General features: G+C 42.8%; 1 long non-coding RNA gene across 2 annotated transcripts; it reads left to right on the top strand.

Moving 5' to 3' along the window:
- The first annotated feature begins 45,021 nt into the window (after positions 1-45,021).
- On the top strand, positions 45,022-55,550 carry LOC123599997. 2 transcript variants are annotated; one of them, XR_006713410.1, is made up of 5 exons: positions 45,022-45,123; positions 45,275-45,373; positions 52,543-52,684; positions 54,356-54,529; positions 54,658-55,550. It is a non-coding gene; the product is annotated as an uncharacterized LOC123599997 (long non-coding RNA). The 2 variants fall into 2 exon arrangements; XR_006713409.1 differs by having other exon boundaries at positions 45,103-45,373.
- The last annotated feature ends 16,539 nt before the right edge of the window (positions 55,551-72,089 follow it).

Genomic DNA, 72,089 nt, shown 5'->3' with positions numbered 1-72,089 from the left:
TAACTTCTACCAACCTACCTTAAGTACATACTGATAAACTTCTGCTGAAATATAGGAATTTATCAGTAGCCTAATAGCATTTCTCTTCCTTTTGTGCTATTGTCATATTTATTACACCTGGATATGCTGTAAACCTCATAATACAGTATATAATGTGTGCTTTAAGATTCATACACCTCTTAAAGAAATTAAAAGAATAAAAGGAAAAATATATAAGTAAGTATAATCTTTCATATTTATGCTCATATTTACCAATTCCAGTGTTTTCCGTTTCTTCCTAAGGGAGAATGAGCTACCATCTGGTGTCATTTCCCGTTAGCCTGGTGGACTTCCTCTAACATTTCTTTCTTTTAAAAAAAAAATTTTTTTTTAACGTTTATTCATTTTTGAGAGACAGAGCACAAGCAGGGGAGGGGCAGAGAGAAAGGGAGACACAGAACCTGAAGCAGGCTCCAGGCTCTGAACTGCCAGCACACAGCCCCACATGGGGCTCAAACTCATGAACGATGAGATCATGACCTGAGCAAAAGTCTGACTCAACCCACTGAGCCACGCAGGTGCCCCTTCCTCTAGCACTTCTTATAGTGCAGATATGCTGGCAACAAATTTCACCAGTTTGTTTATTTGGGATGGTCTTTATTTTGTCCTCATTTCTGAAAAATAGTCTAGACATAGAATTCTTGTTTTTTTTCTTTTAACATCTGAATTATCATTCCAATGTTTTCTGGCTTCTATTGTTTCGTCAGAAACAGAAAGGAGTGGACCATTAATTGCATTGTTTTCATTCTTTATTCATTTAAATATGCTTCCTGCCACTTTATTTTTCCTCCCTTTGTGGGATTTCAACTGCATGTAGCATGAACTGTTTCATGAGATTCTGTCCATTTTTTTAAATCTTCTTTCTCTCTGTTCTTCAGATTTATAATTCTATTCATCTATCTTTTTTTCCATTTTTATTTATTTACTTATTTGTAAAATGTAATTCATTGTCAAATTGGCTTCCATACAACACCCAGTGCTCATTAAGCTCACTGACTTTCCTCTGCCAGGTCGAGTCTTCTGTTGAGTTAATCTAATACATTTTTCATTTCAATATGCAACTTCTGAGCTCTAGAATTTCCATTTGGGTCTTTTTTTTTTATAGGATCTGCTTCTCTGGTTCCTTATTTGTTCTCTCATTATTAGTATATTTTCCCTTAACTATTTAAATATCTACATTTTTAAAAATTCCTTAGACATACTTGTAACAGCTGCTTTGAAAACTTTTTGTGCTAAATCTAACACCTGGGGCCAATTGGAATCAGTTTTCATAGACTGGTTTTTATTTCTGTGTATGGATCTCTGTATATCTAATAATATTTTGGGTTAAAAAGCAAACATTGTTAACAATCTGTTTAGTGATTTGGGGGTCTGTTTTATTCTTCTTATGATTGTTGGGTTTTGTGTCAGTAAGTAACTAACTTATCCGCACGAAAAATTGTAAAACCTTACTTTTTCCAGAGTGTGCAGCCATTGGTGTCTCCACTCAGTTTTGTTCTGTTTTTTCCTGGAGGAGGATGCTTGGCTCCCTAAGGTCGACCTTATGCCTACATAGCTTATTGGTAAGTCAAAGCTCTGGGTACGGGTTATACTTGATCCTCAAGCCGGTGAGGACGTCGCTTTCTCCTGAGCTGTGTGTACGTTGAGGAGCACATTTAAAGGTATAGTGAATTCACAAATATCCTCAGACTTTCCATTTTCACTGGGTTCTTTGGGGTGCACGTGTAGAACAGCACACTATACTACATGCAGAACTATGTGGAAATTTTATTGATATCAGCCCTCCTTTAACTCTCTTATTTCTAAACTTTCTCCATACTAGCTATCCCACTGTCTTCCCCCCCAAGCCAAGACAACCAGCTGATAAAACTGTATGTTTTTGCTCCTCGACATGGGGGTGGGTCCATGGGAATGCCTCCTCCTGTGCCCTGACCAGCATGAAGGCCACAAACTCATTCTTTTTATTTGGTATGGTAGAATCCACATGAACAAAAATTTGTATATTGTTGCCTGTCTTTGGTCACTTTCCAGTGCTACGAAATGGTTGTTGTGAATAATTTTGTTCAGTTTTATACTAATTTGCTACCGAGGGGAATTTCTCTACCTCTTCTTCATGCCACCATTATGGCAAGTAGAGCCTCCAAGCAGACTTTTTTTAACAGAAATTGACAAGTTGATTCTAAGATTCATGTGGAAATTCAAGGGAACTAAAATAGCCAAGTAATCTTGAAAAAGTAAAAGAAACTTACTTTACCTGGCTCCCAAAAACTTACTAAACAACTAGTGTGATATTAGCATAAGGAGAAACACCTATTGGCCTAGATCAACTGAAAAGAGTAGACCCACTCCGGAAATAGACCCACTCATGTATGGTCAATTGATTTTTGACAAGGGTGTTGAGATATTTCAACAGGGAAAAGAGAGTCTTTTTAACAAATGGTGCTACAACCATTGGCCCTTACCTTATGTCACACACAAAAACTAACTTGGAATGTATCATCGACCTAAATATAAGAGCTAAAACTATTAAAATTGTAGTATAAAAAGTCTTAGGAGAAGATATTTGTGACTTTGGAGTAACAACGTTTTTTTGTTTTTTGGTTTTTTTTGCTAGATCACAAAAAGTATAAACTGTAAAAGAAAAAATTCATAAACTGGTTTTCATCAAAATTAAAATCATTTGTTCTTTGAAAGACACAGTTAAGAAAATGGAGATGCACTCCACCAATTGGGAGAAAACTTTGCAAAACATGTATCTGGTAAAAGACTTGAATCCAGAACATATAAAGAACTCTTACAACTTGATAAGAGGACAAACACCTAATTTTAAAAACGAGCAAGCAATATGAAAAGATATTTCACCAAAGAGAATATATGGATGACAAACACATGAAAAGATGCTCAACATCATTAGTCAAGAGAGAAATGCAAATTAAAACCATAATGAGATACCAGTACATGCTCACTAGAATGGCTACAGTTAAAAAGATCAACCATACCAAGTGTTAAGGAAAATATAAAGAAACTGAAACTCTCATATATTACTGGGGGGGGGGGGGGTGGGAGGATGAAAAAACGGTGCAACCACTTAGGAAAAACCTTGGCAGTTTCCGTAAAATTAAATGTACACTTTCCATAGAACCAGCAATCCCTTCCCCAGATATTTACCCAAGAGAAATAAAGACATATATTTACAGGGATGCCTGGGTGGCTCGGTAGGTTGAGCATCTTGATTTTGGCTCAGGTCATGATCTCACAGTTGTGAGATCAAGCCCCACAACTGTGGGTGAGTGTGCTGAGTGTGGAGCCTGCTTGGGATTCTCTCTTTCCCTCTTTCTCTGCCTCTCCCCCACTTGCTTTCTCTCTCAAAATAAATACATAAACTTAAAAAGAAAAAAACCATACATTTAAACAAAGACCTGTACCTAAATGAGCAAAGCATTCTTAGTAATAATAGCCAAGATCTGGAAACAACCCAAATGTCCCTCAACTGGTGAATGGATAAACACATTGTGACATATCCATACGTGGATTACTCTTCAGCATAAGGCATGAGGTATTGAAATATATAACAGCATGGATAACTCTCAAAAGTATTATATTAACTGCAAGAAATCAAACACAAAAGACTGTACTATGTGATTCCATTTATATTAAATTCTAGAAAAGGTAAAACTATAGTTATAGAAATCAGTGGTTGTTAGGGGCTGAAGATGCTGGTGGAGACCGACTCCAAAGGGGCGAGAAATTTTGGGGACGGAAAGAAATGTGCTAGATTTTAATTATAGTGGTGGTAACATGAAGGTATATATTTATACCAAAATTCATCCAATTATACTGTTAAATTATGTTCATTTTATTGTATCTCAATTATTTTACAGTATGTCTGATTAAGAAAAATCAAGGGCATAATAAAAACAAAATTCAGATAGGGTTAACTTTGGAGGAAATGTAGGAAGACTGAATATGAGAGGTGTCCATAAGAAACTTGAATATTGCTGATCCTTCTAATAGTCTTTCTGTATATTAAGTTACAATAAAAAATAATAGGTTGGAATGAATAGGGGAAAAGAAATGTGGACACATGCAAAAAACCTTAGAGAATTAAGGCAGCAGCTACAGAAGAATGTGATAGCAAGGCTTTTGTTTGTTTGTAAATGCAGGAGACCTAGAGCATATTGTTATGCCAATGAGACTGACTCACTAAAGAAGGAGAGAATTTTGATGGAAGAAGGAACAAAGAAGGAGTGAAGTCCATAGGAGGGACTTTGGAGCCAACAGGAGGGATCACTTTTGGTCGTGGGAAGTTTTCTTCCTCCATGGTAAGGGGAGAATAAAGGGAAGAGGGGTATAGATTCATTAGGCTTAGGAACTTGGTGCTGGGAAGATGAAGGAATTTCCTTCTCAAAGTTCCAGTTTTCTCAATGAAGTGTGGGTGAAGGCCATCAGCGGAACTGGGGAGGAGTAGGAGATTTGAGGGCAGGGCTTACAATGACCATCTGGATCGAGTAGTGAGGATCCCATCAGGGAGTGTATGCTTAGTGCCTGGTGTATGCTTAGTGCCGGTCCTTCTACATCGTTCACACTTCAGCTACACTGGGTGCCTCCTCTGGTGGAGGGTTATTTACTCCGGTGGCTGAGGTCTGGAGGGAGAAGTGCTCAGTAATGAGTAAGAGTCAGCAGAGGAGGCAGCTGTCTCCCTGGCAGTCTCCTTGTCCTGGATCTGCAGTCGAAAACACTGCTAGAGATCTGTTTACAGCATTTTGCAATCCACGGAGGGCAAGAGAGGCCTTTTCTGAAAGTTTTGCTTGCTAATCTAATGTTTCCAGCTAGGCCACTGCTAAACAGAATGTTTTCTTGCGTAGTTTTGTTTTGGGCATGTGTACAGGGTGGTGTTGTTGTTGTTTTAATGTTTACTTTTGAGAGAGAGAGAGAGAGACAGAGTACGAGTGGGGGAGGGCAGAGAGAGATAGGGAGACACAGAATCCGAAGCAGGCTCCAGGCTCTGAGCACAGAGCCTGATCCAGGTCTCAAACTCACGGACCGTGAGATTATGACCTGAGCCGAAGTCCAATGCTTAACTGACCGAGGCAGCCAGGTGCCCCTGTACATGGTGTTTTGATGTGTACTAAATACATCAGTTGATTGCTCCTTTTGCTCCCACTCTCTGTGCTATGCTGTAATATACATTATACTATATATGTATGAATGTGTATACTATAATTTATGGTATATTATAATAGTATTTCCTACTTACAATTTGTGCTTTACGTTTCTGTCTGAGATTGAAGGTATTCATTCCATGTGGAATGGATTAATCAACCAACCCAAATGTATTTATTGAACACTTTGTGCAGGCTTGGGAGACAGGCTTTTGTAAGGAGTGTTGACAGACACTGCCCTGAGATCCCCTACAATCTGGTAGGTAAGGCGTATACATATTAAGGACATGGTGTGGTAAAATACCAACGTACAGAATTTAGATTTGAATTTGAAATCTATAGAAGCTAACTACATTTATAACCTTAGGCAAAATACTTCCTTACTTCCAGGTCCTTGTTTTCCTCGTTTATAAAAAAATGGGGGCGTGGATTGTTGTAAGAAATAAATAAGGCACTATAGGGAAACTGACTAGCATGGTAACTGAGCATAGTCAGAACTCAATAAAGTTGAGCCTGCCACATGAAGATATCTTGTGAGTTAATCACCACATCAAAGTGCAGACAGCTGTTCTCTCCTCTGTAAAACAGAGACCACAGCAACACCTACTTCTTGGGGTCATCATGGAAATTGTGAGATAACAATGCTAAGTTGATTACCTGTATAATTTCATTTGTTTTTCATAAGAGCCCTGTGAGGTGGGAGAATCAATGTCCATTTTACAGATGAGAAAACTAAAATACAGAGAGATTAACATTCCCAACGTCACACAGTTAGTACGTGGTAGAATCAAGGGACAGAAACCCAGGAAGCCTTTTAACTAAATGTTAGTAATGAGAGTGGTATTAGTAGTACTGGCCGTATTGCCAATAGAAGTAGTAGAAGTAAGACCTAAAGAGAGATCACTTTGGGGGCACCTGGGTGGCTCAGTCGATTAAGCTCTGACTCTTGATTTTGACTCACGTCATTATCTCACGGTTTGTGAATTTGAGCCCAGGGTTGGGCTCTGTGCTGACAGTGTGTGCACGCATGCTGTCTCTCTGTCTCTCTCTCAAAAACAAATAAATAAACATTTTAAAAAGAGAGAGAGAGAGAGAGAGGTCACTTTGATGTCAGTAGACACAAAAGACTTCTGGCCGTGGGGTGTGAGATTGGATTTTAAGTATGGCAAGATCTCTGTAGGCAGGGAGGAATGAAGCCTTCCCAAAGCAGAGGGCAATCGTCAGCCAAAGTTCACGGTCTGGGTTGCTCAGGTTTGTTTGCGGAACTCGGCCTTTTTGACCCCTGCAAAGAGTGTGTCTTATGGGGAAGCAGTGTACGATGAGGCCAGAAAAGACGGATAGAGCCTGATTTAGAGAGCAATAAATACCGAAATAAGACATTTGCCTACAAGTTTGTTGTGAACAAAGGGAGTCTTTGATTGGATGTGCCAGCCTGGAACTCGGGACAAAAGCTAGCATAGAACTAAATATTTGGGATTTGTGTGCACAAAGGTGGTAAAGATTTCAAGTCTTACACAGAGCTTTAGAGTTTGCCTAGTGCCTTCACATCCAAGGCTTTTGCTGATGTTCACAATAACCTTGTTATTGGGGTGTGCAGGTAACTGCCATTGAGCTAGCGCATGTGAATGCTTGCATTAAAGTGGATAACTTAATTAAAGTCACTTCCTTGTTTATAGACAAGACAATAAGGGTCAAAGATGTTAACTAACTTGCCCAAGTTCACAATGCTAGTAAGTGTTGGAGCTAGGACTTGAACGGTTTCTTTGCTCCTAACTTGTTCACTTTTCCACACCTTATATTGTCAGCCCAACAGTTAGTTCTGTATAATTAATTTGTCCAACCAACAACTGAGGACCTACCGTATGTCTCATACAGCATCAAGCTACAGGGATGCAGAGACAAATATGTGTAGTAATGCTCACAACCATTAGGGAAAATAGATTAAAAAAAAAAACAAACAGAATCTGGCAAGTGCAGAGACAGTGGTGGGAGCACAAGTGCTACAGAGTGGGGGTACTTGGGGGAGAATGTCTTCACAAAGAAGGAAAAGTTTGAACTGAACTGCGGATCCCAAGTACACTCTCCCAGATGGTCTGTCTCCCACTTAACCCTCCCAGAATGTCAAGTGGAAGTGGACACGCTGGAACTGTGGGTGTGCTGGAGCCTCTCAGAGGAGAAACAGTGTGAACAAGAGATAGGAAGGAGATGGATGTGGCAGCCAGAAGACCGCACCCTTGGATCTTCCTCCAGAGAACCAGATGTGAGGATTACAGGAGCTGACAGCCTCCAGCTGCTGCCCCTCCAGGATCCATGCTGCCTTCTTGCTGAGCTGACGCTCCCCTGGTTGCTCCTGGCCAGTGTCAGAGCACAGCAAAGGTAAAAGGTACTAGAGCCAGCTCATTCTTGCCCAGCGGGGGAGTCCTCAAACAGGTACTCTTTCCTCTGGAGCTCATCAGCCTGACCAAGAAAGTTTCTCAGAGCTGCCAGGCAGCCTGGGGCGATTCCTACCCGATCCTCCTTCATTCCCCTCTCCTCTTACAGGCGTCACATCTGCATCATGGCACCAGGTTCTCCAAAGGTACTCCCTCCCCTTGCACTGACACTCAAGGTTAGACAAGGAGAGACACCAAGGGTGAAATGCTTGGAAATGCCTTTCTTTTTATGAGTGCGGAAGGAGAATGAACAACGCCATGGAGGTAAGAGGGCACTCCGCAGAAAGCCTTGTGACCACCAGGTAAAGAGAGCGAATCTCAGGAGGATGATCCCCAGTTGGACTCTGAAGAGAAAACAGGGGTGGTGAGAACACTCGCAGCTACATTCCAGGCACTATGGTCAGTGCTGGAAAAGCATTCACTGAGTGAATGAACAGAAATGGAGAACACCTCAGCTATGTAAAGCCAGCAGCTGCCACAGGAAAAAAACAAAAGAAAACAAAAAAACAAATTCTCATTTGGTTTAACCCAGTAAAGGTTTGTTTTTCACTCACAGTGAGACCAGTGCTGGTCAGGAGACCCTTCCCTGTGGCTTGTCCTTATCAAGCGGGAGTTGTCCTTGATGCCAAGAAAGGCGAGGAGGGAGCTGGAGCACGGGGGTTGGGGGGTTTAAGGGTCTGCCTTACAAGTGGCCTGCATCACTTCTCCCCACACCCCATTGGCTAGAACGTAGGCACCTCACAGGGAGGGAGGGAGGAGAAAAGAGTTGCTCCTGAGTGCCCTGGAAGAGGAAGATGGAACAAGGCTGGCTAAACCACACCATTACCTCTGCCACACGGAGTATGCCCTAGTGCTTAGCAATTAAGAACTCACTACTTGCACCAGATCAATGCATGATTTTTAAAAATCTATGCCTAATTATAAATGTATTCTTTCAGTAAGTGCAAAATAGAAACACTACAAGATTTTTTAAACATCAAGTCCTAGTTTAATTCGCAGTGTTTTTTTTTCATAGTAGTTTTGATGTTAGGATTTTATAATAATAAATACATACAGTAAAAAAAAAAAAAAAACAACTCACTATAAACCTCCAAAAACATGAGTGTGTACATGAGGGGTGGGGGCATTTAAACCCACCAAATGTTTCAGTAGTGGAAGCCGACACTCCAGGTGCACGGAGTGGGTGAAACAGCAGAGGGCTGTAAGCAGGTAGAGATAACTCAGTGCTGCCCACTTCTCTTCTCCCTTCTGACCCCAGGGTTGAGAACGGCCCTCTCATTTCCCATACACACTCTGCATTTCCCCCTCCTGCAACTGCATGAAAAGGACCAGTTCCATTCACGGAGCTATGAGCTCTGCAAGGCGGGGGTGGGGGGGTGGGGGTGGAGGGTGGGTACGTGCTTCAGGTCAGCGTCCCCAGCCCCTCGCTCAGTGCCTGGTGCAGAGCCGCTATCTGTTGGACGAATGAAAAATAGTCTCCACTCTGGAGATTCTGATGGAGTAATCTGGGGTGGAGAAGGGGCATCCTCCTTTTTATTAAATTTATTAATTTATTTATTGTTAATTTTAACCTTTTTTAAGCTTATTTCTTTATATGGAGAGAATGCACGCCTGGGGGAGGGGCAGAGAGAGAGGGAGAGAGAGAGAATCCCAAGCAGGCTCTGCACCACCAACGCAGAGCCCAGTGCAGGGCTTGATCCCACAACCGTGAGATCGTGACCATTGCCAAAATCAAGAGTTGGACGCTTGACTGACTGAGCCACCCAGGCGCCCTTAAATTTATTTTTTTAAAAATTGCTGTAAAATATATATAATAAGTAGTTTACCATTTTAACCATGTTTTCCATCGTAACCATTTTTAAGTCTACAGCTCTGTGGCATTGAGTACATTCACACTGTTGTTCATCCATCACAACCAATCACTCCAGAACTTTTATCCTCTTGCAAAACTAAAACTCAAAACCCATTCAACCATAACTCTCCATTCCCCCTTTTCCCAGCCCCTGGCACCCACCATTTTACTTTCTGTCTCTATGAATTTGACTGCTCAAAGTACCACAGATAAGCAGAATCATATAGTATTTCTCAGTGTACTCAGAAAGGGATGAGAATGGGGCACCTGGGTGGCTCAGTTGGGTAAGCGTCCGACTTCAGCTCAAGTCACGATCTCGTGGCTCACGAGTGCGAGCCCCACATCGGGCTCTGTGCCGACAGCTCAGAGCCTGGATCCTGCTTCAGATTCTGTGTATCCTTCTCTCTCTACCCCTTCCCACTTGTACTCTGTCTCTCTCTCAAAAATAATAAAAACATTAACAATTTTTTTTTAAAGAAATAGATGAGAAATCGTTAGAAGGCCAGTAAGGTGTCTGTAAGCACTCAGTCAGATGGCACCTGGCAGACTATGTCACATGGTGGGCTTGGGGGCTCCAGGGCAACGTGGAGAAAGTGGATCATGGAAATGATCCAGGATTGGAAATGGGCCAGAGGATGTGGCAGAAGGTCAAGGGAGGGGAGGGAGGCTAAATGCCAAAGAAGTGCTGAGCATTGCATACCTAAACAATTCCATGGCTTCACAGAGGTTTCTTGGTACAAATAAGGAGAGTTACTGTCCTATACATGGACACCCTTATCTTATCCCATCAAATCAATCACAATGCCCCCTGGAGATCAACTCTATGCCTAGACTGATGGTCTTTCCAGCCAGTGAAAACTTGCCTTATAAATCAAGGTCTTCCAGATTGCACTCAGGAACCAGAATTCTTCCTTGCACCTGCCTCATTGTTCTGTCACTGCAGCAGCCAGCCCAGTCCAGGGCCATGAGGAACAGATTTCTAAGACCTCAGGGAGACCCCTAATGAGTCTAGGTAAGCCTGGAAGTTCCAGAAAGCCTTGCCCTTCCTACTTTACTATGACAGCTGTGGGCTGCAGTGACAATGTCTCCAATGATCTCATTTTGAGCTCATCTTTGTAAAAAGGAAAAAAAAAATTAGAAGTTTTCTAAGCAATTGTACTGAAAAATTCATTCCCATCCTCCTCCCTTCCTCCTAGATGACCCAATCTATCTTTTTGATCTGGAACTTTCTTTATATGGAATCTATGGCAAATACGAAGCTTTTTTCATATTTCCCTCTGATGCCCCCGTTTACCCCTAAGTCTTTGTTGGCATTGTTCCATCTCTTTTCATTGCTCTGTGGGTCTCAGCTTCATCCCTGTGTAATTGCTCAGACTGCCTCCTGCTTGCTCGGAGAGATCTGTCAGTTGCTGCCTGCTGCTTGCTGTCTGTTATCTTTTACTTGCTCCACTGGGCTTTTGGCTGCCCTCTGGACATTGCTGCTGTTCTAGGACTAGATATAGATCTGTTTGTTTTTCTAAGTAGCCTCTTACACTAGCATTTTGCTGTCCAGATTTTATTGCCTGTCTTTCTTTCTTTCTTTCTTTCTTTCTTTCTTTCTTTCTTTCTCCCTTCCTTCCTTCCTTCCTTCCTTCCTCCCTCCCTCCCTCTTTTTTCTTTCTTTCTTTCTTTCTTTCTTTCTTTCTTTCTTTCTTTCTTTCCTTCTTTCCTTCTTTCTCCTTGTCTACTTCCTGTTGAGACCAGGCATGTTAGAGGCACTCCAGAAAGCAGGCAGCCTAGGGAAACCACCATCCTCCTGGAGTCCTTGGAAGTGTCCAAAGTGACAGTGTCCTTCAATTGCAAATGTGCAGGCAGCCTGGCAAGTGGCCTGCTGACTCTGGGACAACCCAGTCCTCAGAGGATATGGAGGGAATTAACTTTGTTTAATAAATAGAATAGCCTGACAAAATCAACTATAAAGATGTGGGGCTGGGAATTGAAAAAGATGCAAAAGGAAGTGTCTTCTTGTTCTTTCTTTGGTGTGCACCAGGGCAACATTTTCGTGTGCCATGTGTGTTCTAACTGATAATGCGAAGTGAGGCTACTCCAGGCTCTTCTTGGAAAGGCCCGGGACCCTCCCCGCTCCTATTCCAGCCTCCTCCCACCTCATTCCAGCTTCTGCAGAGCTGCTGACCTTTATACTTTCTGTTTACCTCTAGAAACTGGTGTTGGCCCCTGGCTTCCTGTGTTTGTACTGCTAGCACTCCCTGGGGATCCAGGCTGTTTCAGTTCTTGGCTGCCCCAGGCAGAACACCCCACACTAGTTTTGGTCCCATTTTGTACCAACTCTAAACACTACAGTCTGGCTTCTTCTCTCCATCCAGGCCTTCCTTCAGAGGCTGTCCAGTTTGGGGGATGGAGGGGTGGTGGCACATAGGTCACAATGAGTGTCTGAAGGATTCTTGTCCCTGGGTGGTAGAAATGTGAGAAGAAATGATCTTCAAGAAAGGAACAGAAAGTGGTTCAGAATAAGTTCTTTGCAATCTGAGTAAAAGAAATCTGGGGGTGGGGCACCTGGATGGCTCAGTCAGTTGAGCATCTGACTTCGGCTTAGGTCATGATCTCACAGTTGGTGAGTTTGGGCCCTGCATCAGGCTCTGTGCTGACAGCTCAGAGCCTGGAGCCTGCTTCCGGTTCTGTGTCCCCTTCTCTCTCTGCCCCTTCCCCACATGTGCTCTGTCTCTTTCTGCCTCTCAAAAATAAAGAAAACTAATAAAAAAAATTTTTTTAATAAATAAATAAGATACCTTGGGGGGAAATGAGAGCATCAGCCAAATGGTTAAGAATATCATGAATCCAAAACTGGTAAAAGTCTTAAGAATTGGGGGGAAATATTGAGTTAGAGATTGGCATTGAACATAAGAATCTGTGTAAGAATCCGATCTTATAAAATGCGGTAACAATAATCCAGATCACCAATTCGCAGCTGGCTGAAACTATTCAAGGTAAATACCACTCCATGATCAAAAGAGTGAGAATAGCTGGCCTATTTTTTCATTGCTTCACTGACCTATTTTAGAGACATTCTGAATACCACCCAAGTGCCTGCCTGGTGGTAGATGCCATGGAAGATAAAAAGAACTATAACACATAGTGCATTCCCTCCAGATAGTTAAACACATAAAAAGTGAAGTTAGGATAAAGAAACAAAAGGTGCTACAAGAGAAAATGAAGTACCAAGTAAATAAGTACTATGTGTCCTCATGAGGAAGCATCCCTGGGGGCTAGAGGGAATCACAGAGCATTCATGGGGAAGGTAGACCTCAAGGGACCTTGATGACTAGGTAAGATTGTAAAGGAAAAGAGGAATCATGCTTAGTGATGGTTCACTGAGTTCTCGTTATATACGACCAACTGTGGAAGAGCTGTCTCAAGTTGAAATCAACAAAGGACATCTTTGTTGTTTTCCCAATGAGAGAAAATAAGAAGATTCAATGACAAATGTCTGGTTTCTGGTTGTTGAGTCATTGTGTGTTTCAGATGCTGTATAGTATCTTTATCATGGTACCTATCTGGAAGGTATATTCTGTGACCTAGAGAAAAATATGGGTTTAGGATGCATTCACCTTCCAAAATAAAAGCTTGATAATGGTGGCTTAATCAATGAAGAAGCTTAATTATCTCACAAAACACGGAGTCCATGGTTACTATAACTACGCACATATATCCTGGGGGGGGGGGGGAGGGGGAAGGGCAAGATATTTCCTTTACCCTGTTTTTTGCATGCCCTCAGGCTAATTTCCCCATAGTCACAAGATGGCGACTGCAATTTGCACAGCAATGCATTTCAAGCATGAAGAAAGGGTGAGAGCCAAGGACATTCTCCTCCTGGGGCTGTCTTCCCATCTAAGAAGAAACATCTTTGACAAGCTCTCCAGCAGCTTTTCCCTGAAGTCTCATTGGCCAGAACTGAATCATATGCTTACCTCTAGCAAATTACTGGCAAAGATTTAAGCCCTTCATGAGTCATCCCCTCAGTCTGGGGTAGACGGCCAGCTTCCATGAGGTCAAGGGATCTCTACTCACTTTCTGAATAAAACCAGAGTTCTCTTTGGCAGAGGAGAGAATGGGGATGATGGATGAGGAGGCAGTGAACAGTGTCTTGCCACATTCACCAGTGCTAAAGGTCCCTGCCCATGTGGCTTCTCCAGTGGCTACAGCCAGCTTCTTCCTTTGCTATAACCAGCCTCTGACCTTAGTCTTCATTTACAACTCTGATTTTTTCCCCCAATTCTTGAAAATTATTGTTCTTGCAAAATGAATCTGACTTATGCAAGAGAGGTAACCGAAAACTCCAGTCAGTAAACCCTTATTCAGAAAAACCCCTGTCTATACCCTATAAAATTGGTGAATGAATGTACTTTTATAGGTTTTAAGTTTTTTTTAATATAAAATTTATTGTCAAATTGGTTTCCATACAACACCCAGTGCTCATCCCAACAGGTGCCCTCCTCAGTGCCCATCACCCACTTTCCCCTCCCTCCCACCCCCCATCAACCCTCAGTTTATTCTCAGCTTTTAAGAGTCTCTTATGTTTTGCTTCCTTCCCTCTCTGTAACTTTTTTCCCCCCTTCCCCTCACCCATGGTCTTCTGTTAAGTTTCTCAGGATCCACATAAGAGTGAAAACATATGGTATCTGTCTTTCTCTGTATGGCTTATTTCACTTAGCATCACACTCTCCAGTTCCGTCCACGTTGCTACAAAAGGCCATATTTCATTCTTTCTCATTGCCAAGTAGTATTCCATTGTGTATATAAACCACAATTTCTTTATCCATTCATCAGTTGATGGACATTTAGGCTCTTTCCATAATTTGGCTATTGTTGAGAGTGCTGCTATAAACATTGGGGTACAAGTGCCCCTATGCATCAGCACTCCTGTATCTCCTGGGTCAATTCCTAGCAGTGCTATTGCTGGGTCATAGGGTAGGTCTATTTTTAATTTTCTGAGGAACCTCCACACTGTTTTCCAGAGTGGATGCACCAGTTTGCATTCCCACCAACAGTGCAAGAGGATTCCCGTTTCTCTACATCCTTGCCAGTATCTTTAATGACTTGTTACTTCCAAATGAGTATATATTTAGACACCTTAGTATTAATTTATAATATGGTAAATATTGATAGACATAAGCCATGTAAACAATAGTTCTTTGGGGTCTTCAATAAATTTTTAGGAGTATAAAAAGGTCGTGAGACCAAGTGTGAAATCTGCTATTGTACACAAATATTTGGGCTTTTCTCTGTTTATTTGGGATATATTTCTACACTGCTTTCCAGAGCGGCTACACCAGTTTGCATTCCCACCAACAGTGCAAGAGGGTTCCCGTTTCTCCACATCCTTGCCAGCATCTATAGTCTCCTGATTTGTTCATTTTGGCCACTCTGACTGGCGTGAGGTGATATCTGAGTGTGGTTTTGATTTGTATTTCCCTGATGAGGAGCGACGTTGAGCATCTTTTCATGTGGCTGTTGGCCATCCGGATGTCTTCTTTAGAGAAGTGTCTATTCATGTTTTCTGCCCATTTCTTCACTGGATTATTTGTTTTTTGGGTGTGGAGTTTGGTGAGCTCTTTATAGATTTTGGATACTAGCCCTTTGTCTGATATGTCATTTGCAGATATCTTCCTATTCTGTTGGTTGCCTTTTAGTTTTGTTGGTTGTTTCCTTTGCTGTGCAGAAGCTTTTTATCTTCATGAGGTCCCAATAGTTCATTTTTGCTTTTAATTTCCTTGCCTTTGGGGATGTATAGGTTTTAAGTTTAAAAAACATTAAAGTTAGGTACCCTTTTCACCATTCTTCCTAACTAAACTGGCTAAAAATGAATCTCTAGACCCAACTGCTTTAGATAACAAGGCTTCTTACGTCGTAATTATTAGCTTCTTGGCCCAAATTCCCCACTGGATTAAAATCTAGAGGACAGAGTTCAACGTCTTAAGCAAGTCCGCATCCTAAACTATAGAATTATGCATTTCAATGCAGTAGCCACTAGCCACACATATAGTGACTAAGCATTTGAAATGTGACAAATGAGACTGAGCAACTGAATTTCTAATTATATTAAATTTTAATGAATTTAAGTTTCAAATCGAATTCAGTTATTGGGAAACATCTAAGCATGCTTGGAACAATTCAGGTATGTGAGTCTACTTTTTCAACTACAAAGTTTATGAAATCTAAATACAGGTTGACTATTTCCAATGAAAACTTAGTGTCTGAAGTGAGACATGCCATTAAATGTAAAACATACATGGGATTTTGAAGACTTGATATGGAAAAAAGAACGTAAAAAAATCTCATAAACAATTTTTAATTTTTTTGGGGGGAGGAAAAGAGAGAACACAAGCAGGGAAGGTGCAGAGAGAGAGGGAGAGAGAGAATCCCAAGGAGGTGTGCAGATCCTGACATGGGGCTCGATCTCACAAAGCATGAGATCATGACCTGAGCCGAAATCAAGAGTCCAAAGCTTAACAGACTGAGTCACCCAGGTGCCCCAATAATTTTTTATATTGATTACATGGTGCAGTGGACATATTTTGAACATATTGGGCTTAATAAAATATATTAATATTAATGTCACCTGTTTCATTTTACTTTTTAAAAGTCATTTTTAGAAAAAATTAAATCACACGTGTGACTTACTTTATATTTCTTTTTGATGGTAATGCTCTAGCACATAGCACATTCAAATGTTTGTTGAATGAATGAATGAATGAGTTCAGGGACCCGACCCAGGTCACTTAGAAAGGCTCAAAACTGAGTCTCAGGTTCCACTGACCCTCACTGCCTCTTTCTTTCCACCACTCATTGTAGCCTCCTCTGCTCCACACAGTGCTTCCTGGTCACAATCTCATGTCCAAGTGTAGATCAGAAAACTTCCTCATGGAAGTCAGCTCTGTAAACTCTGACGAGCATCTTTGTTGAGGTTCTGTGTGGAAGTGGCTTCTAGAAAACGGAGCCCTCTTTGAGGGACAGAAGTAAATGACTTAGGGTGCCAAATCTCAGAGGACCTTTTTGTTTCATATTTTGCTGTTTCTGGGTATCATTTCTGAAATCTCCAGTCATCCCCATGTATGTTGCCATTCTGAAAATTCTTCCAGTAAAAGCGTGGTTTTACACTCTCCTGGGCAGACTTCTTGCCATCCCCTGGGCTCTGGTGACACAAAAGAGACAGGAGTAACGTAGGCTGTCTGCGCACAACTGGAGGAGGGCCGAGAAACTGTGGCCACCCACGCTGCTCCTCCCCAGAGGAGCTCGGCACTCCCTCTCCAGTGGCTGAGAGAGCAGCTGCTTTGTTAGACCCTACACCAGAAGATTCGCTCCAACTCCGCGGAGACCGCTCCCCCAGACTGCAGTCATTACAGAGCGGTGCTTCTCCACAAATCCTGCACAGAGCCATCTGGGCCTGTGACTCGTACGCTGGAGTGAAAGCACTGTAATTTCTCAGTTTCAATTTTAGGTCCCCACGTTCATGCTGAAAGTATCTTTATTTATGAAAGATTTCATTTCACAGACATTCATTCGACAAATTTTTATTGAATACCTGTCACGTGCCAAGCGATGTGATGTGCCAAGATGAAACCATACCGACTGATTTACTGGTCTGAACTGTACAGACATTACTTCCTTAGCTGAACTATAAATAAATTATGCATAAATGTATCTGAACTATCAGAGGCAAGAGAGGCACAGATAATTTTTAAGAGCATAATCCAAAGATGCATCTTTATATAAAATAGTAGACTTACCATCCTGGCTCAAAACTAGAGTTCTCTCTGGACCAATTTTTTTGTTTTTTTGTTTTTGTTTTTGTCTCTGACAGTGGCATCAAAACATTTGGTGAAATTCTAGGAATTATTCTAAGGGAATAATCAGATATGTGGTGTAAAGATTTATAATATATGAGTGGTAATTGCAGTGTCACTTTAAAGAGAAAAAATGCAAACCCTCTAAATGTTGAATAAGAGAGGTTTGATTTTTGTGCCTGTCTATGTGGCCGAAAATTATTGCAAATCATTACAAATCAAGTTTTGTTATTTTTATTTCTTAAAAGTTTATTAATTTGTTTTGAGAGAGAGAGTGTGTGTGTGCAAGTGGGGTGGGGAGGGGGAACAGAGAGAGGGAGAGCAAGAACCCCAAGCAGGCTCCATGCTGTCAGCGCAGAATCTGGTGCAGAGCCCAATCTCATGATCCCGTGAGGTCATGACCTGAGCCGAAATCAGAGCTGGATGCTTAACTGACTGAGCAACCCAGGTGCCCCACAAATCAAGCTTTAAAGAATACTTAGTGATGTGGGAAAAATGTTTCCCTTATACATTAATATTTAAAGGTCAGGACATAAAAGTACACGTGGTTTATGTTTTCAATTTGAGGGAATACCTATATAGTCAGAGAAAAATCCTGGGAGGATGGATATTGAAATTAACAACATCCCTGGGGGTGAAATCATGCAGAGCTTTTATTTTCTTCTCTCACCTTAATTTTTTTTATGTTCTGCATAATTGTTTACTATTTTTGTAGTAAAAATAATGAAATTTTTTAATTTTTTAATTTTTGTTTTTTAATACAATCTATTGTCAAGTTGGCTAACACACAGTGTATGCAGCGTGCTCTTGGTTTGGGGGGTAAATTCCCTTGATTCATCGCTTACATACAACACCCAGTGCTCATCCCAAGTGCCTTCCTCAATGCCCATCACCCATTTTCCCCTCTCCCCCACCCTGTCCCCATTAACCCTCTGTTTGTTTTCTGTATTTAAGAGTCTCTTATGGTTTGCCTCCCACCCTCTCTGTTTGTAACTAAAAAATATTAGCTTTAAAAAAAATCAGTGCATTTTCCTCTATAGAACTAATTTGTAAATATTAAAAAAAAAAGAAACTCATCTCTGCACCCTTCCCCTCCCCCCCTCACTCCCCCCCCGCAACATCTCCACCTTTCCTCAGATACACATTCTGGATCTCTCACACTAACTCTTAAAACTTTTGAACCCTTTTGTAACATTGTGGTAAATTGTGTTTATAAGACACATTGCATGGTCAATTAAATCTATAAACTTACTTCCTGAGAGCGGGAGGTATAATGCTATCACTTCCCTGGGCGATTGGGAAGACACCAAGTAGGGAGGAAGCTAGTGCAGCTCCTGGCCTATAAGGAGCCCTCCTTATAGGGAGCTTCTCTTCTCCCTGCCAGTATTTATCCCTTTACCACTCTCTGCCTTGTAGAGTGTTACATGTTTTTATATTAAATAATTCATTTCTTTTTTCATTGTACTAACATATACATAACATAAAATTTACCATATTAACCTTTCCAAAGTGTCCAGTTCTGTGGCATTAAGTGCATTTGTGCTGTTTTGCAACCATCAACATCATCCATTTCCAGAACTTTTTTCATCTTCCCAAACTGTAACTTGGCACTCATTAAACAATAACTCCCCATTTCCTCCTCTCCCCAGCCCCCAACCACCATTCTGTTTTCTGTCTCTATGAATTTGACTACTCTAGATACCCCATGTAAGCAAAATCTTACAGTATTTCTTATGACTGGCATAATTCACTTAGCCTAATGTCCTCAAGGTCCATCCAATGCTGTGGAATGTGTCAGAATTTCCTTCTTTTTTAGGGCTGAATAATATGACATTGTATGTATATAGTGCATTTTGTTTATCTGTTCATCTTTTGATGGATGCTTGGGTCACCTCCACCTGGTTACTGAATAACGTTGCCACGAACATGTGTGTACAGATACCTATTTGAACAATTTTTTTGCTTGAAGTAGTGATCGCTGGATCATATGTTAATTCTATTTTTAATTTTTCAAGGAACCAACAGACTGTTTTCAATAGTTGCTGCACCATTTTACATGTAATAGTGTTATTTTTATTCACTTTTCTTCTCCCTAATTAAGTTGATATCTTCTTGAGATCAAGTACATTCACTTTGGAATCCCCCCAGAGCAATTAGAGAATTGCCTCAAGCATCATAGATGCTCAATAAATCCTTGATGAATAAAAGTCCTTTTTTCTAACTTCTAGAAGCTCATTTCCAGGGTTAGTGTGTCCTTTTTCTCCTCCTCATTCTTTCCTCAGCTCTCATAAACTGTGATTGAGCAGACCTCTGCCAATAATCTCTATATCTTTAATGATGTATGACCTTTGGTCATGCAGCTTCCGGTTTAGTGTCACTCAGCCGTTAAGAGCTTGGGCAATGGAGTCAGAAAGATGTGGCCTCAAGTCCTGGCTCTGCCACTTGTGAGGCATATGACCTTCGGTGAAGTTCTAACCTCTTGTTTTGGATATTTATTGCTGTATAACAACACACTCTGAAACTTAGTGGCTTGAAACAATAACCATTTCATTATTCATTATAATTCTGTGAGTCTGCTGAGTCAATTCTTGTACCCCACATGGTGTCCACTGGGGTCATTCACATGGCTGAATTCATCAGTGAGCTTGGCTAGGGTTCAGATAACCAAGAAGGCCTCACTCACATGTCTGGCGTCTCAGCAGGGAGGGCTAGAATCACTGGGGACTGGCTGAACCTTTCTCTCTTTTTTTAGTCTCTCACAAAAACTGGACCTCCTTTTCTGTGAGGTCTCTCTCAACAGGTTAGTGAGACTTCTTTACATGGCAGCCGGCTTTCAAGAGAACAAAAATGAAAATTGCCAGTCATCTTACAACATAGACCAGAATGGGCCCAGCATCATCTCCAATCTAGTCTGTACAAAGCAGTCATGCCCAGCTGAAACTCAAGGGAAAAAGGGAAATACTGTAGAGAAGCAACACTTGGTGGGACGAGGGCCATTTGCATAGCGGGATGGGGAAATTGGTAGTCATATTTACAGACAATCCCTCTCTAAGCCTCTGCTTCCCCATCTGTAAAATGGGAGATAATAATAATAGTTATTTATAATATTATAGTGAACATTCAGCATGATAAAGCATGCAAGATATATACTAATCATGATGCTAATTATTATTGTTATCTTATTCCAATCAGGGTGGAAGTCATTTAGGCTCTTTCCGAAATTCACTTCTCTTCTCTTTAGCTAATAAGATCAATACTGCACTAATCATCACCACAAAGAGTACTGGAATCAACACAAAAATCCCTACTCTCCCTGGAATAGGCCAAGACTGGCCTCCTGGGAATCCTCAGGGCTTTCCAGTCCCCACACCTGTTGCTCACTTCCCTCTTGAGGTGTGGCTCTTGAAATGAGAGGTCATCACAGTCTTTGGAGGTTACTTTCGAAATGCAAGAGCTTTCTGTCATTTGTTTTTATGAAATCAACATTTTGCTTATTGAAACATTTTAATGCCTTCTCTTTGGGAACTTTGAGATTTCATTGTGTACTTGCATGAAAGAAAATAAAAAGCAGAAGACAGCACAAAACGCACGCATTTCATAACTCAGATACTCAAAGAAAAATGTCATTTCCATGCTGATCTGGTTTTCTCACCAAATCGTATCCATTGGTGGGTAGGAGGAAAGATTTGCTTGGTTCGATCTGATTTAAAGTGTAGTCTAATCTGATCATTCCAACAGCTCCTTTCTAGATGGTGCACTATTTTTCTTGGATAAAATGCTCTGTATCTTAGTCCTGCCCTTCTTCTAAGATGGTCTCTGGATATAAGGGGGAATGATATGGCTTTTAGTGCTTCCTGGACAAATGGAAGAGCCAGAGTCCTTGGGGCCATGTCCTATCCCTCCTCTCGTCTCCAGGGTGATGCCTCTTGTCCACCTGTTTACTTCTTGCCCCACAGGCACGGGCAGCTGAAGCCTGAGGCTGGTAACTAGTCATTTACTTTTCTGGGTTTAGGCAGCACTCCTAGTGCCACCAGCCTGATTCAATTTCAGCTGCATCCCTGTGGGTGCTGTGGCCAGTTGGTGACTCAGGCAGTCGGCTTTGCAGCCCTCTCTCAGGAACAACCATGCCTCAATACAACAACCTCTCTGGCATTCTCGGCAGCTCAATTCTCAGCCCCTTCTGGGTTCAGCCTCTCTCTGGTTGACCACACTGCCAGTGCCATCACCTTATCCTTTAAGGGTTTTGCTCTCTTAGGGCACCTGGGTGGCTCAATCGGCTAAGTGTCCGACTTTGGCTCAGGTCATGATCTCACGGTTCATGGGTTTGGGCTCTGCGTCGGGCTCTGTGCTGACAGCTCAGAGCCTGGAGCCTGCTTCAGATTCTCTTTCATGCTTTCTGCCCCTCCCCCACTTGTGCTCTGTCTCTGTCTCTCAAAAATGAATACATGTTAAAAACATTTAAAAAAAGAAGTTTCACTCTCTGAAATAATGCTTTGATAAACATATTATGTGTGGCTGGTGTCTTCCAGGAATGGATACAAAGGAGTGGAATTGTGGTATTATTATATTTTAAAATGGTCCCATTTACCTCCAAAGTCACTATTGACAATTTATACTTTATTTCCCCACATCCATGTTAATTCAGAAGATTATCAACTCTATAAAGTTGGCCAATGTGATGGTTCTTATAAATGGATTTTAGTATTGCTAACCATTTTTCTTATGTTTGGTGACCATATCTATTCTGTGAATTTCCTGTTCATATCTTGACTTCTTTTCTATCATTTTTTTTTCTTATGGATTTACATAACCAAACGCCTACATTAGCTTGGGCTGCCATAGCAAAATACCATAGACTGGCTTAAACAACAGAAATTTGGTTTTGCATAGTTCTGGAGGCAGGAAGGTCCAAAACCAAGCTGCCTGCCAGGTGGGCATCTAGTGAAAGCTCTACCCTTGGGTTACAAAGTCTTGTTACTTTGTACCCACTTGGGCCTGTTTTGGTGCTTGCATATGAAACATGAAAGACTTCCCTCTTCTTCTTCTTATAAGACCACGAATTCTATTAGATTATGATTATTTAACCTTAATTACTTCCTAAAAGCCCTATCTCTAAATATTATCACATTATGGGTTAGGGCTTCAGCATATGAATCTGGGGGTGAGATGGGGGTGGGGAGGAGACATAATCAGTCCATAACACTAGGGTAATATTCATTTGTTTGTTACATAATTTTGCATACACACATATGCCTATGTGTGTGTGTATATGCATATACATTCATCTTCAAATATTTTCTCTTAGACCATAACTTGACTTTTAATTTTGTTAATTGTGTCTTCTGTCATAGAGAAGTTTTTAGTTTTGCTGTGTGGAATTCATTCATCTTTTTTTAACAGATTTTTTTAAACTTTTAAGAAAATTTTAATGTTTATTTTTGAGGGAGAGAGAAAGAGGGAGAACAGAGTGTGAGCAGGGGAGGGGCAGAGAGAAAAGGAGACACAGAATCCGAAGTAGGCTCCAGGCTCTGAGCTGTCAGCACAGAGCCTGACGCAGGTCTCAAACTCACAAACTGTGAAATCGTGACCTGAGCTAAAGTTGGACACTTAACTGACTGAGCCACCCAGGCACACTTTTTCATGGCTTGCTATTTTTATGATTTGTTTAAGAGGGCCTTCTATATCCCAAAGTTCATAAACATATTATTTGTTCTTCTGTATCTGAGAAGAAGAATTTGCACATATGCCTTTTGAGACTGATGCCTTTTGCTGGGGCGGGAAGGAGGTATAGTTTTAACTAATGGTTTAATTTCTTTAATGGTTATTCATTTAATGTTTTCTACTTCTTGGACAAGTTCTGATTATTTATATTTTCCTAAAAAAATCATCCATCTCATCTGGGTCTCAAGTTCATGGGCATAAATTTCTTCATAATGTTTCCTTTAAAAATCACCCTTTATATGTGTACATCTGTCCTTTTCATGCCTAATATTACCTACTGTTTTCTCTGTTTTATTAATTGTTCTAGCAAAATGAATTTTGGCCTTAAGCAAACCTGTAGTTTTATTGATCAAGTTTGCTGAGTTTTTTCTCTATTTCATTAATTTCTTTTCCAATATCAATTAATTCATTTCTTACCACTTTTTTGGCTTCATTCTGTTTTTCTTTTCAATATTTTTTATGTTCTAATAAATAAATGTAAGGCTAGAGTTTTCTTCTGAAAATTGCTTTGGCCATATCCCATTGGCTTTGATGTGTGCTGTTTTCATTGTGGTCCAGTTCCAAGTAGTTTATTTCCTCTTTAAACCAACAGATCTTTAGAAGTGTTTTTATATTTCAGGAGTATAGACTTATTTTGGCTCCCTGTTTGTTAATTTCTAAATTTATTGCATTCTGACCAATGAATGTGGCCTGTATAATAACAGTTTTTAAAAATATGTTGCCATTTCCTTTGGGCATAAAACAGAGCCAAATTCGGTGAGCTCTGTATGTGTGCTTTTAACGGAGACAAAAAAAAAAAAGCTTAATATTGTATTATTTTTTGCCTTCCCGTTTTGTCATAACTTCTGAGACAGGCAATCATTTAGTTGCATTTGATAACAAAGCTATCTTTGACTCGTTTATTCAACAGATAGTTTTTGAGTGCCTTCTTGTTCTAGGCACCATAGGCTTTGGGGGACACAAAGGTGAGCAAAACCAGACTATCTGCTCTTCTGTGTTTATAGTCTAGTGAGAGTGGCAGACATGAACCACCTGGTCCCATCAGTGAGACAATGCCCCAAAGCAAAGATATTTGATTCTATGAATGCATGTCACAGAAGATCCTGTCTTAAGGAAAGCTTTCCTGATGCTCGAGTAGAAAGCCAAAAGGGGAGTAAAGGGCTGAGAAGGGAGGAGAAGAGTGTTGTAGGCAGAACAGCATGTTGCAAGGCCTTTCTGTGCAATGTGAACAAGGTGTCCCAGGTCCTGGAAGCAGGCCAGTGTGCCTGCAGTACCCAAACCATGTGCTCAGCAGTGCTGGCCAATGCTGGGAAGAGTACATGTGTGTGCATGGTGGAGGGAGAGGGGGTGAAGACCACACAAGGCCTTAGGAAGAGGTTTGTCTTTATTTAAGAAAAATGGGAAGCCATGAAAAGAATTTAGGCAGGCTTACAGGATCACATCTGTGGGTTTAAAAAATAAACTGGAGGGGCGCCTGGGTGGCTCAGTCGGTTGAGCATCCGTCTTCAGCTCAGGTCATGATCTCACAGTTTGTGAGTTTGAGACCCATGTCAGGCTCCATGCTGACAGCTCAGAGCCTGGAGCCTGCTTCAGATTTTCTGTCTCCCTCTCTCTCTGCCCTTCCCCTGCTCATACTCTGTCTCTCTCTCTCTCTCTCAAAAATAAATAAACAAAAAAATTTTTTAAAAATAAATAATTGAAGAGAAACTGGTAATGTTTGCTCCAGGGAGGTTTTTTTCTTCCTTGATGTTGCACACACAGAGGTCCTATGTTCCTTCTTGCCCCCTCCTTTTAGTGAAGTTAAATTAAATGTGTTGAAGAAAAATAATTGCCCGGTGCCTAGTTCATTAGGAGCCTACAAATTTGCCCTGTATGTTTGGACCAAGCCTTCCCTAGTGGTAGATTACAATAATAATGACAGCAAGAGTCACATAATAAAGAATGATAGCTGTCATTTTTTGAACATTTCCTATGTGTCCTAGCTCTGTGCCAGATCCTTTACAAGTTTTATCTCACCTAATCTTTACAACAACCTTAGGAGATTTTTTAAAATTTATTATTATTATTTTTTACCACATTCATCAATGACTATGTCTGCCACCCCTTCTAAGGGAAACTGCCTTGACCACCACCTTGGCTGAAGGAGGGCTGCCCCCAGTGGCTTTGATTTTTCCAATGTAATCATTTTCAAACACACATGCATGGGTCAGAGGTATACACACACCTCGACTGGGTCAGAGGTGGTACGTGGACCCAAAAGCAATCAACCCATTGGTCCGCTAGCGGTTTTTAGGGTAGCATAACACAAAAAGCCTTGTCCAAATACATTCTTGCTTTTTAGAAATTTCAAGTTGAGATATATAAAGGAAGTCAGTTAATTGTGGAGACTGAATTTGGAAGACAAGAAGCCAGAGAAGCCACGATGGGCCTGTGTGAGTTGAGGGCATGAGTAAGGAAAGGTGTAAGTAAGCAGAAGCTGTGAGGTGGAGAGAAGACACCCAGGGGGAGGATGGAGAAACTGGTTCACAGAAGGAAGAGATGCAGACCTGAGAAGACGTCAGCTCTTGGAGAAGAGCTGAGCCAGGTGAATGCTGGGCACCAAAGAAAGGATCCGTATACTCATGCCCTGGGATCCAAGTCTAGTCTCTGAAAGCCCAGCTCTGAGCTTTGCATGAGATGCCTGCCTCCCTCTTCAGGCCTTACAGAAGCTCATTATAGAGTGTGTCTGAAGGAATCTCTGCTCCATGCAGTAAAAAAGAGACTTAGCATTACCACATGCAGATGAAGAAACAGAGGCTCAGAGGTTCAGTAACTTGTCCAAGTTGGTAGAGCAGAAAATCAAACTCAAATTAGTGTGAATATAGAACCCGTGCTCTTAAGCATAATACTATTAATAGTATAGCAACAGGAATTATCTGTTCAAAAATGTTTGTTCAATAAGGGAAGGGAAGCAAAAATAATATAAAAACAGGGAGGGGGACAAAACATAAGAGTCTCTTAAATAGAACAAACTGAGGGTTGCTGGAGGATTGAGGGTAGGGGGATGGACTAAACGGGCAAGGGGCATTAAGGAGAATATTTGTTGGGATGAGCACTGGGTGTTATACATAGGGGATGAATCACTGGAATCTACTCCTGAAATCATCATTGCACAATATGCTAACTGACTTGGATGTAAATTTAAAAATAAAAATAAATAAAAAATAAAACAAGCTTTTAGTTCTCTTTTTACCTTGAACACAAACACAAGGAGCATAGAACTTTCAAATCAGCAAACCAAGTAACTTGGCATTATTGGCCTGTTAAGTATTATGGTGTAACACTAGCTGACATAAGAAGATCCTCGCTTCTGAGGGGACTGCACAAAAGCAGTGTTTTTGTGTCTGCTATTTGGACGGGGTGGGGGGGTGGGGAAGTGGGGGCAGAGACACATCAAAAGATAGGCTTATAATTCCTCTTCCAAGAACTGGCTAGAGCCGTGCAGGTCTTGGACCTGATTATCTCTTGGCCCAGGGAATGGCCCTGTGTGAACTAGATCACGCAGAAGAAAACTTCCAGCAATCATTGGGAAGTAGATTGCCGCTGATCTAGTTTTTGGTAGTGGGGGCACAGAGCTAGGTGCCCAATCAACCCTAATTGTGGCCCTCTATGTAGAATGTCTTCTTCCTTATAAAAGGGTTTGCAAGTGAAGTGGCAAAGAGAGTGAATCCAAAACATGTAATGAGTGCCTAGAAATATGAGACCTTGTGCCCAGGTAAAGAACATAAAGATGAGAGTCGTAGGTCCACAAAGTTTGAAGTATGTCACCTTCATCACTATGACACAGCGGAAAATCTCTGCGGCTGCAAACTTCTGGTAAACGAACAACCCTTTCTTTCCTGAAAACTTTCTCAGAATGCGTGCACTGACCCAGCTGCCTCTCTGGATTTTTCCAGGTCCTGTACTGTGGGCAGTGGGGATCCTCCTCTTTGATATCCCTCCCCAGCAAGCCCCTACATATCCTGAGCCAACTGCAGCTGAAGACATTTCCCCTCTTGACCTTTGCCAAACCACCTTTTACCTAATTCCTGTGTTTACCCTGTTGAGAGGGGTTGTGGTTAGCACCCAGGGACCAGACAGAGCCACCAAGATGAGACAGATTAGGAAAGTCCAGGTGGGATGCATCAAGCCCCAGCTGGATGCTCCATGAGGGTCAGTTGGTGAGAGTCAGAGAGCCCAACGGTGAAGGTCAAAACCAAGCTCTGAGGGTGTCCTCAGGATTCCACAGTTTATTACCTGTGTCTATCTTGATTCTTCTTTCCTACTCAGATACCCACTGCACTATTACTTAATGTTTTTCTCCTAAAATTTTACTTTTTAAATTAATTAAAGAAAGCTTTATGTAAGTATAGCAAATGAAAAATGAGGATCACTTGTCAAAACTAGAGAAGGAAACCTTGAGAACAGATTTAACTATTAAGGTAAAAATCACCTGCCTTGTTTCAACTATAATTTCAGCTCATTGCCGTTGGAGAGGGCCTGCCTCCAGCTGGGGTACCTGTGTCTGACTAGAGTCAGTTCCGTATGCAGATCCTGTTTCCTCGAGGGGCAATTGAGAGACCTCAGAGAGGGGACTTAAGCTAGCTGAGCTTGTTTCCTTCCTTGTCAACTGGAGACAACAACAGTACCTGTTTTGTAGAGACCAGATGAAATATTGCAACGAAAGCACTTAGCACGAGACCTGACGCACATTATATGCTCCATCAATGCTGTTTATTTTCCCCAGTTCTCCCTATACGCGCACTTGTGATTTTCAGACCATCCATCACAATGTTTGTTTGGAATATTGCTAAGACCAAAATTCAACATGAAATAGAAGACATAGAAGTTAAAACCAGTGAGAAAGATATAATTTTAAAGCTATTATCGATAAAGACAAGAATCAGTAAGCTAGAGCAATGGTTTGTGAGGACTAGTTAGCTAAGATTAAATATATCTTTATGGAGGGGGTCCAGGGCTGCCTCTAATAGAAGGTGTCAGCCAGGTCCTCCTTAACACAACCCCCCATCCAAACAGTCCTTCAGAGAAACCTAACTCTAGATTCCTGGCAGCACAGGCTAGAAGCAAATCAGGTCTGCTTAGGTCCAGAGTCCAGATCCTCAACCCCACTTGGCATGGCTTTAACCACAGGCCTGAGCTTTCCCATCATGCCCAGTTCAGGCCAGAGGTATGGCTCTCTGTAGTCAGAATGCCTCTCAGCCCAGGTCAGAGGGGCACATTTGTGGCTAGTCCCTAGCCTCCAGCACAGCAGCTCCAGGCAATGCCACAGAATTTTCCCAAATGAAACATCCCCCTTCCTGTACAGCTTAGCTCTGGCCACCTTGACCTCCCCTCACTTTCAACCACTTCCTTTCTTTCCCAATACCAGCTTCCCTCTACATGCCCTACATTCCCTCTGTGTTTCTTCACAATGTTGCTTCACCCATCTCCCAAGATACGAACCTACCTTTCTCCTTTCCTCCTCTATCACCTCTCCCTTATTCTCTTTCTTCCTCTTTCTATTTCATCCTACCTTCTCCTTCCCTTCCTCCATATGTTCTTTCCTTCTTTCACACATGTTTATGTGGAGCATTTACTGATGGGCTAGGCATTATGCTAGGGGTTACAGTGGTAACAGGATCCTTATCTTCATTGGATGTTTACCCTAAAAAGAAAGTCTAACACTAACAAATCATTCCTCAGATAATTAATTATTCTAGCAATAATGCTGTAAATAAGGAATCTGAGTGGGTCAGATTCTACGGAACTCATTTGACATTTTCCGTGTCCAATTGGCATATCTGATGTACTAGATTGTGACTACCCTATAGAGTAAGGATTATGTTTGCTCTGCATTATATTTCTCGTGTCTGGTGCAGAGCCTGACAAAGACACAGTATACACTTGATATTACTTGTGGAATAAGTAAATGAAGTGCTTTTAAATATAACTTTTTGGTGCTCATTTATATGTGGGAAGCATGAGGGAAAGTCAGACTTGGCAGACATCCCCTTTCTCCATCCATCCCCCACCAATAGCCAGGTGATTAATAGCCAACTAGCTGCCAAAAGCATGAGGTGTCAAGAAATGGACGAAGTCAAAAGTCCTCCTAGATTCCCTGCCTTCTGCTCCCCCACTGAGGAACATCTACCTGAGAACTCCCTTCCAGGAACCCCAACTCTGGGGACAAAAAAGGATAATCATTCTGCCTGGCTTGGTAGCTTCCTGGATAGGGAGGTATTTTGACAACTCTCACTATGGCCAAATAAGTGTCTTTCAATTCACATCCATTTTGGGACTTTTTACTCTGCCCATCTCAATTATGTAGTAAGCAGTGGATTACTGGAAATCACATTAATAGGATCAGCTATGAAAAGAAATTAATCCCAAATGGGGGGATGGGTGCAACTTTCAGAAATAACCACAAGGAGAAAATGTCCAGAAGATATTTATCCCTGTACATTCAAAATGGAAAATACTAATAAGGTATTGGAGGATGGGAGAAAACAAGCTGAGAAAGAAAACGAAGCCCTTCCATGACAGCAAAAGCACCATTCAGAAAGAGAGTGGTAAGAGGGCAGAATACCAGTCCCACCTCAGACCCTCCGGAAGATGTGTGGAGGTCATGGAGCATGAGGAGCAAGACGATAGGGCATTATGGGGGAGTCAATGGGCCTTGGGCTTGACCTGGATGTGACCTGGCTCTGATAAGAATCTGTCCAACTTGGCAGTAATATGACAGTAAATTCCACAGGGCTAAAGAGCACACTTCATGCCAAAAAAACTTGATTGCTTTTCTTGGACAGAATTATCCTCATTGTTATTGTGTGCTAGACAAAAAAAGTGCAAGAGATGCAGCATCTCTAACTTTCTGGCTCGCGACACAATCAGCCCATTCTCCTGGTACCCAAGGGAAGTAGGCTGCTGTAAGGGCTCATGAGGTCACCTTCTACGCATGGGGTGCCCTGGCAAGCATGTCAGAGTGAAAGGGACGGATGCTCAGCCCACTTTGGGACGAGCAATCACTCCTCGTGCCCGGTTCATAAACTCAGAATTTTTTAGCTACAAAGGATGTTAGTAATTGCCGCATCCAAAAGCCCTGAACTAGTTCAACTCTGTTGTTTCCAAGGTGAGACCGAGGTCAAGACACGGGAGATGACTTACTCAGAGAACATTGCTAACTTAGTAGCAAAGCCAAGACCTACTCACAAGGTGCCTTCCTCCACTTTCATTTCCTCATAGTAAGTGCTCAATAAATGTTAACTGTGATGATGATCATCATCGCCACCATCAGTTACTATTATGTGTACTTCACACACCCAGTGGCAATTAGAGAGGGTCTTCCCACTCCGTGAGTGCAGAAACCAGCTGATTTACTGAGGGCCACTCAGCTAAGAAGTGCAGCAGGCCTGGATCCAGGTGTTCTGATTCTACTCCCTGTGCTGTCTGTCCTGTGATCCATATATCATGAGGCTACAAGCGATGAGCTTTCATACACAAAAAGACCCTGTGATCATTGGCTCTGGAGAATAACTCTGCCAGCTTTGTCGACACAGGAGCTGGGCTAGTAGGATGCTCCCCAGGAGTTGCTGCTAGACTTGGAGGTGAGGCTGAGAGGCCGCGAGATGGTGCACAAGAGGTGTCCAATTCATGAGACATCCAGGTGGGGCTGTCCAGTTGGCAGATGTTGTAAAATATCTAAAGCTCTGGGTAGAGGTCAGGGCTGGAGATGAAGACTTGGGGATCATCAGTGTACAGGTGATTGTTGAAGCCATGGGGGGAGAGGAGCCTGTGGAAGAGCAGGAAAGGTCAGGGAAATACAAAGAAAACCTGGAAAGTGTGGTTCCATAGGAGCCAATGAGGTAGCGCGTGACAAGGCGGTTGATTTGATTGGCTCTGAAATATCACGTGCCACAAGAAATCCCACCAGGTTTCGTGAGGAGGGAGGAGGAGGTCTTGGGAGAAAGAGATCAGGAGGTCTTGGGTGCCATGGGCAAGAGGAAGTTTGCTAGAACTGTGGTGTTGGGGGCCAGAAAATAGAGGGCTGAGGTATGAAAAGGAAGAGACTGGAAAGAATAGTACAACCTGTGTAGTTACAAAGATTGCCCTCGAGCAGGACGAGGACAACAAAGACATGAGAATAGATTTAGGTCAGAGATCCGCGAGCTGAGAGAGATCAGACGTAACAGCCTTAATTTCGTGATAAAACAAGATTATGTGCTAGGACCACAGAGTATGTGAATTAGAACTGACCATCTTCCCTCTCCCACTGTGAGCTTTGCACCTGGGGATTGCAAGAAGAGTTTGGTCTAGCATTTAGTTACCACTACTAGTCCCTTACTAGGTCTCTACTGAGCATGAACAATGTACTAGGCCTCATGCCTGTAACTGAGGACAACACAAGGATGACTATGACTTAGGGCCCACGCATAAGGAGCTCTCAGGGTTAAAGCCTGAGAATTAGCAATTCTCCAGAGGGAACTGGAAACTGGGCTGGGCCAGGTATGCTGATCTCCTGTCCAAGAGTCTATTCATTCAACCAACAAATTCACTGAGGGGCTTTTACGTGCCAGACACTGATCCAAGTGCCAAAAACACAGCAGAGAACAAAACAGACCTAAGGTCCACTCTCATGGACCTTATATTCCAAATGGGGTGTGTTAGCCAGGAGAGTGTATATCACCTGCAGAGTATCAGTGGTTTAACAAAACAGTGTTTCATTTATGTCTCTTTTACACAAAGTCCCCTGTGATTCTCCAGGGCACCTGTCCTCCATGCAGTGACTCAGGGGACCAGGAGGCTTCACCACCTCAGACTGAGGTTGCTTGGTTGCTACAGCAGAAGAAGGGAAGGAAGCCCAGAGAACTTGCAAAGGGCTTGTCAGCACTGCAGCTTGGAAAGGACCTACCACACTTTCTCTCAGGACTGATCACATGGCCTCACCTAATGAAAAAGAGACTAGGAAATCTGAAGAAGCAAATAGAATATTTGGTGAGCATCATACTCTGTGTACATGGGAGGAAACAGTCCACAGGTTTAATAAATAAATTATATACTATATAAGAAGGCAGTAAGTGCTCTGGGAGAAAGTGGGGTAAGGAGAGTTCATTTCTGGGTTTTCTATTCTGTTCCATTGATCTATGTGTCTGATTTTGTGCTAGTACCATACTGTCTTGATCACTACAGCTTTGTAAAATATAACCTGAAGTCTGGAATTGTGATGCCTCCAGCTTTGCTTTTCTTTTTCAAGGTTGCTTTGGCTATTCGGGTCTTAAGTGGTTCCATACAAATTCTGTGATTCTTTGCTTAGCTCTGTGAAAAATGCTGGTTGTATTCTGATAAGGATTGGGTTAAATGTATAGATTGCTTTAGGAAGTTTCTCAAAAAGTTAAAAACAGATCCTATGATCCAGCAATTGCACTATTAGGTATTTACCCAAAGGACACAAACATACTAATTTGAAGGGATACACACACCCCGATGTTTATAGCAATATTCTCAACAATAGCCAAATTATGGAAAGAACCCAAATGTCCATCAACTGATGAATGGATAAAGAAGATACAGTATATGTATATGTATGTGTGTGTGTGTATATATATATATATATATATACACATACATATATAAACGTGTGTATATATGTTTACATATATACATATATATGTGTGTGTGTATATATATATGTGTATATATATATATATATATATATATATATACACCATAGAATATTATTCAGCCATAAAAAAGAATGATTTCTTGCCATTTGCAATGACGTGGATGGAGCTAGAGAGTATTAAGCTAAGTGAAATAAGTCAGAGAAAGACAGAGAGCATATGATTTCATTCATATATTGAATTTAAGAAACAAAACAAACAATCATGGGGGGGAAAAGGAGAGGAAAACCAAGAAACAAACTCTTGATTATAGACATCAAACTGATAGTTACCAGGAGGGAGGTGGGTGGGGGAAAGGGTTACATAGGTGATGGGGATTAAAGAGGGCACTTGTTGGGATGAGCACCGGGTGTTGTATGTAAGTTATTGAATAACTAAATTCTATACCTGAAACTAATATTACACTATATATTAACAACCTGGAATTTAAAGAAACACGTATCTTTAAAAAAAAAAGTGGGGTAAGGAGGATTGGCAATGCGGGGTGGCGGGGAGAAAGGGTAGCATTTTTAAACAAGATAGTCATGGTAAGCCCCTCTGAGAAGATGGAATTTTAGCAAGGCCCTAAAGGAGATGATGTTGTCATTTAAATATCTGGGAGAAGAGTGATCTCAGCGGAAGGAACAGTCTGTGTCAAGGCGCTGGGGCAGGGAGACGTTGTGAGGAGGAGAGAGTAGTAGGAAGTGAGCATAGAGAGTTAAGGAGGGGAAGAAAGAGAAGAGAAACAGTGTTCAGATAGAATAGGGCCTTAGAGGCCTTTTGTCAAAGGTCTGACTTTGACTCTAAGGGGAAAGAGAAGCCATTGTAGGATTAGAGCAGAAGAGTGTGATCTTTGATGTGACTATTCTGGATGCTTGTGGAGAATAGACTATCGGGGCAGGGAGGCTTCAGGGAGATCAGTTAGAAGATCATTGTAGTCATCCAAGTGGGAGATGATGCTGGCTTGGACCAGGATGGTAGCATTGGAATTCTGGAAATTTTTTATAAGTCCATCCCATGGGGTGAAGTTTCTGGAGTTTCTATGCTTCACAGGCCCTGACTGAATAGGTCCTGGAAGCCCAGAGTCCCTGAGAAGGAAGTATGTCTGAGTCTGTGACGGAGAAGGGCTAAAGGGAAGGATTAGGCAGGGTGTTCGAGGCCAAGGCTGAGAAACAGGCAGATTCTAAGCTAAGTCCTGCATGTGAGGCCTGCCAATGGACTTGCGTCCAGAGCATGGGGAGCATGCCACAGGAGTGACCATGCACATTTCCCGCGAGATCACAACTCTGCCACCTCTCCATCTGTCTTCCATCAAACACATACACGCTGAAGAGCAAGGGAAGAGACTGACGCACGATGAACTAAAAAGCCAGCGTCACAGTCAGAAAAGGAATCCCACTGCCCTGCCTCCCAGCTTGGAGCTGCTGCTTCCTTCTCTTCCTCTTCCCTCTTTTCACCCGTCCTTACCAAGATCAGGAGAAATGGGGTGAGGGGGTGAGGGAAGGAGTGTGAGCAAAGCATAGTGAATCTTTACATACTTGAGCCACACCCCGCTCCCCTGCACTCAGCATAGATGCCCAGCAGCACTGTGTAGATCCAGCACTATGAGGTAGGTGGACTGTGTCAGGAAGGACAGCAGAACAGCCACAGTCTACACAGCGGGCAGAGATGAAAGGTGCAGATACTGGTATTAGAACTGATTCCACAGGCCAGAAAGGAGTGGCAGGATATATTCAGTGTGCTGAATCAGAAAAATATGCAGCCAAGAATTCTTTATCCAGCAAGGCTTTCATTCAAAATAGAAGGAGAGATAAAAAGTTTCCCAGACAAACAAAAATTAAGGGAGTTTGTGACCACCAAAACAGCCCTGCAAGAAATTTTAAGGGGGACTTTCTGAGGGGAGAAAAGATGAAAAAAAATATATATATATATATACCAAAAGCAACAAAAGATTAGAAAGGACCAGAGAACACCACCAAAAACTCCAACTCTACAAGCATCATAATGGCAATAAATTCATATCTTTCAGTACTCACTCTAAATGTCAATGGACTCAATGCTCCAATAAAAAGACATAGGGTAACAGAATGGATAAGAAAACAAGATCCATCTATATGTTGTTTACGAGAGACCCACTTTAGACCTAAAGACACCTTCAGATTGAAAATAAGGGGATGAAGAACCATCTATCATGCTAATGGTCAACAAAATAAAGATGGAGTAGCCATACTTATATCAGACAATCCAGACTTTAAAGACTGTATCAAGAGATACAGAAGGGCATTATGTCATCAAGGGGTCTATCCACCAAGAAGACCTAACAATTGTAAACTTTTATGCACCAAATGTGCAAGCACCCAAATATATAAATCAATTAATCACAAACATAAAGAAACTCATCGATAGTAATACCATAATAGTAGGAGACTTCAACACCCCACTCACAGCAATGGACAGATCATCTAATCACAAAATCAACAAGGAAACAATGGCTTTAAATGACACACTGGACCTGATGGACTTAACAGATACATTCAGAACATTCCATCCTAAAGCAGCAGAATATACATTCTTCCCCAGTGCACATGGAACATTCTCCAGAATAGACCATATACTGGGACACAAATCAGCCCTAAGTAAGTACAAAAAGATCGAGATCATACCGTGCATATTTTCAGGCCACAACACTATGAAACTCGAAATCAACCACAAGAAAAAAATGAGAAAGGTAACAAATACTTGGGAGACTGAAGAACATCCTACTAAAGAATGAATGGGCTAACCAAGCAGTTAAAGAGGAAATTAAAAAGTATATGGAAGTCAATGAAAATGATAACACCACAACCCAAAACCTCTGGGACACAGCAAAGGCAGTCATAAGAGGAAAGTATATAGCAATCCAGGCCTTTCTAAAGAAGGAAGAAAGATCTCAGATACACAACCTAACCTTATGCCTTAAGGAGCTGGAAAAAGAACAGCAAATAAAACCCAAAACCAGTGGAAGACAGGAAATAATAAAGATTAGAGCAGAAATTAATGCTATTGAAACCAAAAAAAAAAAAAAAAAAAAAAAAAAAAAAAACCAAAAAAACAAAAAACAACAACAACAACAACAAAAAAACCAGTACAACAGATCAATGAAACCAGAAGCTGGTTCTTTGAAAGAATTAACAAAATTGATAAACCACTAGCCAGTTTGATCAAGAAGAAAGAGGAAAGGACCCAAATAACTAAAATCAAGAATGAAAGAGGAAAGATCACAACCAACACAACAGAAATAAAAACAATAATAAGAGGGGTGCCTGGGTGGCTCAGTCGGTTAAGCGGCCGACTTCGGCTCAGGTCATGATCTCGCACTCCGTGAGTTCGAGCCCCGCGTCGGGCTCTGTGCTGGCAGCTCAGAGCCTGGAGCCTGTTTCAGATTCTGTGTCTCCCTCTCTCTGCCCCTCCCCTGTTCATGCTCTGTCTCTCCCTGTCTCAAAAATAAATAAAACGTTAAAAAAATTAAAAAAAAACAATAATAAGAGAAAATTATGAGCAATTATATGCCAATAAAATGGGTAATCTGGAAGAAATGGACAAATTCCTAGAAACATATACACTACCAAAACTGAAACAGGAAGAAATAGAAAATTTGAACAGGCCCATAACCAGTAAGGAAATCGAATTAGCAATCAAAAATCTCCGAAAAAACAAGACTCCAGGGCCAGATGGCTTTCCAGGGGAATTCTATCAAACATTTAAGGAAGAGTTAATACCTATTAACTTGAAACTGTTCCAAAAAATAGAAATGGAATGAAAACTTCCAAACTCATTCTGTGAATCCAGCATTACCTTGATTCCAAAACCAGACAGAGACCACACTAAAAAGGAGAACTATAGACCAATTTCCCTGACGAACATGGATGCAAAAAACCTCAACAAGATATTAGCCAACCGAATCCAACAATACATTAAAAAAATTATTCACCACGACAAAGCGGGATTTATACCTGGGATGCAGGGCTGGTTTAATATCCGCAAAACAATTAACATGATTCATCACATCAATAAAAGAAAGGACAAGAACCATATGATCCTCTCAGTAGATGCAGAGAAAGCATTTGACAAAATACAGCATCCTTTCTTGATAAAAACCCTCAAGAAGTAGGGATAGAAGGGGCATACCTCGAGATCATAAAAGCCATATATGAACGACCCAACACTAATATCATCCTCAATGGGGAAAAACTGAGAGCTTTCCCCCTAAGGTCAGGAACAAGACAGGGATGTCCATTCTTGCCACTGTTATTCAACATAGTATTGGAAGTCTTAGCCTCTGCAATCAGACAACACAAGGAAATAAAAGGCATCCAAATCGGCCAGGAGGTGGTCAAACATTCACTCTTCACTGATGACATGATACTCTATATGGAAAACCCAAAAGATTCCACCAAAAAAGTGCTAGAATTGATTCATGAATTCAGCAAAGTTGCAGGATATAAAATCAATGCACAGAAATTGGTTGCATTCCTATACACCAACAATGAAGCGACAGAAAAAGAAATCAAGGAATCGATCCCATGTACAGTTGCACAAAAAACCATAAAATACCTAGGAATAAATCTAACCAAAGAGGTGAAAAATCTATACACTGAAAACTATAGAAATCTTATGAAAGAAATTGAAGACACACACACACACACACACACACACACACACACACACACACAAACGGAAAAAGATTCCATGTTCCTGGATAGGAAGAACAAATATTTTTAAAATGTCAATACTACTCAAAGCAATCTACATATTCAATGCAATCCCTATCAAAGTAACACCAGCATTCTTCACAGAGCTAGAACAAATAATCCTAAATATTGTATGGAGCCAGAAAAGACCCCGAACAGCCAAAGCAATCTTGAAAAAGAAAACCAAAGCAGGAGGCATCACGATCCCAGACTTCAAGCTATACTACAAAGCCGTAATCATCAAGACAGTATGGTACTGGCACACGAACAGGCACTCAGATCAATGGAACAGAATAGAGAACCCAGAAATGGACCCACAAAAGTATGGCCAAATAATCTTTGACAAAGCAGGAAAGACTATCCAACGGAAAAAAGACAGTCTCTTCAGCAAGTGGTGCTGGGAAAACTAGACAGCGACATGCAGAAGAATGAACCTGGACCACTTTCTTACATCATACACAAAAATAAACTCAAAATGGATGAAAGACCTAAATGTAAGACAGGAAGCCATCAAAATCCTCGAGGAGAAAGCAGGCAAAAACCTCTTTGATCTTGGCCACAGCAACTTCTTACTCAACACATCTCCAGAGGCAAGGGAAACAAGCAAAAATGAACTACTGGGAACTCATCAAAATAAAAAGCTTCTGCACAGCGAAGGAAACAATCAGCAAAACTAAAAGGCAACCAGCAGAATGGGAGAAGATATTTGCAAATGACATATCAGATAAAGGGTTAGTATCCAAAATCTATAAAGAACATATCAAACTCAACACCCAAAAAACAAATAATCCAGTGAAGAAATGGGCAGAAGACATGAATAGACACTTCTCCAAAGAAGACATCCAGATGGCCAACCGACACATGAAAAAATGCTCCACATCACTCATCATCAGGGAAATACAAATCAAAACCACAATGAGATACCACCTCACACCTGTCAGAATGGCTAACATGAACAACTCAGGCAACAACAGATGTTGGCGAGGATGTGGAGAAAGAGCATCTCTTTGCATTGTTGGTGGAAATGCAAGCTGGTGCAGCCACTATGAAAAACAGTATGGAGGTTCCTCAAAAAACTAAAAATAAAACTACCCTATGACCCAGCAATTGCACTACTAGGCATTTATCCACAGGACACAGGTGTGCTGTTTCAAAGGGACACATGCACCCCCATGTTTATAACAGCACTATCAACAATAGCCAAAGTATGGGAAGAGCCCAAATGTCCATCGATGGATGAATGGATAAAGAAGATGTGGTATATATATACAATGGAGTATTACTCGGCAATCAAAAAGAATGAAATCTTGCCATTTGCAATTACGTGGATGGAACTGGAGGGTATTATGCTCAGTGAAATTAGTCAGTCAGAGAAAGACAAAAATCATATGACTTCACTCATATGAGGACTTTAAGAGACAAAACAGATGAACATAAGGGAAGGAAAACAAAAACAATATAAAAACAGGGAGGGGGACAAAACAGAAGAGACTCATAAGTATGGAGAACAAACTGAGGGTTGCTGGAGGGGTTGTGGGAGGGGGGATGGGCTAAATGGGTAAGGGGCATTAAGGAATCTACTCCTGAAATCATTGTTTCACTATACACTAATTTGGATGTAAATTTTAAAAAAGAAAAAAGAAAAAAAAAAAAAGAACTGATTCCAGCCCCAGTTTTGTCACAAATTAGTTATGGTACCTTGGGAGGTTACTTCAGCATTAGTAAGCCTCAGTTTCCTTACCTGAAAAATGGCGGTACTAAACCTGTGACAAGATTGTTTGAACAGACGTAATATATGTAAGATTCCTGTCTCAGAAGAGGAGGATGTGACAGAACCTATAAGTTGGTTCACTCAAACTCTATTCTCAAACATTTTCTTCTTTGCTTTCCTCTTCTAAGGAGGGTAGAAAAGGAAATCATACTCAAAATCCTGGTTTCCCTGTATCTAGGGGTGGCCACAAAACCCAGTTATGGCCAATGAGATGTAGGCAGAAGTCCTTGACTTTTCAAAATAAAAAGGTAGAGCTTCTGAGCAGCAAGTTCTTATCCTTCTCTCCCTCCCTCATACTTTCTTGCCTGGAACTCAACTGTGACGGATGAGGTAGAGCCATCCTGAAGTCACGTGCTAATAGGCACAAGGATCACAAGTGAAGGATTATGGGGTGGCAAGACAGAAAGAACTGGGTGCTTGATGACACTGTTGAGCCACTATTTTAGTCCATGGCTACCTGCCCAGAAATTATTTTTGTGTGAGACAAATACCTCCTTACTGATATTTACCAGTGTTTGTTGGGGTTTGGGCTATGTGAAGCAAACACAATTAAAGAACAATAGCTATCACCACCAACACCACAGCTGCCGCCATCATCATCGTCACCATCATCATCACCATCGTCATCACCATCAACATCATATCTGTTCTCTGACATCTGCAACAACCTCCAACTGACAGCTTTAGATTTTATCATCTAATTGGGGAATAAATTACGATTTATTAAATGAACCTCTAAGGTATCATTTCCCAGAGAGTATTCCAAGAACCATTGGTTCTTCAGATATGAAGTGTTCTGAGAAAAGGCTCTATTGCCAAGTGAACAAACGATGGTACCTGGTAGAGATCATTATAACAGTGGTTGCAAGTTGGTATCCCATTTGAGGGCTTTCCAAAAGATGTGTGTAAAGGGGTATTTTTAAAGAATCCATTTCAGATGCTCATTTGCCATTAGTACTCTTTCTAAAAATTAAGGTGTCTAAGGAGTTCTCATTATGGCTCGCCTCTCTGTCTTTTCACCACACCCATCCTCCCAGCTTACGAAAGAAAGGCACGTCTAGGGGCGCCTGGGTGGCTCAGTCGGTTAAGCATCCGACTTCAGCTCAGGTCACGATCTCACGGTCCGTGAGTTCGAGCCCCGCATCAGGCTCTGGGCTGATGGCTCTGAGCCTGGAGCCTGCTTCCGATTCTGTGTCTCCCTCTCTCTCTGCCCCTCCCCCGTTCATGCTCTGTCTCTCTCTGTCCCAAAAATAAATAAACGTTAAAAAAAAAAAAATTAAAAAAAAAAAAAAAAGAAAGGCACATCTCCTACTTGACCAGAAATTACCCCGGTGTGTTGCGTGAAAGTGTAGAAACCTCTGTGCCACAGAGGGACAATTCCAAATACTGGTGTTTAACTGGATTCTAATGGCTGGGTAATAAATCCTTGTGCAAGCCATGTGGTTCCCAATTCTCTGTTTTCAATAGAATTAAAGGGCATCCTAATTGAATTGTCAGCTGACAGATCATTAAAAGTTATTTCAATGCTAAATGACTGTGTGATCTTTGTTTTGCACCCCTGAAATAGTACAGACTTGAGTGGCAATGCCATTCAATCCATTTTCACCTACTTATTTATGTGAACACCACTTCTCAATCCCCGTGTCTGTAAAATTTATAAGTGGGAACAGAATGGATCCTGCACCCTCTCTCCCTCAGCAATAAATACCTCACCCACAGATACAAGAAACAGTCAAGGAAAGGAGCTACTCAGCTTATTAAGGAATGCAATTCCAATGAACATTTACTTTTTATGTTTCATAATTATGCAGCAAAATAGATAATATTTGTCTGTTGTTTTGACTAATTCTGTGCTAATGATAACTAAATGCAGAAAAAAAACTTACAACACTTTGAGCCTCTAGCTTACGTGTGTGTGTGTGTGTGTGTGTGTGTGTGTGTGTGTGTGTGTGTGTAGGTAGGCAGGTAGGTAAGGAAGTACAGCAGAATGACCAATAAAATACTTTCAAGCATCAAAATATTATTTAAAAATTCTGTTAGAGAAGCAGAATGGAGTAACCATGGTGTAACCATGGTAAACATGGTGAAAATGTTTATTAAAGAAAAGCTTGTTCAAGTACTTTTAACTAGGTGGTGATGGAATATCTAATCGTAGTGATAGGTGTCAAATTGCTGTGGTATTTCGAATTCCTTGGGAAACACTTAAGAGAGTAATGTAAGAGCTTTATTTTTAAATGGCAATATTTAAAATATGTCAGAAGTCACATCCTTTGCAACTATTTAAATTTATTAGGTGTTTACTTTAAAAATGGATGAGGGGTATATGGTTTTCAAAATTTGGGGGGGGGAGTATGACAGAAATGTAAAGATCATTGCCTTAGCGGATCTGTTTTCATGAATAGATTAAAGATTACAAGTAATTAAGAATGATATTGTGGAAATAGTTCTTCTACAACCATTTGTTCTTTTTACAAAGGCTAATTACGATCACTGCCTTGCCATTATACATGTACCTGGCACACTTTTACACATAGATAATGCAAAGGTAAGCTTTACCTCCTGTCTCTCTCCCATTTAATCACCAAAGACAGGTGTTTGGAATCTATCATAATAGTTCATCTAAACTGTGAACAAGAAGCTAATACTGCCCACAATCAAGTAGCTTAAAACAAAAATACATTTGGAGAACAAAATATAAAAAAAAGAAGAAAGAGGATAGAACTCATAACAAAGAGCAAATTGAATATGTTGTCAGTGAGGGCTGTGTAGGAAAAATGAGCAGTGCAACGGGATGACAGTTAAATGTTCAGCTGCAGCTGTCTTTTGTACGATGCATTGTCTACTTTTATAGGATACATATGTTGGGCTCAGTATTTCTAGAAAGAGATGGAAAAGGCAAAGAATAGCAATCAAGAATAATGAAGAGCTGACTGTACAGAAAGGCCTGGATACACTTTAAAGTAGTACATTTATTAAAAGATCTATGCTTCTCTCTAAATGTAACAGGAAGTCAAATGGTAGCCCAATGGATACCTTAGAGTCCAGCTTCTCTGGAGGGAATTACTTAGTGTATACTAAGAATGCATCGAAATATTTTTTGAAGAGATTATTTATTTTGGTAGAGAACCTTGGGTGATCAAAACTCCTGCTTCGATTTCTTCCACTATGTAAAAGGCAAAATGAGATACAAGAAAACAAAGCTTTAAGTTAACATGGCATTGCCACTGTGGTGAGATGATCAAATTGTGGCTTGAATCAATTCTAATAACTAAAGCTAACTTTTGGTTAATAATAATGATAGATGTTGTTAATTAACCCCATCTATTGGTTAATAATACTAATAATTGAATAAATTATCCAGTTTCACACCTAATTTCCGAGCTTCACGTAAGACAGAAATCCTAACATTTCTTCTGGTAGGGTGTCAAAATGATCTAAAGACAGAAGGGAAGTGGGAAATAATCTGATTGATTGACAGCCGGGACTCTTGATATCTGAAAATGAGGAGTCGAGTGCATATAACAGGAAAGTTTCTTTTCCAGTCTACACAAGAAGGAAGACCTGTTTTCAAGAAAACAAAGTAATTCTCCCAATTCCAGCCCATGCCAACATTATATATCAAGGGTTGGTTACTATGGTATGAAGAATAAGACTCTTCCTCCGAATTTGCTCCTCCTTCTATGTTGCCTCACTCACCATGAGTCTACAACCTGCGCACTTGCACGTGGCAGCCCTGATCTACTATCCACTCATTTGCTTAAACTAGAAACCTGAGAATCATCCTTGATTTCCTCTCTTTCCCTCATCCACTTCTCTGCCTTTCAACTCCTAGTCCCCCAAGCTGCTTTCACTTGGGAGCATTTGTCTCCCAGCAGAAAGCTCAGTAGACATGTGTGGAATAAATGACCTGATTTAATATGATATGTGATTGATCTCTTACCTCAAGGAGTGCTCTCCCAAAAGTGAGGGGATAAATATAAAAACTCCTTGTCGTTTAGGCTCTTCAGATGCCCCCTCCTCCAAGAAGCCTTCCAGATCTTCTCCCGCCAATCACACTGGGGTACGTGACCCTTCTCTGATCTCCGAGAGCACCCTGTGTTTACCTTGCAAAGAACTTATAATTCCGATGCGCAACAATTGATTTATTGAAAGCCACTAGTTAGGGGCTTTCATACCTGGATCCCCACTGCCTAGAGAGTACCCAGTGCCAAGTAGAACATCAATGGATATTGAATGAATGAATAAACAATACGAGGAATAAGTCAATAAGAGGTCACACAAAATAGTCCTAGGTGAACCCAGATGAAAGAGCTGCTAATTCTGTTATTGGGATGAGTGGTGAGTTACAGTGAAAAACACCTTGTTTTGAAAGATGACTTAGAGTTTCCCTGGAGATCAAGGCAGGGAAGGGTGTTAGCAAGCAGAAGGAGCAGCATGAACAAAAGCACGTGGATGAAAAAGCACACAAGGTATTTAAGACAATGGGAACCTGGCAAAGCTCAAGAACAGCTTTGAGTGGGAGGAAATGGGGCAGATGTGGCTAGAAAGGTTGTTTTAAACCAGTTGTTAAAGACCTAAGGGGTCACCAAAGGGTTTGAAGGCTATAAAGTCACTGAAGTCTTCAAGCTAAGTAATGACATGATCAGATCTTTAAAAGAAAAAAAAGTATTTGTGTCTTTTTTAGTAATTAAAAATCAGAGATCTAACCTCCTCCATTTTTATATTTCTTGCTACCTCATGAAGAGAAAAAACAAAGCCCAGCTGAAGCAATTCTTTCTTTGCCTGGTCTGAACTAGGCGTACTTTTTTTCTTTTCCTTGTTTTCTGGCCAATCATTTGGTGAAGTGAGTGCATCATACAGCTGGGAAAACACGAGCTTCTCCAGTTTGTTTGGCTTCAGAGCTATGTGGGTGAGCGCGAGTCTGGGCAGTGTGTCAGCTCCTTCCTGAAAGTCTGGGTCAAGGAAGTCCACAACACAACCTTGTTTACTTGATTTTGCTTTCAGTGTCGAGAACACTGGTTCTGAGGACTGCAAAGGTGTATGTGGTCACTGTTGGCTCACAACCCTGTAATTCCTTTGAAAAGATGATTTGATTGGGACAGCTGTGACCTTATTTTAATAACTCAGTGCCTTTTGAAACACCCAGATGAAAAGTGATGCGTTATTTTCCTAGTGGCTTTTGTTCCTGGCTGACCATATAGTTTGCTGGATCACTGGGAGTAATTCTGCAGGACCGAGTTTGCTGGACTGGCAGACTTGGCGGGATGGATGATGAGTGACCAGTCTGAAGCAATTCCTTTGGCTTGGACATGTGAAGTTACAGTTAATCAACAAGTGTTTACCGAGTGCGTGTTATATGCCAAGCATTGTCTTGGGCACTGGGATGAATAAGAGGAGTAAGACAACTTCTAACAGAGTCTAGTAACTAGACTGAAAACTTGTCAAAGGTAAAAAGCCAACTCTTTTTTCTCTTTACATTTTCCAAAGCGCATGGTGCAGTGTCTAAGTCAAGGCAGTGCCTCAATAATTACTGAATGTCTGAATAAAAAGGTGTATTTCAATTTTGCCCAACAAATATTTACTAAGCACCCACTATGGCTCGACGGTGTCTTACATAGTAGAGAGGCAAAGATGAGAGAGACAGAGCCCATACCTTCTACGTGCCCACAGTCTGGTGGGAAAGACAGACATTGAAACAATTATTTAGTGTGTATGAGTCTGAGCCTCAAGGAACCTGAGAACCCGAGAGCCTCTTGCCACCAGGTCCCTCTTCTGGAACCCCCAGAAGAGGGTGATGGCATAAAAGAGAGATTCCAGGGTGCTGACCCAGCACCATGTCCATTCTGATCAGTTGATGCCTTTGCCTTTTTGACTGATAATACCTTACTATCATTCCTGTAGGTGGTTAACAGAGGCACAAAGCACTCATATACGGGGATCAGAGGAAGAAATAACTTCATGATATGAGAACGGTGCCTGATGAAATCAGTCTGGAAGGGAGGGATGCAACCTCCAGCCAAACCCAACAGATCAGGTGATGTTTGATTTCTAGGTATCTATTCAAAACCCCTGTCCCTGTGGGCACAAGGGGGACTCCAGATTCAAAGCACTTACGATCCAGATGCAAGGATGCCCCTAACCGCTATTTCATGTAAGTAAAGGATTCCAGATACAGAAAATCATTCTGAAATGGTATTATAAAACATTTCAATTTTAAAGTTAATTTATATATTGTTTTTATTTCTTCCTATTCTAGAGCAACCATTATCCACAAGCCTGGTTTTATAACCGTCTTGGTTCAAATAAACTTGTTATCTGCTGAATCATTGGACTCACTCATGTTCAGTTGTGATCCAGAGAACCTTCCAAGAACAAGTTAAGAATCTTTAGAGCTAATCCTCCAGGCAGGGGAAAGAGGAGTGCTTTTGTTTCCTTTTCATCCCTTGCAGAGCTGATACTGAGAGTTTAGACATATTATGAAACCTTTAACATTCTGAAGAATTGAAAGAAATAGGAAGGCAGTGAGAGGGAGAAAGGAAGGACAAGAGAAGGAATGAAAGAAGGAGAAAGGGACAGAGGGAAAAGGAGGGAAACAATCAACCACACAAAAAGCATACATGGCTTCCCAAATCTCTCCTCAGATGTTCAGACTACAGATTCATAAAGTCCTCCAGCTGGAAAGGTCAATTTCCCACTTGTAAAAGCATCAAACATCACCTGAGCCAGTTTTTCAATAAGAACCACAATTATTCCATGGACACATGTCAACAGTTCTCTGCTCAATTTTATGAGCAAAAACAATGAAGCAAATTACACTTGCCTGTGTTCTCTAGATAATTGAAGCTGGCTTCTTAAAATTCAGGTGTTGGAATGTTGAGAAGAACATGCTAGCTCTTTTATTAACTCTTTTGTTTTTACATCATTTCACGCAAAGCAGGATTTCATAATGTTGACTACTTCAAAATAAATGACTGGCACAAGACTGGGCTAGTCTCTAGTCACTTCTCTAACCTCGCCTTTCTTCACCTCTTGCTTGGCACACAAACTATCATGGTTGGTTCCTGTGCAGACACCACACCATTTCCCCTCCAGGCATTGCCCATGTCCCCTCTCCATGGAATGGCCCCTCCCCAAGTATAGCCTTCCCCAGGATGACCTTCCCCTCCCCTTTTCTGTCCTGGATAAGGAGCCCTTCTTCTCTCCTATCTCACGCTGAGCACATCTCCATCATTGCCCTTACCACCGTGTGTTGTTAGTACCATATTTGCACATACACCTGTCTCCTCTCCCCAAACACAGTGACCAGGCATCCCTCATTTTTCACATTCTTATGGCCTAGCACAGTACCTGAAAATAGTAGGTACTTGTATTGGCTATCTATTGCTGCATAACAAATGACCTCAAAATTTATCAGCTGAAAACAATATTTACTATCTCACAGTTTCTGTGGTCAGGAAATCAGGTGCAGGTGCCACTTAGTTGGATGACTGTAACTCAGGGTCTCTCACAGGACAGCAGTGAAGCTGTCAGTCAGGCTCAGTCATCTCAAGGGTCAACTGCAGGAGAATCTGCTTCCAAGTTCACTCATGAGGCTGTTGGCAGGCCTCAGAAAGTTGACTTCCAAGCTCAATCACATGGCTGTCGGCAAGCTTTAGGGCCTTGTTGGCCGTTGACTAAGGATATTATTCCCTTGCCACATGAGATTCTCCCTAGAGTTACTCAAAACATGGCAGCTGGATTCTCCCAGAATAAGGGCTCAGAGGGAGAGAGACAGAGACAGAAACAGACAGAGACAGAGAGCGGGAGCATTCAAGCAAGACGGAGAAGTCAAAGTCTTCTTGTACCCTAAACTCAGAACTGACATTCCATCACTTTTGGTATACTTTTGTCTTTTAGAAGCAAGCCACTAGGTTCAGTCCATATACAATGGGAGGGGATTGCACGAGGACGTGAATACCAGGAGGTAGAAATCACTGGGACCATCTCACAAGCTTCCTACCACAGTGCTCAATAAGTATACTGAAAAAATAGATGAATTTCTCTAGTCAGGATGAGTCTTTCCTTCCCTGAAGATCCATAGTGTTTGAACTCCTTACTAGGGAACACAGCACGGTATGACTTTCCAGCTGAGCATAGGTTTATGTACACACCAGTGAATCATAAGCAACTGTATAAAAACAATGCCAAATAATATGCTGGCACTCAACAAATAATTGTCGATTGGGTAAATAAATGAAAGAAAGGTTGGCAGAGACGGGTACGTGTCCATCAATATTTTTCTTTAATAAAGGAATTTGTAATTCTTAGCTAAATACATAGGTGTGCCACTGGAGACTACATTTCTCAATATCCCTTACAACTAGAGGTGGCCATGTTACCAATTTTTGGCGAGTGGGAGGTGAGTGGAACATGAGGTGATCACTTTGTTTTCTCTCTTCCCCTTGACTGGAATACAGAGGTTTGGGTGGGATTCTAAGAAGGAATAAATACAATGAATGTGGCAGGGCCACCCTATCAGCCATCTACCTCTCTACTAGTACATGAAGCTGTATCTTGCAAAAGTCACCGTGCTCTAGGGTCTCGTTGTAATATAGACTATTTCAGCTTAGAGTATTACCTGTCTGGTAGAGGATTTAAAAAGCAGGGAAGAAATAAGTCTCCCTACCTCAAAGCTAGCTCCAAGCTTTAAACATACTATACAAGTTCCTTAAATATTTGCTAGATTATAAATTGTGCCTGTAGACCTGCTGGGATGTGTTGGTAGATAAGAAAGGAACATTTAGTGCAGCACAGGGGATATAGTTAATAATATTTATGGTGACAGACAATAACTAGACCTATTGAGGTGATCATTTTGTAATAGATAAAAATATCAAATCCCTATGTGGCATATGTGGAACTCATATAATATTATATGTCAATTATAATTCAATTAAAAATAAATATTAAAAAAGGAGTATTTACCACCTTTCCCCTCGGTTAGGCAAGCACAGGCTTCTTGGGTCAACGCTTGTAAACTTCGGAGCTGTGAGACTCTTCAGAGAAGCAACCCATTAAGTGGCCTTAATTTTCAAAGCCTGAGGCAGAAAGCCACCACGGAGACACACAAGTCAGAATGGATTCTTCTCAAGGAAAATCTATCCACAGATTGAGGTTTCCTCACAGGAGGTTGGTTTGTTTTTCCCAAAAAGGAGAAGAGTTCTCAGCACATCCCCTGCAAAGGGCCAGGCTAGCAGTTTCTCCAAACTCCTGTGGCTGTCAAGGGCAGGTGGCCCACTGGGCAGCAGCAGCCACTGTCCGCCTTGCTCCCCACTTCTCTGCTCTTGGAGGCCAGCCAGCACTCGATCCTGGACGAGAAGGGCCTCTGCCTTAATCTGGAACTGGACAGGATCCATGGCCTCAAACTGAACGTTTTTGTTCTGTTTGTGTTCTTTACAGTATACAGACAGAAGGCTCCAACCAACACCATCCTCAAATGCCAAAATAAAATGCTCACCCAGCCAAACCATCTCTGCTGAGGCTAGCTCAAGGAGATGACAAAACCTTGTTAAAATACAGGAAGGGGATAGGAAGGAAGTGGGATAAACTTTCATTGCCTGGATTGAAAATCTGTTAATAGGACAGATACATGCCAAGTACAGAGTCATTTGAAGGTGTTTCTCTTTCCTGGGAAGGTGAATTTGAGAAACCAGAAAAGAAAGAACGGATGAGGAACTCCAGGTGAAGTCTAGAAATTCAGGTGTCTTGAAATGTAGGAAGGCTTAAAACACCTGCTACTCCTGGGCCTTCCAGAAGCATTCAAGGTACTTAAGAAGACAGCCATGCCCATTACCAAAGATGATTCCATGTGGAAATGTTCTCATGCTGTTGGTGTTAGAGGGAGGGAGACAGTAAATCTGGCTGAGGGAGGGTGTCATGAAAGTGAACTGGAAGAACTCACTCATGAAGGGTAATTAAGATTTCCAGGTGGTCACTGGCCTCCAGTGGAGGGCATGTCAGACTTCCACCCTCTGGAAGTCTGAGAGGCCAATGCATGTTTCTGGAATTCCTAGTGACATAGAAATATAGAATTATAGGGTACTCAAGTCAGGTCTTCAATAAGAAAAGTAGGGATGACTTCAGTTAAAAAGTATGTAGAAAATAGCGCTAAGGAGATGGGAGGAGATGAAGAGGCATTGACAGAGCAGAGAGAAAAGAGACATCCTGCTCTGTGGACTCCAGCTGTAACAGTGCCATAGGGTTTAGCAAAATGGCTATATAACTGGGTGATTTAATAAGTCTCAGGCTCTTGAGTCATCCACTGCATTCGTGTCTGTAACAAACTACCCCAAACTGAGTGGTTTAAATATTAGAAATCTAGGGGCGCCTGGGTGGCTCAGTTGGTTAAGTGGGCGACTTCGGCTCAGGTCATGATCTCGCAGTTCGTGAGTTCGAGCCCCGCGTCGGGCTCTGTGCTGACAGCTCAGAGCCTGGAGCCTGTTTCGGATTCTGTGTCTCCCTCTCTCTGACCCTCCCCCGTTCATGCTCTGTCTCTCTCTGTCTCAAAAATAAAATAAAAACGTTAAAAAAAAAAACTTTAAATATCAGAAATCTATTGTCTCACAGTTGTGGAGGCTAGGAGTCCAAGATCAGAGTGTTGGCAAAATTAGTTCCTTCTCAGGCCTACGAGGAAGAATTAGCTGCATCTCTCTCTCTTAGCTCCTGGTGGTTTGCTGGCGATCTTTGGTGTTCCTTCGTTCGTAAATGCATCACCTCGTTCTCTGCCTCCATTTTTAGATGGCAGTTCCTCTGTGTCTGTGCATTTGTCTCTGCCTAACTGTCCCTCTTTTATAAGGACATAGTCATATTGGATCTGGCCCACCCTAATAACCTCACCTAAGATTAGTTACCTCTTTAAAGACCCTCTCCCCAAATAAGGTCACATTCACAGGTACTGGAAGTTAGGACCTCAACATCTTTTCAGGGGGGCGCAATTCAACCTATCACATCCAGCTAGGTTTGAATCCCAACTTGGCCACTTTACTGGCTGTGTGGTTTTATGAAAATTACTAGCTGTGTGGTCTTGCAAGGACTGCTTAATATCCCTTAGCCCCAGTAACCTGTTTTAAATGGGACAAAGAGCACCCTTTGTGCAAGTTTTGGACAAAGTAACGGCTTAATAAGCATCAGTGGTTACCACTGCAGGCACTAGAGGACTATGTATGGAAGTCAGGCCCTGGCATCACTTCTATTTCAGGAATGTAGACAAAGGGACCACTGACAGATCCTTATTTTACTCATTTCTTTCCTCCCCCACCCCTGGTGCCTGGAATCTTGGAGGCTCAATAAATATTTTCTGCAGATTATGACTCTATAACTCAACTTCATTTTAATTTCGAGCCACTGTCCTTGCAGGGCGACAGAAACCAAAACTCTGCCAATTTGGAGTTTCCCTCTCCATTTTCCTGGGATTGTGGCTAAATTGCAGTGAATTGCATCATGCCAGGCCTTGAAGTAGAAGCATGGGAACTGGTTCCTATTTCACTGGTCTACTGTCCCAGTGTCCTGGTAGGTCCTCAGGCAGCTGTCGCCACAGGCCTTGTTCCCATTTGAACGCTGCCCGAGGTCTGTGGGGCTCTCCACCACCTGCATGCTGCACCAGAACATGGGTCCCTTCTGTTGCCTCCATACTAGCCTGGAATAGAGTCTGTCTGAGGCTTCATGTCTGCAGCCCCTCCCTCACGGGGTCTCCTTGTTTCCTCCAGGGCTCTGACAATGAAGGAGGTAGAGTACCTCCTTTCAGAGGACCTGCCCAAAGCTTTCCCCTCCCCATGCCAGCCCCTCATTCTGAGACCATCCTACCTCGACTCTTATTAACATGCCCCTCTGCCTCCCCAAACCCAACTAGATTGGAGGGATCTTTTATCTTCAATATTCCGCAGACATTTTGGGTATACCCCAATCCTCTCCATTCCCTTAAGGGCTCGAGTTTTGGAAAGCAATGCCAGGAAGAGGCCTGTGGGCTCTTTATGCCTTCTTCACAGTGCCTCCCCCAACCCTTCCCCAGACCAGTCTTTTGCCTCCAAGGGGAAATATACCAGGAAAGGGAAAAAAAAAGTTAATATTTAAAAAATATTATTCCAGCTTGTTTCGGTAAATAAATAAATGAATACATGGCACTGGCCCAAGGTGCTTGATCCTGAACCAGTTTCATGAAAAACCTCTCTCCTGAATTTCCACGAACACCTTTGTGCCTGTCAGAAGGGCTTAGAGCCCCCACACCCTTCCTACCAGAAGTCTGAGCTCAGGGTCAAAGCTTCTATGGCATCTAGGTGCTGCCTGTCCACCTGCCCCGCGTGGAATCACAGGTTTCTTCCCCTGTGCTCTCAAGCATGGCTGGTGGTTCTAATGAACACTTAGCACTTAGCCCTGCTGCCCGACATTATTACAGTTAATATTTTACATGGCTGACCTCCTTACTGCCTGGAACCAGTTCTTACTCAATCTGTGCAGCAAAGGGAAAGCTTTGCCACCTTCTACCCAGTGACCTTGGGTGACTTACCTAAGCCTCTCCAAGCCTCATTTTCCTCATAAGTAAAATGGGGGTAAGAACACCCACCTGTAGGTTGCTCCGTGAATTAAGTAACGTGGCCCAAGTAAAGAACTGAGCCCGTGGCCTGACAGCGGGTGGCTGTTGCTGTGCATGACTGAGGCTGTGGCTGGCTCTACCAGGCCCTCCCAAGCCTCATCGGTACAGAGAAGGGCGGTCATGCTAACAATGTCACCACAGCTGAAGGAACCCTGCCTGTGGATTTCACCCAACAGAAGAGCACTCACTAAAACCCACGTTTGTGTAAACTACCCCATATTAAGATCAGTGTTCATCCATTCAGTAGCTAAGCACTTAGACACATCAACTACGAGCCTGGTATTTTCATACACCTGAAAAAAAGGGGCTCCACAGGGAGAAAGACAAGGATAGAATAATACCAAATGGGCTAAAACAACATGGTTTAAAGTACCAAGGGATCATGGAGGGAAATAATCTGTCTGCTTGTGGTCATTTATTTATTACCTTCATAACCACCTGTGTTTCCAGAAAGGATCTAAGGAAGCCTGGGAGAAATAAGGAAATTTGCCCAAGAGGCCATCTGTGAGCTCAGGCCCTAAAGACTATCACTAGGCACAGCAGTGAGGACAGGCGCTCCCTGGCCCAGGGGTCAACCTGTGCAAGGGCCTGGCCGTGTGGACACATCAGGCCCAACACGCCACTTTGCCCAGGAAGGACACAGAGTGCTCGTTCCCAGATATCCACATGCCTTACTCTTTCACCTCTTGCAGGTTTCCGTTCGAATGTTGCTGTCTCAACAAGACCTTCCCTAACTACCAGCGGTAAGCTGAAGCCAGCTACCGCCAGCCCACGAGAGTAGACGGTGAAATTTTCAGGAAATCTGCAAGCCAGTTAGTATATACAATCATTAATGTGAGTCAAATTACATAAACTTACAATTGAATTAATTGTATTAGACATGAAGGTTCAAGACACCCAAAGCTATCCCTTCTTAATTATTTTACATTTTACCAGTATATATACTCAGTTATTTATGTGTATGGTGTCCATAAGGTAGAAATACTATGTAATGTTGTGTTACTATGTGCACTTCCTCCTAATTTCTTATTTAATGACCTCACATCCATAGTTTACAATCTTCCATGGCACCATTGAAATTGGCCACTACTACAGAATCGGGACATTTCTGCCCCCAGAAAGCCAGTTAGGCAACATTTACCAGTACACTACTGCTAGCCACCTTCCCCCTTCCCACCGCTGGCCCCACGTACCTGATTGATTTTTACAACAGAACCTATTGCTTTCTATCACGTTGCCCAATTTTTCAGTATCATCCTTTCCTGAGCCATCACAGAATATAAGCTCCATGAGGGGAAGGATTTTTTTTTCTATTAGGTCCTTCATGCATCCCCACACCCACAAGAGTGCCTGGCACCTCGCTGGCTCTCAGTAAATCTGTCTTGAATTAATACTGGTGAATGCTGGTCTCTGAGTAAGACCGTGGAGGCAGCGGCCCCTCCCCACCACCTTGCCTCAGCCCAGCTGCGTCTTCTGACACACAGGCTGACCTGACTTGAGGCCTCTCTTTTTCTCCCTCCTTCTGTCTGTCTCTGCAGTCTCCCTGCTGTCTGCAGCCTGAGGAAAGTCTTGAGTAAATGTGTTCCTCGTGGGTTCCTTGGATGGCTCATTCGGTCAGGCGTCCAGCTCCTGATTTCAGCTCAGGGCATGGTCTTGCGGTTCGTGAGAACAAGCCCTGCGTTGGTCTCTGCACTGACAGTATGGAGCCTGCTTGGGATGTTCTCTCCTCCTCTCTCTCTGCCCCTCCCCTGTTCCCATGAGCTTGCTCTCTCTCTCAAAATAAATAAAAACATTTTTTTTTAAATGTGTGCCTTGAGAGCCCAAGTCAGGGGAATTCTCTTTACCTTGCCAGACTTAGTCACAGGCCAAAAGTATTCAGCACATGTCTCTTATGTTCCCGAGACCAGTGCTATGGCACCTCTAAGGCAGTGGGTTCCAAGTGGCCCAGACCGGTAGCACCAGAAGGACTTTGCTAGAAATGCAAATTCTCAGACTCTGCCCCAGTCATACTGAATCAGGAATTCTGGGGATGTGAATTCTGGCTGCTGTAACAAAATACCCATAGTCTGAGTGGCTTATTAACAATAGAAAAGTGTTTCTCACAATTCTGGAGGCTGGAAGTCAGAAATCAGGGTGGCAGCACGGTTGGGGGAGGGGCCTCTTCTGGGTTGCAGATTTCGTGTTTATCCTTACATGGTGAAAAGGGCTTGGGAGCTCTGTGGGGTCTCATTTTTATAAGAGCACAAATTCCATTTATGAAGACTCTGGTCTCATGACCTAATTACTTCCCAAAGTCTCTACCTCTTAATAACAGCACACTGGGGGTTAGATTCCAACACATATGCTTTATGGGGATACATTCAGACCCCAGCAGAGGGCCAGCAATCTGTGTTTCTGAGATGCCAGTGCAGGAGATTCTGAGGTATACTGAAGTCTAAGAACCACTGATCTAAGGCAGTGGTTCTCAAATGGGGCTATGTTTTCATCCCCCCTCTCCTCCCCCAGTCCCTCCAAGGAGACAATAGGCAGTGGCTGGAGACACTTTTGGTTATCACAGCTGAGAGACTGGTACTGCTGGCATCTTGTGAGCAGAGGCCTGGGATACTGCTAACCTCTTTCAACGTACGTGGCGGCCCCCGTACGAAAGAATTATGTGGCTGAAAGGTCAAGGGTACTGAGGTGAGTGACCTTACCACTCTAAGGTAGCCTCACTCCCCTACATCCACCCAGCCCTCCCTTCCTTCTTTTCTGTAAGATTTTCTCAGCACCTCACGGCTGTTAATAACCGACATGCCAACCTCTAACAGTCAACTGTGAGGAAGACAGAGGAGACTGCGGACTTGCTTCAGGATTCCCTGCGCTGAGGAACACAGACACTTCAACTGACCTTTACAGCCCAGTGTGGTAAATGTTAGCATTGGGAAAATACGAAAGAGGTTATTAAACCCAGGCTTGGAACATCAGGGAGGACTTCCTGGAGAAAGTAGCTTCGGTGTTAAGACTTCAGGCAGAGGAAGACTGAATCAGAGAAGGGTGTATGGGGGATAGCTTTTATTATGGAGCACTTTCTGTGTTTGGATCACTATGCTGAGTATTTTACTATCTCATTTAATCCCTGAAACGCTTTCCGAGGTTTATACTATTGCTATTTCCGTTTTATAGCTGGGGCCACTGAAGCCTAGGTATATTAATAACTTGCCTAAAGCCACACAGCTAAGAAATGTTGAAGCAGGGCTTTGAACCCAGGTCTGTAGATTCCAAAGCCAGACAGGAAGGGATTGCTACTTACAGAGGACAAAAGGGTAGACTGGGAATTTTTTTTAAACACACTTAACCCTTGTGTTATGAGCTGATTTATGTCCCCCCAGAATTCATATGTTGAGGTCCCAACCTCCAGTACCTCAGAATGTGTCTATACTTGGAGAGAAGGTCTTTCAAGAGGTGATTAAGCTAAAATGTGGCCATCAGGGTGGGTCCCAATCCAATATGATGGATGTCCTTACAAGAAAACGAAATTTGGACACAGAAAGAGATATCAGGGATGTGCATACACAGGAAAGACCACGTGAGGACCCAGTGAGAAGGCAGCCATGCACAAATGAAGAAGGCGGGCTTCAGAAAAAGCCAAACCTGCTGAGCACCTTGATCTTGGACTTCTAGCCTGCAGAGCTGTGAGAAAATGAATTTCTGTTGTTTAGGACCCCTCATCTGTGGTATTTTGTTATGGCAGCCCTAACAATCAAACTGTCTGGTACGTCATTTCGATGGTGGGAAAGTTTAAAAGGCATATTAGCTATGTTTTGTTTTCTCTGCTGTAAAATAGAAGAGAATGAGAAATCTAGGTCTCTTCCCTCCCCTCCCCACGACAACATGCAACTCCAGCTTCAGGGGCATCCGCTGAGCCAAAGCCACTGGGAGACAGTTCTTTTTCCCGGCTTTTGCAAGAGCCAAAGTCATTGAGATTTACACAGTACATCCTAGAAGGGAAGGAGAGATGGGAGGGCCTTAAGCGGTAGAGGTGGAATCTCTGAGGTGAAGAGGTGATAGAAATATGACGGTGCCACCAAGAGGGACCCAAACCTCATTTCCTTACAGAACCACAGGGAATGATCATTGCCCAGCCAGGCAACGTTTGGCCAATGTTGCTGACCCGGGATACTGTGCAACAGAGCACTGGCACCTCAAGGCATAGATCATGGACATCTTGGCACCTGCCAGTGTGGATCCAAGACTGCAGGCAGGGACTGCTAAGAAGTTTTTCTCTACTGTGGACCCTAGAACTGATATCGCTTCTGTAGGATGTGGGTGCCTTTAGTACCAATAAAAGTTGAGACAAATCTCCCACTTAGACTGACCTGAACTTAAAGGTAAGAAGAAATGTGATATTTTTTGCACATCCACACTTGTGCATTAAGATTCAAACGGACCACGCTTTATTTTCAAAACTGGGATACAGAAAAGCAGGCAGAAGCCAGTTCAAGGCCAACTGAAATCACTTCTGTCAGCAGGGGAGACAGTGAACGCAGGAGGAGTAAGCTACCCTGTGTTTTCTTCTGGCTCTGCCGCTGTCTCTTGGCTCTGTTTTGTCTCCTGACTAGACCTAATTATGCTTGTCATCTGCATCAGAAGGATGGGGCTAAGATTAACAAGTTAATGTGGGTAAAAGCTCTTGGAGCTCAGTAGATGAAAGGAGATCTAATTAGCAAGGCCAGCAATGACCGCAGGCAGGCCAGTCAGGGCGGACTCCGCCCTTTGTACTCACCAAAGAGCTACTTATAGCTCCTGGGAGGGGCCTCTGCAAATTCCACCCAAGCCTTCAGCACTGAGAGAAGAACCTTCCACGTTTTCTCCTTGCCCTAGGATTTTGTGATTCTTCGTGGGTGGAGCAAAATGTGCACTCCTCTGAACAACTGAGGAAAAGGATCAACTCTCATTTCTTTTTTCTCAAGGCAGGGTGATCTACACAAATAGGGGTTAATGATGCACAGGGAGGCAAGCAGAGCATAGAGGTCAAGTGAGTTCAGCCATGGCAAGAGATGGATGAAGGTTCAAATCCTAACTGCCATTTACTGATATGAGAATCGAGGCAAAACACTCAATACCCTTGAGACTCTGGTTCTTCCTTTGCTCACATGAGGATAATACTTCCTACCTCCAAGTTGTAAGGCTTAGATTGTTCATGCTGGGCGCCAAAAGCACATGTTTTAATTAACATTAATCAATAATAGTAGCGCCTGCTACATAACAGCTGCTTGAAAAATTGGTTGGATTGAACTCTTTCATCCGACAAATACTGACTTATCTACTGCAGGCCAGGGAAAACGGGTGTTGCACACCCTGGGTATACAGTGATGAACCACAGACACAGTTCTGTCCTCACAGAGCTAATGTGTCTATCAGATGACAACCTCTCTCAGCTCTCAAATTTTCCCTCCATGTTGTCCTTCTACTCCTAAAAGGCGTCACTTGAGAACTTTTTTTTAAATAAAAAAAAACCCTAAAACCTGTTCACAGGTTTCTTTTCCTAAAAGAAAAAGACTGTTGATTCCACTCTAAGAGTTAAAGGAGATTATTAGTTTGGAGTACCCAGATGAGCCAAGAATTTTAAATGCCAGACTCAGTCTTTTAACCTTTTCCCTTTAGCTCTGTGGCATATTCCCCAGAGTTGAGTTGCTATTTTACCTGTTATATAAATGGCAGCCTGGCAGGAGTAGAACTGGGGGGAAGAGACTGTAAGAAAGACTGGTTCTCATTGGCCCTTCTCCTTCCGGGCACTCACTTATCACACCTCCCCTGACACTGGTTGGCGTAAATATTTAGTTAATGGCTGTGCCCCACACTGCACAGTGACCTACAGGAGGACAGGGACCCCGATGCTGTGTCCTGGTTGAACCTCCAGGCTGGCGCTGCCTTCTCTGTGTGTGCTGTGGCAGGCAGCCTTCCCTGGAATTACCTTGCAGCCACCCTGAGAAGTGGCGCTCTGATCGAGCACCTTTTGTGCATATGGAATATGAGGCACAGCAGGGTTCATGACTTGCTGCAATTCTACAGCTAGTGAGCTGCAGAGCCACGCCTCAGACCATACAGTCAGGCTCCAGAGTCCTCACGCTCACCCCTTCCACCATGCTGACAGATACTTGACAGATATTTGGAGGGTAGGGGACAGGCTGGCTGGACAGATGGGTGCTTGGGTGCGGCAGGGGCCACATTCCAGGTCTGTGGGCTTCAGCTGCTGAGCTCCAGAACTGCCCCGAGAAGAGAATATGGTGCAGGCTGGTCTCTCTACGGATGAGCTGGATCACCTTGGGCAAGTTACTTCCTGTTTTAAGCCTCAGCTTGCTCTTCTGCAAAATGGTGATTTAAAAGAAACAAACCAGTAAATCAAAACCACAGTAAGATAGCACTTCACGGCCAATTAGGATGGCTACTCCTTTTAAAAAAGAAAAGAGAAACAAAATAACAAGTGTTGGCAAGGATGTGAAGAAGTTGGAACCCTTGTGCAGTGTCAGTGGGAATGTAAAGTGGCACAGCCAACTGTGGAAAAGAGTTTGGTGATTGTGCCAAAAAACTAAAATAGAAATACCGTATGAACCAGCAATTCCACATCCGGGTGTATACCCAAAAAAGCTGAAAGCAGAGTTTCAAAAAAGGTATCAGTACATCTATATGTTCGCAGCAGCATTGTTTATAACACCACAGGTGGAAGTAACCCAAGTGTCCATCAAAGATGAACAGATCGGGGCGCCTGGGTGGCGCAGTCGGTTAAGCGTCCGACTTCAGCCAGGTCACGATCTCGCGGTCCGTGAGTTTGAGCCCTGCGTCAGGCTCTGGGCTGATGGCTCAGAGCCTGGAGCCTGTTTCCGATTCTGTGTCTCCCTCTCTCTCTGCCCCTCCCCCGTTCATGCTCTGTCTCTCTCTGTCCCAAAAATAAATAAACGTTGAAAAAAAAAAAAAAGATGAACAGATCAACAGCATATGATATATACATACACCAGAATATTATACAGCCTTGAAAAGGAAGGACACATGCTGCAACATGGATGAAACTTGAGGATGGTATGCAAAGTGAAGTAAGGCAGTCACAAAAGGACAAAGACGACATGATCCCACTCATATGATGTGCCTAGAGTAGTCAAATTTGCAGCGACAGAAAGTAGGAGGGTATTTGCCAGGGGCTGGGGTAGGGGGAAGACCAAAGGAGTTATTGTTGGGTAGATACAGAGTTTCAATTCTGCAACAGGAAGTGGGTTCGGGACATTCACAACAATGTGGATGTACTTAACGCTACTGAACTGTGTACTTAAAAATGGTCAAGTGGGTAGATTTAATGTTACGTATTTTACCACAATTTTTAAAATTAGTAAATTAAAAAGAATTTCTTAGCAGGAGTGTTGTGAGGGTCAAATGGGATACAGTCTGGCACATGAACTGTAGGGAGTTAAGGGGTTAATGGCCCAACTATCTTAGGATCTCCCTCACACTTTGCACTTTATTTTTTTAAATATGAAATTTATTGTCAAATTGGTTTCCATGCAACACCCAGTGCTCATTCCAAAAGATGCCCTCCTCAGTGCCCATCACCTATCCTCCCCTCCCTCCCACCCCCCATCAACCCTCAGTCTGTTCTCAGTTTTTAAGAGTCTCTTATGTTTTGGCTCCCTCCCTCTCTAACCTCTTTTTTTTTTTTTTCTTCCCCTCCCCCATGGTCTTCTGTTAAGTTTCTCAGGATCCACATAAGAGTGAAAACATATGGTATCTGTCTTTCTCTGTATGGCTTATTTCACTTAGCATCACACTCTCCAGTTCCGTCCACGTTGCTACAAAAGGCCATATTTCATTCTTTCTCATTGCCAAGTAGTATTCCATTGTGTATATAAACCACAATTTCTTTATCTGTTCATCAGTTGATGGACATTTAGGCTCTTTCCATAATTTGGCTATTGTTGAGAGTGCTGCTATAAACATTGGGGTACAAGTGCCCCTATGCATCAGCACTCCTGTATCCCCTGGGTCAATTCCTAGCAGTGCTATTGCTGGGTCATAGGGTAGGTCTATTTTTAATTTTCTGAGGAACCTCCACACTGTTTTCCAGAGTGGATGCACCAGTTTGCATTCCCACCAACAGTGCAAGAGGGTTCCCATTTCTCCACATCCTCGCCAGCATCTATAGTCTCCTGATTTGTTCATTTTAGCTACTCTGACTGGCGTGAGGCGGTATCTGAGTGTGGTTTTGATTTGTATTTCCCTGATGAGGAACAACGTTGAGCATCTTTTCATGTTGGCCATCTGGATGTCTTCTTTAGAGAAGTGTCTATTCCAGACTTTGCACTTTATTTTTTTTTTTAATTTTTTTTCAATGTTTATTTTTATTTTTGGGACAGAGAGAGACAGAGCATGAACGGGGGAGGGGCAGAGAGAGAGGGAGACACAGAATCGGAAACAGGCTCCAGGCTCTGAGCCATCAGCCCAGAGCCTGACGCGGGGCTCGAACTCACGGACCGTGAGATTGTGACCTGGCTGAAGTCAGACGCTTAACCGACTGCGCCACCCAGGCGCCCCCAGACTTTGCACTTTAAAAGGTTTCTATACCTTTAGCCCTAAAGAAGTGATGACTACTACAAGACTTTTATCCTGTGTGGCAGGCCACACAGAGAGGTTTATTGTTGGTGGTAGTTTTTTTTTTTTTTAAAGCAGGGAAGACTTTGGGTGCAATTGCCAACTTCAAAGCAGATATCTCTTACCACCGACAGCCCACAGGCCCAGGGAGTGTTTGGAACTAGCCTCCAGGCAGGGTAGGGTTAGAATAGAGCCTTACGGGGTGAGGTCCCATTTTTATGTCTCTGCCAGACACTGGTGCCAGTTTGCTACCAGCTGCCGGCATCTTTGATGCTGCCAATAAAAGGTTCAGGAATGCTCACCAAGCCAGAAATGCCAGGCCTCCACCCCGGTCAGCGCCCAACACAGCCATCTGCACTAACTCTCTGAACTGTCTGCAGAGCAGGAACAAAAGATTCCAGGAGCGGAGCCCTGGTGTTTTGCATATTTAATCTCTACAACAATCTAATAGGGTGAGTGTGGTGATATCCACATTTTCGGTGCGAAAACTGAAGTTCAGAGAGGTAAAGTGACTTGCCCCAACTGGTGAGTGGAAGGAACTAGATTCGGACGTAGGTCTGTCCGGGGCTGCTCTCCATTTCATCACGCTGCGTTGGAACTGAACAGATGACAGGCTGACAGACTGACTGACTGACAACTTTGGGGATTGTGATTTCCAAATGCCTTTCACCGGAGGATTTCAAAGCGGTTTTCAAGAATTCAACAGTAATTTGTTGAATCTCTCCCCTGCAGACATCCCAGGGTACTGGATTTGTACAGTCAGACATAGTCATCTTTGTCCTTAGGGAGCTGACAGCCCGTTGGGGAGCAAAATGTGTGATAAGAGCAATAGCTCACATAAGCTGACCTCCTGGGCTAGCTTTCACAGGAGCTGTTTTATTTAAGCATACCAAACTAATAGCCTGTGAAAGAGATACTATCACGAGAAGTCCATTTTTCAGATGAGAGGATAGGCTTAGGTGGGTGGAAAAACTTACCTATGGTACTAGACCTCACCACTGCTCACTGTGTTGTCCTCGGACCTTCCTGCTTGTCAGCGGTCTGCTAACAAAAGAAGCACAGAAATAGCGTACCCGTGTTTTGCAGTAACTCGACAGAACAATGTAATGTTTGTTCAATATTCTCGTATATCATTATGCTCATTTCTTTTTACTTCATCTCATTTTTAACGAATTCTATTTTATTTTACAAGAGTATTGGTCTGCAGCAGATCAGGGGTGGGGGCTAGGGGTGGATCCCTGCTCCTTGGCCACAGATGGATAGCTGGGGAAGCATTGACCCAGCTTGGGATTTGACCTGGGAGTCTAACTTCAGAGCCCGTGCTTGTCCTCAGGGTGGAAAAACAGCTGCTGCCCCTCCAGGCACCCCACGTGCATTCCAAGGAGGAAGATGGGAAGACAAAGGGCAACAGGGACATGCCAGCTAAGCCACATGCTTCCTTGGGGTTTGGCAGTCATGCCAAGTTTGTTCTCTAACGCACAGCCTTTGTTCTCGGTATTTTCTCTTCTGCCGATAACCAAATGGCTCGCCCCTTCATTCCATGCAGCTCTGCATCAGAATGTCACCTCCTAAGAGGCAGTTTCTTCTCCTTGTCTAAAATAGCGCCATTGTCCTTTTCCTACTAAGCTCTTTGCCATTCAGCGTAGCAGCCACTAACCGCTCGTGCCCGTTGGGCACTTGAAATGCGGTCGGTCCAAATTGAGGCGTGATGGCGGTGTCACATACACAGTGGATTCAAAGACTTAGTTTGAGAGAAAAGAATGTAAAATATCTCATTAACAAATTTTATATTTACTACCTGCTAAAACGACAATGCGATGGGTATGTTGCATTACTTTAAATAAAATATACCATTGAAATGAATTTCACCCATTTTTCTTTACTCTTTTAAATGGGGCTACTAGGAAATTTGATGTGACTTTCATTACATTTCTGTTGGACAGAGCTATTCTAGCCCCTGGCATTGCTTTATTCTCCCTCATGAGAATGATCACCACCAGACATTGGAGGATATATTTATGTTTTATTTATCATGAGCCTCTACCGTTGGAATGTTAACTCCACAATGTCAGGGACTTTATTTCCTGTTCCCCAGTGCCTAGAACCGTGCCTGGCATAAAACAGTCATTCCAAAACCTTTAGGAATGGATGAATAAGTGAACAAAATCAACCAGAGAGTCTCTCGGTATCATTCCATATGTCTGACAATTCACTTAAAAATATGTTTTTGTAAAAACTGGGAAGCATGTTTGCATATTAACCTTAATCTCTACTACCCTCAAGGTAGTTAGACAATATTCAAAGTGCCCTACTTCACAATCCATACTCTAGAGATTGCTTAAGCTTTTCAAATATAGAAACCTATACCAGGTGCTCGTTAATTAGCATTAGAAATGTCAAAAATAATTATTCGTTGCCAAGTAAGGAGCAGTGCTCCAGGTAGCATAGCTAGAGAGACCATAAAGCTCAACTTGCTTGCAGAGAGCTAGGTAGAAAAATCGGCAAGTTTGGTAGCATTGTACCTCAGAGCAGTTCTCGAGGACCCGTGCCTCCCTCTTAGTGTGGGACTTTTATGCTTGGTCCCTCTACCTGGTGGGTTGGAGAGGATCTTTCTACAGGAAGCATATGGGATTTTCCCCCTCCTCTCTCTTACACGTAGGAACTGACCATGGATTTTGTGCCTAAATTGCTAATACAAGTCTGGCAGAATTTGGTCCAAAATGTGCTTTCATATGTAATAGCACATCCCCAGGTGGCAAGATGAGTGGAATGGGACGTGTGCCCTCATTCCCATCCCATCTTCTGTGATAGCTGGAGGCTGCTGATATTTAGGAAAAGAAACTGGCAGTTGTTAAACCAAGAGACTGGCTTAGGCCTATTAGTGAGAGACAGACTTTTCATCCAGATGCTGCTCCTTAGTTATGATTCATCTTCAAGCTCTCCCTCCCTCCGAGTAACAGAGCCCTGACGCTGGCTCAGACAGTGCCTGTCTGCACTTTGGCTCAGTGTTTCTGGTCTCTTCCACGCCTGTTACAACAAGCTACGGCCAGGGTGGCAGACAGCACCTCCACAGCGTCAGAGGTCAGGGCGAGTTGCTCAATCTAAGATAAAATTTCAGAGACAACTGACATTCTCACAGCCAGGCCTCTGGAATTAGCTCTGGGCCTTTATTCCCCCTTTCGGGGACAGAGAACTTCAGCTTGTAGAAACTCTGGTAGGTCCTACTTCAGATCCCCAGCCCAGGGGCTACTGCCCTTGGCCAGCCCCGGGCATTGCAGACAGGCAGTTTGTCCACACACATACCAAGCATCGTCTGTGGGCTGAAGAAACATGTTTCTCCCATGCATACACAACATTTTCTATGCTGATAGACAAATAAAATTCATTTTGCTTGTGTTGCCACCTTCACAGAAACTTGGTGTCCATATCTGAATCCATAGATCCTAAAGGCGCAAATGCTATCCCTCAGGGTCACCATACTTAGAGGCTGGATATAATAAGCAGAGCTTATTATAAATTTCTGAGCTGGAAGAAAGTCCAGAGAGCACCAGGATCAGTGACTTTCAAATTCTGGGAGGCAACATCTTCTTTTTCTAACTAAAATGCAATTTTAAAAAGAGAGACAGTGATAAAACCCCAGAGGTCTCCTTACACAAGCAGGCACACAGCGGCTGGCTCACCCCAAGCCTACCCTGGCAGGTCTGAGCTGATCTGCTTCTCAGTCACTTGTGTTCCACACACGGCTCCAAGCCCTGGACCTCTTCAGCCTGGGCCTCACCACCCCTCCCTCTGGAGGGGTCGTCTATTCATTCTGTTATCCAACAAACATTTACGCTCACCTACTGTGTGCCAGGCCCTGAGAAGAGATTGGTACGTGAGCCTGCAAGGTTGGTCACACAAGTGCACGGTGGTAGTGTGGCGGGGAAGGCCACACAACCAGAAGTGGAGCCTGTGCCCCTCAATGGGGCTGGGGGAAGCTTTCTGCAGGAAATGATGTCTTGGGTGACCCCAGAAGGTAAGCGGGTAGAGAAAAGGGTGGGACCAGGGTCAGAAAGTTGGTGAATTTCTGGCTAGGGAATCACGCACAGAGGGAAAAATTACAACTAGCCCACGTGACAAAGATCTAAGTGCTTCTGCAGGTATACAGTTGTCTAAGGTAGGTGCTATCATTTGCCCTATCGTGCAGGTGAGAAAACTAAGGCACGGAGCAGTTAAATAACTTGCTCAAGGCCACAGATCTAGAAAGTGGTATAGCCAGGATTTGGGCCCAGATTGTCTACAACCAGAGTCTTTGTGCGTAACCACTGTGCTGTGCTGCCTGAGATATCAGAAAAGCAGAAAAACCCAACTTGACCAGGTTCCTTTTGATGTGGCTGGCTCAGAGGTATGGCCGGGGAGGTAGGAGATCTCCTTACACATGCCAACTTTGTTCATGGCGCTGAGGAGTCTGGGCTTGTTGAAGGGTTTTACACAGAGATGTAAAATGAACAGATTTCACTAAATTTTCTGCTACCAAGCCAGATTCTTATGAGATCACCCACACTACTCTCATAATTTCCCACCTCCTTGTTCACCTCAGTCACCTCCAGAAGGTCAAGGCCCACTCTTAAGTCACCCACTGTCACCCCAACCCTTAGCTCCATGGTGCTCTGCACATCTATTAACCTGACCAAGCGTCACCCTGCCCACATTTTCGGCAGCCTCCCAGCCCATATCTTTACCCCTTCTTAGAATGTTTCCCTGAACTCCTGCCCTGACTAGTGCCTGAATTTGTCCTAGAAGTTTTGCTTCCATTGCTGCTACTTGAAAGCAGGTTGGCATTTTCCCCTTCACACCCTGCCCATGCCACACAACCAGGAGACAGGCTGGGTGTGTACCTTGCTTCCCATGGCCACTTCCAAACGATTTTACTTCCTTTCCCTTCCACTCTCTTCCTTGGAAGTTCATTTCATCAGACCTCCCCCTCGCTTCTGAGTCGCTGCCCTCTCCTGTCCACTCTGTCTCACCCCTTCCACTGATGACCTATAGCATATTCTCATTCCCTTGCATCACCATCATGCTTGGTCACTTCATAACACAGAGGGCCATCCATCCGATACCCAGGCTGCTCAACCATCACCCCTCTCACGCTAAAGGCACTCCATCCTACCTAGCTCTCCTCCTCCTTGGTCATATCAAGTTGTAAACTGCACTAAATGTACTGCCTCTGAAGCTTCAACCTCAAATGTCCTAGCCTCTATGTTCCCAGCTCACTTTCTCTGGTCCAGTAAGTTTTCAACCTGTGGAGACCTTCAGTGATTCTTAATCCTACCACTTTGTCGTCAGGCCTCACAATCCCCACTCACCTTGGATTCACATGGACTCACAGTTCTTTCCTATAGTCTAGACTCCCTCCACCAAGCTCACCTGCCAAGCTCCAACTTTCCATCACTCGCCTGCACCTGAGCCTCTGCCTGTTCTCACTGAAGCCGCTGATGATGAGGATGGGATTCCTTTTATATCTATGGTGCAAATCTCCAGTGGGCAATCTCCACCAACTGGCAAACACTTCTCTAGTATCTTCACTTCCCACCCTCTCCGGAACTATTGTTCACATCTCCTTTCTCCTCAAAATTCCTACACCACTCCTTCCCTCGCTTAGTGGATGGCCTTGACTTGTAGTTCACTGAGAAAAAAGAGAAACGATCACATAGAGACTGCCACATCTTCTCTCTGACAAAACTTCCAACTTAACCCAGCCTGTGCCCGCATTCCTCCTCTTTCTGTAGAGGGCATGTCCTGCTCAGGTGAGCCCCAGCCCCAGCCCCTCTTCATGCCCAGATGGAATCCCCTCTTGCCTTGTCTTGGACAGTGCTTCTCTAGGTATCTGTCTTTCCTGCATCAATTTCTTCCTTTCCACTGGATCGTTCCATTTGTCCTCCTTCCCCTTCCACACAGGGTCAAAAATCAAGGCTCTCAAAAAGGAAACCAAAACAAACTTCTTAGCCCCACGTTCCCCTCCAGGTCTACAGGTCTACTCTCCGCCACTACAAAACATCTTAGAAGTGGTTATCTACTGCAGCTGTCTGCCCTTCCCTCTTCTCTTCCCCACCCACACCTTCTGAGCTTCTGCCTCCCCATTTTGTTAAGACGGCTCTTGGCAAAGTGGCTACTGACCTTCAGATGACGAACCCAATGGTCTCTTTGCTGTGCTTACTAGAACTGTGCAATAGCATTGCACGCAGCTAACCAGACTCTCCTTTCCGAAAGACTTTTTTTTTCTTTCTTTCTTTTGGTTTCTGTGACACCAAACTCCCCTGGTTTTACCACTACCTCACTGGCAGCTCCTTCTTCATTTCCTTTGCTGGAGTCCTCCTCTTTGACTTCAAATATTAGAGGTCTTTTCTATATTCTTTCTGCCCCTTGGTGATCTAATTCAATCCCACAGCTCATGTACCAATTTAAGGCTATGTTTCTTGAATCTAAATCTCCAGCTGTGTACTTCTCGGCAGATTTCGAGACTTAACATCTCCAACCACTTCCTGACACCTTCATGAGGGGAACAAATAGACCTTTCGAATGTAATGTGGTCATAGCCCTGCTTTTCCTTTCCCTGTCACCCTGAACTTCATCGGGCTTCCCAAACCTGGTCAATGACACTGCCACCCACTTAGTTGTTCAAACAAACAAACAAAAAAAAAACCCTAGGATTATCTTGATTTCCTCCTCTCCTTTGTCCCCATCAGCTATTGCTCTTTGCTTTCTCTTCCAAAATACTCCCGGTATTCATCCGCTTCTCGCCTCCTCTGCTATTGCCACCCCCAAGTCCCAGCATCTTTCAGCTTGACTCCTGCCAAAAAGCTCCTACTCAGACTCTCTGATTCCTCTCCTGCCCCTTCCCCGATGATCCATTCTTCACACCCCTGCCAGAATGACCTTTTTGAAAAGTAAAGCATAATAAGTCACTTAAATCATCCAAAATGATCTGAGCTGACTTGGAATAAAATCCACACTTCTTGTCCCAGCTCACAGAGTCCTTCAGGACCTGTTCTCTGCCTACTCTCCCTCTTGTTAGCTCCGCACCACTCAGCGACCTTTTTGGTGCTTCGGATTCAAAAGGTTGTTCCAGCCTTGGGACCCTAGCTCTGTCTCCACTCTGCCTAGAATGCTCTTTCTCTAGATGTTTGCATGCATGGATCCTTCTCAAGCATCAGCTGAAGCACAGCATCCTCAGAGAGGCCTTTCCTCATCATCCAACCTAAAGAATCACTCCACTACCATCACCACCACATACACATGTGATCACACTCTCTTGTTATATTTTCTTCAAAATTGGTGAAGAAAACATACCACCTGGCATTTTCATATTTATTTGTTTGCTTATTTAGTGTCTGTCTACCTCCCTCCCCTATACCTTTGCAACCCATACACATACACTCTAGACTGTAATCTATGCTTTTTCCTGTTCGCCAGCCTAGAAGAATAACTGATACTCAAAAACATACTGGATGAATTAGAAACTATGGATTCTACATTCCAAAGTCTAGAATCTGTCCCTATAGCTAGATGTGTTGTGAGAGCAAGCATGAGTAATCAAGAGAAAGATTTTCAGATGAAATATAAAAAGGCCTTTCAAATAATTAGAACTATAAATGGATTGAGCTCTTCTAAATTTTTTAATGTTTATTTATTTTTGAGAGAGAGAGACAGCGTGAGCAGGGGAGGGGCAGAGAAAGAGGGAGCCACAGAATAAAAATTTTTTTTTTTTTAGTTTGGATTGAGCTCTTCTAGAAAGAGGGAAAGGCTCAAGGAACTATTATGCAGTACCTTTATTATTTAGTACCTATTTAGTCTCATTCTCACAACAACCCTGCAAGGAAGGTATGGATCATTATGTACCCCCATTTACTTATGGAGAAACAGGTTCAAAGGTGTTAAGTAACTGGCCCAGGGTCACACAGTAGGAAGCAGGATCTGAATTAGGGATGTTTATTCCAGATCCCATGCTTTTAACTGCCACACTAACCTGGCCCCCCTACTTTGCTCCTCAAGCCTCAGGGTCCTCAACTGTAAAATGATGGCAAGGACATGCTTCAGAGGCTGTCAAGAGAATTGCAGGAGATAATGCACTTAGAAGAGCTTAGCCAGTGCCTTGCACACAAAGTGTACTTATTACCTGTCCATTACTAGTAGTATCAGTATTGCCCAGTATCACAGTTAGTGAATGGGAGAGCTAAGACCTGAAAACAGGCGTGGCCAACTCCAGAGCCTATGATTTTCCCATGGAGTTGGGTGGGAACTAGGCAGATGTGCTATAGAAGGAAAGGTACTCAAGGACAGATGATCCTCACAGTCCCTCCTGACTGAGAGGGTATAGTCCCTGCCTTTATCTTTATGGGCCAACAGTAATCAGAGTTAGGCTGGATAGGGAAGGTGGTCCTTCATCCCGCTTTATTTCTGAGTGGCCACGGCATGATGGAAGCCCAGGCAAGGTCACTTAGCGTGATGCTCATTAGTCAAACCAAGATGAGTGTGCATACCTCCCCATACTGCCTAGGGTGAACAGGCAAGTCCCTTCATCTCCTGAGGCTGTGGTTCCTTCACCTACAAAATGGGGATAATAACGGGACTTACCCTCAAACATGGTACGGATTAAAAGTGTTAATACACATATACTACCTATTACTGTGTCTACAGAGCCTTGCAAAGGCTAAGAGGGCCTTCTCTAAGTAGCGGTTATGGTAATTATTCTTACCTGGGAATCCAGGGTGAGCAGTGCATTGTTTAAGGACCCAGGGAAGCCATGTTTGTGTAGAATTCACTTCCTATTGTTGGACCTGTTGGATTTGTAATCAGCAGATTAGAATGTGCTCATGTCGTATGAGGGCCAGGATGTGAGAGGGGACTGATCCCTGTGCAGAACACATAATGAGGCAAACAAGTTATACTGTTCCTGTTTTTGAGCTGCAGGGAAAGACCAAGGGCTATTTTTAGTCATGGAAGGTTTGGGTTCTGGGGAGGGCACCAGGCCGTGTTTGTTACATTACGTTTTAACATAACACAGAGTAAGCTGGCTGAAGGGAACTGTTTCAGGTTGTTTTTATTAATCAAAGGGTGTTGTTTTTATTCCAAGTTGAGATGTTCAGACTTAACAGGCAGCAAGCAAACACTACCCGATACACACAGATTTATCCTAATAAAAATAAATCCTTTGTTCTGTCAAGTTTCCATGAGCTATCCTAAAAACAGGAAAGAAATGTCATAAATACAGCATTGCCTTCACTTGAGTAAGCTGCTCTTTCAGAGCAAAAATATTTTGTGATTATATTATTGTATATCTCACACAAGTGAACCGTGGAAGAATGTTTTCTGATTCAAAAACAAAATGCAAGCAAAACCTACACGGAGCATTTTTTTTTTTTTTTTTTTTTTTTTTTAGCTCTTTCAGGTGCAGACAAGACACTTAAATTTCTCCTGAGATGGCAGCAAGCACAAAATGTCAACGCTGGGGAATGACAGCAGGTACAGATCATCTGGGTTTAGGAAATTAGAAGCAGAATGCATATTGCTGGGTTGTAATAAATACTGTCCTCCAAAATCAGACCCAACGAAACACTTAAGACATAATAGCTGAGTGCCTAGGATGGCCCTGACACTGGAGATGCAAAAGGGAACAAGATAGACTCCCTTGCCCCAAGGGGGCTTGCAGATCAGAAGGGAAAACAGATAAGAAAACAGTGTGACAGGTGCTCTGACAGAGCAAATACCCTACTAGACCAACTCAACAAGACCCAAGTTGCTTAATATTCCTGAACTTCAATTGCTTCATCTCGGAAATGAGGCTAAGAATTTCTATTAAAGATAGCACGTGAAACATGAGCACATACAGTCATAACCAAAACCTCCCATGGTCTCTTTCTCACACTCCAAGCTAAAAGAATAATCTAAAAAAGAGGAAGGCATGGCGCCCACAAATAAAGAGTTCCAACCTCAGAGAGAGGCACAAGGCAGGCCCAGGCCGATGGCGAAGGGATCTTGGGACAACAGTGCTAGCCCAGGCATGGAGGCCGCCTGTCCAGATCAGAGCCAGGCAGAGGCCCCCAGGGAGATTGCTTCAAAAAGATGAAATTGATAGAACATCAAGTGTTTTTGAAAACATTTAGAAAAGCTTTATGCAACTGTGGACAGTTTTGAGGCTGAATTGGAGGTAAGTACACAGAAAATGAAGCAAGCTTAAAATACAAGAAAATGATTACCAGGGAAATAAAAATTGTGGAGGAAAAGTGAAAAATCAAGTGTGCTAGATGACACAGCTATGAAAATGCTGACCTGGCTAAAGGGAAGCGGAATCTATACTGGGAAGGCGGGAGAACAGGGAGAAAGTATGTGTATACGTTGTACGTGGGACAGGGGGTAGATGTCAGAGCCAAATCCTCATCTTCTAGTGGTAGGGAATCAAGAGATCGTGCCTAAACCCGAGAAATCAGAGCAGCAATATAGGTACGTTGGTGAGAGAGGTGGAGTAAAGAGAGTAAATTGCTGAAATGGTTGTTGCTGGACCATGGGAGGCTGCACTATGTACATTTGGGGAAACAATGGGAAACAGGAAGATAGTTACCGTCTTTCATATCAAAGCATCTTCTGATTGTTTAACTACATGCACATATAACTTTGATAAACATAGACCTAACTTGAAATAATAGCTACACAAGAACAGAAAGTGCTGGAATTTCTCATTGTGTTTGTTAACAAATATAAAAGTCATGGGCACATCACATGAAACCTTTTCTGAGAAAGAGCTGCCATCACATGCTGTGCCAGGCTGGCTGGCTCTTCATATTATTTCTCAGATTTTCAAAGTTGGCTTGTTGATAAAACATCCTTTGCTTAAAAATGAGAGGGAGGATAATAACAGCATTTACCCCCATAACGCAGTTGAGACAGTCAAATGAGAAAAGGCATTTACTTAGCATGGTGCTCTGTAAACACTGGCAAGTTGTGTTGTCTGTTCTTTTCCTCTGTTGTAATCATGTAATTACCCCCAGGTGACGCTCTTACGATGCCAGAGAGAAGGGGCCTGCTCTCTTCTTCTAGCACTGTCTTAGCTCTGGCTGCTGTAAGACAATACCATGGACTGCATGGCTTAAGCAACAAATCTCTATTTCTCACAATTCTGGAGGCTAGAAGTAAGAGATCAAGGTGCCAGCATGCCTGGGCTCTCAGTGAAGGCTGTCTTTTGGGTTTACAGACTGCTGGCCATTGTATCCTTACATGCTGTGGTGAGAGAGGGAAGGAGGGAGGCAGGGAGGGGTGGTGCTCCTGTGTTTCTTCTTATGAGGGCACTAATCCCATCATGAGGGGTCTTACTCTCATGATCTAATTACCTCCCCCAAGCCCCATCTCCAGATACCATCACACTGGGGATTAGGATTTCAACATATGAATTGTGGGGGGCACAAACATTCAGCCCATGGCAACCACCATACTGGCTGAATAGCTGGGATATCACATACGGTGCTGAGCCATCTGGAGCCATGCCAGCAAGGGCCGTCCTTCAGGTTAGTGAAACAATAAGATCGAAGGACACATGACCTGCTGCCTCACCCCCTGATCTCGTCTCTTAGAGGAGAAAGGAATATGCTTT

The sequence above is a fragment of the Leopardus geoffroyi genome, chromosome C1 (assembly GCF_018350155.1).
Source record: "Leopardus geoffroyi isolate Oge1 chromosome C1, O.geoffroyi_Oge1_pat1.0, whole genome shotgun sequence".
NCBI classification, from domain to species: domain Eukaryota; kingdom Metazoa; phylum Chordata; class Mammalia; order Carnivora; family Felidae; genus Leopardus; species Leopardus geoffroyi.
The sequence above is the reverse complement of the archived record's forward strand: the minus strand, read 5'-3'. Positions and strand labels throughout refer to the sequence as shown.